The sequence below is a fragment of the Rhinolophus ferrumequinum genome, chromosome 12, assembly GCF_004115265.2.
Source record: "Rhinolophus ferrumequinum isolate MPI-CBG mRhiFer1 chromosome 12, mRhiFer1_v1.p, whole genome shotgun sequence".
Taxonomy (NCBI): Eukaryota; Metazoa; Chordata; class Mammalia; order Chiroptera; family Rhinolophidae; genus Rhinolophus; species Rhinolophus ferrumequinum.
In genome coordinates, this window is record NC_046295.1 from 76,932,988 (window position 1) to 77,001,880 (window position 68,893).

The 68,893-nt window shown below is 54.2% G+C and overlaps 3 protein-coding genes across 13 annotated transcripts; all 3 read right to left on the reverse strand.

The window, feature by feature from the left end:
* Window positions 1-2,678: 2,678 nt before the first annotated feature.
* Window positions 2,679-11,679, reverse strand: PIP5KL1 (phosphatidylinositol-4-phosphate 5-kinase like 1). 11 transcript variants are annotated; one of them, XM_033122096.1, is made up of 10 exons: window positions 11,052-11,679; window positions 10,014-10,217; window positions 8,739-8,789; window positions 8,377-8,531; window positions 8,012-8,136; window positions 7,460-7,494; window positions 7,314-7,369; window positions 6,407-6,519; window positions 5,961-6,114; window positions 3,319-3,914 (listed from the first exon to the last, which is right to left on the reverse strand). In XM_033122096.1, exons 1-10 carry the CDS (start codon window positions 11,079-11,081, stop codon window positions 3,647-3,649), a joined length of 1,191 nt encoding a protein of 396 aa, XP_032977987.1. In that variant the 5' UTR covers window positions 11,082-11,679; the 3' UTR covers window positions 3,319-3,646. The 11 variants fall into 11 exon arrangements, with proteins under 11 accessions (XP_032977981.1, XP_032977979.1, XP_032977980.1 ...); XM_033122090.1 differs by lacking the exon at window positions 5,961-6,114 and having other exon boundaries at window positions 2,679-3,914; XM_033122094.1 differs by having other exon boundaries at window positions 3,507-3,914; window positions 7,314-7,494.
* A 2,141-nt stretch (window positions 11,680-13,820) lies between these two features.
* On the reverse strand, window positions 13,821-16,847 carry DPM2 (dolichyl-phosphate mannosyltransferase subunit 2, regulatory). Its single transcript, XM_033122179.1, has 4 exons — window positions 16,687-16,847; window positions 16,394-16,483; window positions 15,291-15,393; window positions 13,821-14,521 (listed from the first exon to the last, which is right to left on the reverse strand). Exons 1-4 carry the CDS (start codon window positions 16,777-16,779, stop codon window positions 14,466-14,468), a joined length of 342 nt encoding a protein of 113 aa, XP_032978070.1. The 5' UTR covers window positions 16,780-16,847; the 3' UTR covers window positions 13,821-14,465.
* Window positions 16,848-18,852: 2,005 nt separating this feature from the next.
* Window positions 18,853-52,848, reverse strand: EEIG1 (estrogen-induced osteoclastogenesis regulator 1). Its single transcript, XM_033122178.1, has 11 exons — window positions 52,310-52,848; window positions 30,321-30,441; window positions 30,040-30,069; window positions 27,796-27,912; window positions 25,965-26,011; window positions 25,708-25,865; window positions 23,926-24,030; window positions 23,648-23,843; window positions 23,107-23,228; window positions 22,943-23,012; window positions 18,853-21,600 (listed from the first exon to the last, which is right to left on the reverse strand). The coding sequence occupies exons 1-11, from the start codon at window positions 52,453-52,455 to the stop codon at window positions 21,555-21,557; spliced, it is 1,158 nt and encodes a 385-aa protein (XP_032978069.1). The 5' UTR covers window positions 52,456-52,848; the 3' UTR covers window positions 18,853-21,554.
* Between the last annotated feature and the right edge of the window lie 16,045 nt (window positions 52,849-68,893).

The window sequence follows — 68,893 nt, forward strand, 5'->3', positions numbered from 1 at the left end:
TTGAGTTCAGGCAACCCTGAATTTCAAGCCGGTGGGGTTGCCAGATTTAGCAAGTAAAATATGGGACACCCAGTTTCTTTGGAATTTCAGATAAACAATCAATAATTAGATTCAAAATCTGAAATTCCAATGAAACAGGGCGTCCTCTATTTTTTGTGGCAACCCTACCTTGACTGTCTCTGACCATAAGACCCTTCACCTGAGCCTCAGTTGTTCTGTGTGAAGCAGAGATAATAACAGCTCCCACCTCCTAGTGAGATGCAAGTAGTGCTGGGAAGGAAGCTTGTGGCAGAGTCATGATTCAAACCCTGAGCCAGAGCTCTGACTACCTGCCTTCCTCTTCCAAAGGTCCCCTTCCCAAAGTGTCCTCCAAATCTAGGACAACCCAGTCTAGTGCCCTTGTAGATGCTGAAATGTGCCTTAGTTGAAGGCTCAGATGGGGTCTCAGGGATTTCAAACTCAAGTGGCTTCAGGGGTCAGAAGGGGTTGAAGGAGCAGATATGAGGCAATAGGGAAAGCATACTTCCCACCTAAAGTGTTTTTTACAAAATGTTCATGGGCCAGAAAGCTTACCTGACCACCCCTGCCACACCACCTCTCTCTGCAGGGCCCTGGCCTGATAACCAACCTGGGTTTCTGCTCCGGCCCCATTTCAAATTCCAGATTCTGGTGTGGGCACAATGTCAGGGTATCCATGTGGGGTATGTGCTCCCTGCTCAGCAACTTTCCAAGGCTCCCCTCTTCTGGGTGCAAAGCCAAGTCCCCTAAGCTGGTGATCTGGGCCTCCGTGCCTCTCCCCATCCTGTTAGGGGACACTGCTGAAGTGGCCCTTCCCCCAGGCCTCCTTTGAGCACAAGCCCTCCTCGTTGTGTCCCCTACCCCACCCCAGGCACACTTCACGGGTGGTGGTTCAAGTTCGGTCACTTCTGTGACCCCCCTCATTCACAAGACAAGGCACACAGTGGGTTCCCAAAGCCAGAGTCCCTCTGCCTCCCCCAGGTCCTCATTTGTCAAGTTTCTCTCCTCATAGACCCAACCCCAAGGGGACAATGATGAAAGGTTCCCTATGGATTCATCCATCACCCACAATGGCTGGTGAAGCGACGATTCCAGAGAGGGAACGCCTTCCTTGCTAGGGCTGCACAGAGACAGGGACATGCCCAAATGTCCTGAGCTCTCAGAGCAGATGAGGACCATACATCCACTGTGGGACTGACACCAGAAAGTCTCACACCCTCAGATGAAGCAAAAGCCCACTTTCCTTACTTTGACCAAGGCCCTGCATGGTCTGAAATCCTGCCTCCCTCTTAATCATCGTCTACCCACCTTGGCCACCCTTCTGACCCCGAGTCACACTTAACTCATTCCTACCTCAGGACCTTTGTACTTGCTATATCCTCTACCTGAACCACTCTATTCATATGGTCAGTTCCTTGTTGTCATTCCGCTCAAATGTCATGTCCCCGCTAACCATTCTATCTAACACTGCACCCCCATCCCTCCTGTCCCACCTTGGGTTATGTTTTTCAAGTACTGTCACACTCCGGAATCACCCTGTGTGTTAACTGGTTTTCTTGCTACCCGCCCACTAGACTCCAAGCTCTGTGTGGGCAGAGTCAGGCCAGTCATGTTCTCAAGGCATTTCTAGCATCTGCACTATGCCTGGCACACACCAGTTACTCCATAACGTCTGTTGAATGAATGAGTGAGTCAGAAGAGCCAGGCGTCCTGGACCCCATGAGAACTTGGACAAGTCACTTCCCTATTTAGCCATAGGCCCTGCAGCAGAGCGTTGCCAGAAACCCACAGGGAGTAAAGGGCTGAGCCATCCTTTTCTAGGAGCTCAGGACTCTGTGGCTCTGACTCAGCCCTGTCGGATCCAGACTCCTGGCAAACCCGTTTCCTGCTGTGTTACCCTACCACCACTGAGTTTTCACAACCCACCTACCCTCCAGGGGTGGGGGAAATGAGCTGAATATACTCGATGTCTCAACTTCCTGCTGAGCCAGACTAGAAATTTTCCGTGTTTGTGTCAGCCCAGAGAGGTTGCGTTATCACCTAAGGGCACCAGACAATGAGGGGTGATGTGAATTATGTATCCATATCTAGATCTGGATCTCCAGGAATCCACACTCCAACCCCATAGCATAAGCTTTCCCTCTTCCTCTCCCTTCCCCATCAGCCCTTTCTCTGAAGACTAATGAAATGGCAGTGTTTAGTGTAGCTAGGGGCTTTCCTAAGATCCCAAGTCATTTTGGGGGTCAGCTCTTGGCCCACACAGCCCCCCACCACACTGTCCCCACCCACTCTCAACTCCGACCACAGGGAAATGTTTCTTTATATCAAGGGCCAGGCTCTCTCTCATCCCAACCCTTTGCTGTGCCCTTGGTCTGGGACCCTCCCAGGGAGGCTCCTGCCTCTTCCGGTCTCAGTTTAGAGGTTAGAGCCGCTCACCTTTTAAGTAATTAGGTGAGGGTCCCTTCCTTGAGCTCCACAACCCCATGCTCCTTCACAAGGCTTTGTCACGCCAGGTGACTTTTGTCACTGCCCCCCACAAACACAGTGATTTCTGTGAAGGTGGAATCTGTGCATCTTGCTCCAGCCCCAGGTCCCCAAAGCCCAGCAGAGGACCTGTCACATAGCAGGTGCTCAATAAATATTTAATGAGTTAATGAGGTCCATTTTCATCCTTTCCATCTTACAGATTAGACCACTGAGGCACAGAGAGGTTTAGCATCTTGCCCTGGTCACACAACCAGGCCCCTGTCAGCTCTATAGGAAAGGCCCGCTTGGGCATGGCCGGATTGGACGATGTCAGAGGCCAGGCTGGAGTTTCCTGGAGGAGGGAGGGGCTATGCAGGCACTTTGCTTCTCTGCTCCTAGTGATGTCTGTTTAGCCAGGGTCCTTGGTCTGACCACCAACCCCTGTCCCCATTTCTCAGATGAGAAAAGTGACTCTCAAAGGAAGGCAAAGCTTATTCAAGATCAATAGTGGACTACAGCATAGTGCATCCTAGAGTGGCAGGCCCCTCAATATCCCACCTGCATCCCTAGAGAAGCATGAGTGAGGGGGGCCACCCCAGAGGGAGGCCAGTGGGCCCTCCTAGAGCAGGAGGTAGGGAGGCCTGTGTTCTCGGGCTGGCCTTGCCACGTACCCGTGCATAAGCCCCTTAAAGTCTCTGGCCCTCAGTTTCCCCATCTGAACTACAAGGGGGCAGGGCTGGAGGCTTCAGCCTCCCCTCCTCCCCAGAGCATGAGGACAAGGCTGCGGGAGCTGGTGAGTAAGAATACAGCCTCCTGAGTCCAAAAGGCACAGTCGAGTCTTGGTTTCAGCATTTATTGCTGAAGGATCTTGCTCAGTCCCTTCACCCCCTCAGCCTCCATTTCATGGTCTGTAAAAAGAGAATAATAGCATTTTTTGAGCATTAAATGAGCTAATGTGGGGAGTCCCTGGCACAATGCCCGGCACAGCATCACCATCAAATGAGGCTGTGTTGTCCTAGTATTAGCTGGGGAATGCTGCCCTCTAGAGGCCAGCAGTAGGAACAGCAGGCAATGGGAGCCCGACCCCCTGCCCCGCCCAGGCTTGAACCCGCTCTCTGCGTGTGCCCATTGTCCGAATGGGAAGGACGCGGGCCGGCGCTGGTCACTCGGTGTGCGCCTCCACCCACTGGTAGAGGCGACGGGCGTAGCGAGCTGGGCTGACGGTGGAGAAGGTCCGGCCAGGGTAACGCAGCGTCTTCCACAGGTGCTCCAGCCGCTTGCGGAGCCCGTAGACAGTGGCAAGGTCCACGAGGCCCAGGAAGTAGCGTTGTTCGGGTCCGTCCAGGATGTGAAGGGCGTTGGGGACTTCTGGCAGCAGCCGGCGGTTCTGGGCTCCCGGCTCATCCTGGCTCTGTACCCCTTGCACAGACCTGGGGGCCGTAGGGGAAGGGGTGGAGGGTAAGTCCTCCAAGTGGTCCCAGCCTTGACCCTGTAAGCCTGGCTAGGTGCCCCTGGGAGGCACTGCCCTAACGCTGTGCTTCCCTCGCTCATCCCCACACCTCCTGAGTGCCAGGCCTAGGAAGTGAGAGAAACTGGAGGCTGAGTAAAGTGTAGTTGATGGTCTAGAGCTGCACTGTCCAATATGTAGCCACTAGCCACTAGCCACATGTAGCCTTTGAGCACTTAAATGTGGCCAGTCCCAACCGAGATGCGCTGAGCGTAAAAGACATACCTACTGAATTTCCCAGACAGGATGAGAAAAAGAATATAAAAGATGTCATACATGTTTATATTGATTAGATGATGAAATAATAAAATTTTGGACGTACTGAGTAAATAAAATATATTATTAAAATTATTTTTACCTGTTTCTCTTTAGTTTTTTAAAGAGAATACTAAGAAGTTTAAAACTACATAGGTGGTTCATATTACATTTCTACTGGGTAGTGCTAGTTTAGAGAATTGGGGGTACACAGACACTGGCTCTGCACTCACATGCCACATCACTTTGGGTAAGTCCCGCATTGGGTATTTCCTAAACTTCTGTTTGGGTGGTCCAACCCTGGAAGTTTCAGGGTGGCAGAGCTGAAACCTTGGGAACAAAGTCCAACCGCAGTTTGCAGATGGTGTGTGGATTTTTTTTTTTTTAACCTCAAAATGAACCCAAATCAGAAGATGCCTTTGACTGGGCCCCCAGTCCCAGCCTGAAGCAGGTTCAGTTCCCTAACTTTGTCCTCCTGAGAATGCTGGGAAGGTGGAAATGGGGTGTCACTGAGGGGTTTTAATAAGCCAGTGAGAGACAAGCCCCACCGAGCTGGTACCCCCTGCAGTGCCCTATTTCACATGGATGAGGTGAAGTGTGTGTGTGTGTGTGTGTGTGAGTGTGTGTGAGTGAGTGTGTGTGTGTGTGTGTGTGTGTGTGTGTGTAGAGGGGTGTTCTGAATGAGGGGCTGGGAACTGGTGGGGGTGGGGCTAGGACAGTGGCTATTTACCAGCCAGCACGGAAATATTCCAATATGACAACAAACATTATATGCAAATTCGGGCTTACTGGCCAAATGATAGCAGAGATCTGACTACGAACTGGGGGTAGAGGGCGAGGGAGAAGCTGATCTAGCTTGGAGAGGCAGACTTGGGGAGGTTCTGTGGCCCGTGACAGGAGTTCCAACCTCTGGTCAAGATGTGCCCAGCCCAGGCCAGCCACAGGGTGTGGGGAGCCATTACCCTGGATTCTGCTCAAGCCTCACTCATCCCAAGGTCTTCCTCTACGGGGTAGGAAGTCAGTTTTCACTCATCTTTCCCACGCACTGAATCGATGGACTTATCTCCGTAAAGTACCTGTCTTAACCCCTATGTAAATTCTGTTGAACCACAGAGGTAGGTCTTGGAGGATTGCAATCCAAGTAACTAGCCAAGTACTAGCATGAATCCTCAGAAGTCATTCTATAACTTCACTTCCCCTCTCCGAGCCTCAGTTTTCACATCTTTAAAATAGGACTGAGCCCACCTTAATGAAGCTCACGGTCAGCATGCAAGGAATGACAGTTACCATTACAAAGGGGAGGACAACATGATGCTGGTGCCAGTGGTGATGACTAAGGGTCCTAGAGGTGGAATTATGGGGTTAAGGGGCAAGAGCTCTTTCTGAGGCAACAAATGGGTCTGACACCTGCTCTGAAACCTTCAATGGCTCCATATCCCCTTCTGGAAAAATGGTTGGATTCTTCAAATCTGGACTGAAGCCCTTGTCCAACTGGATCTCACCCGTTCTTCCCCCTGCTGTGGTCCACCTGGACCCTCTACCCCTGCCAGCCAGGCTTCTCCCACCTTCCACCCTACACACACACACACACACACACACACACACACTGCACTTTCCAGTCTTCAGGCCTTTGCCTATTTGGTTGCCCACCTCACATCTGTCTTTCCCAAGCTCTCATCACCTCATCTTGCCGTTGCTCCTGTGCGGGGCCCACCTGGCTGTGCGCAAGACAAGGCTGCTGCCCGGGCCCCTCTCATCCTTGTGGAGACAATGAAAGGCCACCAGGAGGCTGTAATCCAGCACGTTGAGCTCCCGGAGGAAGGCGGTGTCCAGTTCCATCTGGCGGAGGAGCCAGCTCCTCTGGGGCCCTGCTGGAGCATCAGCACCCCCTGAGTGCTCGTTGTGTGCCAGGCAAGGTGCTGAGGGCTCCAAACGCATCTGCCCCCGGAGGGCAGGTGTCATTACTGTCCCATTTCACAGATGAGGAAACTCATGTGTAATAATTTACTAGCTAGTAAGTCGTGGAACTGGGATTTGAACTCTGCTCTGCCTGACTCCAGAATCCGGGTTCTTAATGACGGGCAGAGGGTAGTGCCAGGGACACCCTTCTAACTTCACCCTGAATGGAGAAGACCAGACAGTGAGTGCCCCATGGCTCACCCAAGTAGATGGTCTTGCCCTGAAAGTTGAGGTCCTTCAGCACCAGGATGAGGGGGCTGCCCTCAGGGGCCGGATCCACCCATCGGCTCACCTCACAGCCTTTGATGTCATACCTGCTTGGCGAGGGGTGGGGGGGACATGACAGAATGCAGCTTTACACAGACTTGAGACACACAGGGACCTTCACAAGTTAATAATAAGAAGCGAGAGTTTCCACTGTGTGACTGATCAAATCCTCAGCACAACCCCATTCCATTATTCTGCCCATGTTAGAGATGAAGAAAAAGGTTCAGTTTCTTTGACTTGCCCAAGAACACACAATAAGTAAAGGGCAGAGCAGGAATTTGAACTCAGGCCTTTGGAAGCCCAGTCCAGGTTTTACCCCTGCCTGTGCCTGACTCGCAGCACGTTGTCATTCCTGCAGGGGTCCCAGAACAGGGGTCCAGCCCTAGGCAGTAGCACCAGGAGGGCCAGAGGGAAGTTGGTGGCCCTGAAGGAAGTTGGTGGCCCTGGGGAACACCAGTGAGGGCAGAGTCAGAACTGGGAGGCGCCGAGGGCAATGTGCAATCAAAGGCTAGACTGGAACCCTTACTCCTCACATCATACCTGTGCGGGCTGCCCCCTCCTCAGTGTCTCATCTGTAATGTGGAGGTGATAACAATGCCCACCCCTCAGGGTTGTTATGGGAATAACGAAGATTATGAATGCAAATGGCTCCACACAACGCCCAATGCATACTGAGTGTTCAAGAGATGCTGGTCGAGGGAGGGGCGTCTCTGACCCATCAGGAGATCCTGGGAATGTCCCTTCTCTTCCCTGGGCCTCAGTTGCACCGTCCATCTACTGCTTGTGGGTGCTTCTGGTGGCACATTCTGGGTGGGCCGGAGGCCCTGAGAGGCCAACTCACCTCTCAGAGATGCGGCTGGCGGGATAGAAGACGCTCTGCATGATGATGAAGTATTTCTGCGGACAGGGGTAGGGAGTGAGGGAGGACAAGATCTCATCCTGCAGCTGCCCCCTCCGGCCCGGCCTCTTCGCCTCGGCCTCACCCACCTTCTTGCCCCGAGCCACCCGCAGACTGTGCACTCCTGGAAGGGGAGAGGGTGCCAGGTGAGGGGTCCCAAACTAGGCAACCAGGGGTCCTTCCCACCCCAGTCCCAGGTCCAGGCCACGCCTCCTTCTCGTGTTCCTCTGCATCCAGAGCCCACTTCTCCAGCCTCGGCCCTAGAACCCTTCCTCAGCTTGGGTCGCTGTAGGGACTCGACCTGCCTCTAGACTCAGCCCCCAGAGGGCAGCGTCCTCGGGCATAGCCCCGCCCACAACCCTCCCTCAGGACTGTCCACTCTCAGCCCCGCCCCTTTGGGCCACGCCCACAGACCACTAGGTCCCCCTACGTTGCCACCTTGGACCCGGTGCGCCGAACTCTTCCCGCAGTCGGACTGTCTCCTGTCCTGTCTGGACTCAGGCCCCCCACACTCCCCCTTCTGGAACCACCCTTGAACCACCCTGGAACCACCCTACTCGCTGGCCCTCTCCCCTCCTCGCTCTCTCCTTAACCCCTTCCCCCATGCCCCGCAGTCCTGGATTCCTGGCCGGTGGTCGTACCCAGCAACCGCGCAAGCAGCGAGTGCGGGTGCCGCCGCAGGTGCTGCATGTAGCGGGGCAGGTGGGCGAGCAAGGCCCGCACCTCCTTGCGCCTCTGGGTCTTCAGGAAGAAGCGCTGGTCGTGGCTGGGGGAGTGGAAGGGAGAGGTCACTAACCAGGCTCCCACCCGGCTCCCTGATGCAGCCTGTCCATGTGTGGATCTGTCTCCCCCCTCCTCCTCCAGCCCCCGCCCTGTCTGTCCTCCTCCATCTGACCTCTATCTGGCTGGGACCTTCCCCTGACCTGACCATACTGGTTCTCTCCCCAAATGCCTCCCTCCACCGTGACATCACTCCCACCCTTCCCCACCCCTTCTGCCAGCTCACGACAGGAAGAAGCTGGCCTTGCTCTTGGAGGTGCTGAGGAACTGCAGGTAGGGGCCGCCGGGCCCCAACGAGGCCTGATAGTCCTTCTCCGCCAGGCCTAGGGAGTGGCGCAGCCAGGCGAAAGCTGGGCCAGCCAGGGTGCCCAGCTCGAAGCCCTGCAGGGGAGGAAGAGCACCCCCAAGAGTGTCCACGGAGGCCCAGGTGTGAGCAGTTGGCCCTAGTGCAGGAGGGTCAAGGTAACCACACACTTGCTGAAGGCCCTGAGGCAAGCCATCACTCCCACGGCCCAAAGGGAAACGGAGGAGGAGAGAGAACAAAGATGGTACCGCTCCCCTCCCACGAAGCAGTCTGGGGCTTCCTACCTCCTGAACCTGGGTCATGACCTCAGAGAAATCCTCCTCAGTGGGTGGTCCCTGCAGGGAGGGGCAGAGGGGCTCAGAGCAAGCCTCAGTCCCCAACTGCCAGCCCCAGGATCTCCAAACGTCCAGCACCTGGCCTCATCCCGTTCTCCCAATTTGATTTCTCCAGCAAACAGGGACTGCCCTGGGGGTGTCTGAGTTGGGTAGATGGGGGCTGCAGACCCTCCCAGGACTGGATAGAGGACGAGACAGTGACCTGAGGCAGGTCCTGAGTATGTCTCATCCACAGCTGGGTCTCCAGCACCTGTCTTTGAGTTAAAGCCTGGCACATTTGCCTAGACACACACATTGGCCCAGTGAAGCCGGATGCCATCCCAATAAAAGGAGATGGCCTTACTGCCAAGGGAGCTGCCTGACTCATCCGGGGAGGGGCAGATCAGAGACGGCTTCCTGGAGGAGGTGACCTGTAAGCTAAAATCTGAAGGGTAGTGGAGAGGAGGAGCAGGGTGCTCATAGCAGTGGGAACAGCATTGGTGGCCGCCAGGATGGGCCAGAGGGCCAGAGTGGCTGAAGTGAGCAAGGGAGGGATGGAGTGTGAACGAGGCTGGACAGTTGGCCCTGGGCTTGAACCAGTGGGATCCCGAGGCCATGAAGAGTCCTGGGGAGCCGTGGAAGATTTTCAGCAGGTAATGAGATGTAGAGGACTCCCTCTGGCTCCTACACTCTCCCTGGACCTCTAGGTCCCTGTGCCAGGGCTTGGCCTGTGGGATGAGGTCACACTGTGCACACACACAAACACATATGCTCACCGGGGCCCATCCAGCTGCTGAGCTTGCATTTGGGTGACCCTTTCTGCTGAGCCAGCCTGGCCCCAGCCTGAACTCCAGGGAGGATGGGCTGGGCTGGCGGGGTGGGGGCAGGGTCCCTTCTCTACCGTACACCCTGGCAGAGCTGAGAGGGCCTCAGAGACCAAGGAGTACAACTCCCACCCCCCACAGTCATTATATAGATGGGGACACTGAGGCCCAAAATGGGGCAGAGGCCCATCTAGAGTCACACAGCAACCACCTAGGTCAGGGGGTTCCTTACACCCCAACACATCCTGGGCTTTCTGACTTCCTGGCCTCAGCCTCCACTCCAGAATGACCCTCCCTCCCTGCACCCAGCCCCTGGTTTCCTTCCCTTATAGCCATCTCTGATCCCCAACTCTGCAGTATTAGCAAGACAGCCAATCAGCCCTATCTTACCATTGGTGTGTGAGACAGATTGACCACTCACCAAGAGTGGGTGGTCTATAGAGACCTGGGTGGCAGCCCACAGCCCTGCCTGCATCATACATGTCAGCCGGTGAAGCTCATGCCCCGGGCCGATCTCAAACAGGCCTAGGCGTGGCTGCTTGTCTCGTAGACGCCAGAGAAGGCCACCACGGCTGGAACTTGAAGTGGCTACTCTGCGTCCAGCCTCTGGGGACGGGGCCAGGACCTGGTGGCAGGAGGCACAAGAAGCAATGAGCATGTGGCAGCATCGCAGAGGAGAAAGACCCAGGTGTGAGTCCCATCTCCACTACTTTGAACCCTTCTCTTTTCTCTCTCTGCCTCAGTTTCCTCAGTTGTAAAATGCAGATAATGCCGGTAGCCACATCACTGGTTGCTGTGAGGGGCCACACAGTCCCTGGCATACATTCAGCACCCAAAATAGAGTGATGGTTATTATTAGCATGCAGTTCTGCAGCCAAACCTGGCCCAAGACTGTCTCTCACTAGCTGTGTGACCTTAGATAAGTCACCTAACCTTCTGTGCCTTGTTTTTTCACCTGAAAAATGAGAACTATAACAACTTCCTGGCAGGTATTAACTGTTGTTACTGTTGAGTTTGAGCTCCGTGCATTGGAACCCTTGATAGGAGCTGTGATGCCAGTGATTCAGTCCCCTATTACACTGTCTATGCCGAGTTCCTCCAGGCCAGCGCAGAAGGTCAGCACGAAGCTGAGATCATAGCTGCTGTCCCATTAGTGGTGGGCACCCACCACGTGCCCAGCACTGGCTGAGAGCTTGACCTCCTAACAGCCCTATGAAGGAGGAACTTTTAATGTCATTTCCATTTTCCCGAGGAAGTCAACTGTGGAAGTTTTCCTGGGATACCCACCAGATTTATCCCTTCATACCTGCGGTTCCCATGTGGGGCGTGAACTGGTTCCCGCCCAGTGCAGGACCCCTCCTGGGCTTGGATGGGGGTGTGTCGCACCGCACGGAGAGGAGAGACCGGCTCCTGCCCCACAACCCTTCCTTCTCCTGTGCTCCCTCGGGTCCGCACCTACCTCGCGGGGTCCCGGGCTCGGCGCGGCCATCGCTCCGCAGCAGCTTTCCCGGCTCTGGCCGCGGCCCCTCAGCCGCAGGACTCAGGCCCCGCCCCTGCTTCTGGATCGACCAATCGCGAGGTGCAGATCACGGTTACACCCAATCCGCGCAGGAGTGGCGGCGATCGCCTGCTGATCCCTCCGCCCCGGCTGCAGCATCTTTCGGACAGCGGTACAGGGCGGGGCAGGGCCGCTACGCGTCGGTTAGGGTCCCCCGGAGGTAAGACCCTCCCCCATTCCTCCCCTGAGGTGTAGGACTCGGGTCTCAGGGCCGCTTGAGGAGGTGGGTAACCTAAACCCAGTTCCGCCCACCCATTCTGGCGTGGAATCCCCAAAGACTGTTTTTCGGGTGAGGAAACTAAGGTTGAGAGAGACTAGTGACAACCTCTATGTCACACAGAAAGTCAGGGGCATGCATTCATTCAACACATACATTGTAACACTCACTATGGGCCAGGAGCAGTGCTAGGCTCAGGATTTAGTGGTGAATGAGAGGGAGAAACACAGCTGCCAACGTGATCTTTTAAAAGCTAAATCAGATGATGTCACTCTCATGCTTAAAGCCTCCAGTAGCTTCCCACGGCACTAGAACAAAACCCAAACCCCTGGCCTTAGCCCATGCCCTTCTGCCCATTCTCCAGCCCTACCTCAAACTACTCTCTCTCCTCCACTCAACACACAGCCACAGGGATGCCTCGCTGGTCCTTAATCACCAAAAACACTTTCACATTTAAGGGCTTTTGCAAGTGCTGTTCCCTCTGTTTGAAGTCCTTTTCCCCAGATTTCCATTTGCCTTATTTCTTCTGGTCACCTTGGTTGACTCTACATGTTCCTTCCCTTCATCACCTTGTTTGATTTTCTTCATCACACTTAACACTATCAGAAATTGTCTCGTTCATTTATTACATCTACCCCTAGAATGGGGGTGCCAGGAGGGCAGGAACCTTGCCAGGCTCATTTCCTGGCACAAACCGGTGTTGGATAAGTGTATGTTGAACCAACGTGAGTAGGATGTGCAAAGGGCCTCGGTGAGTCCCAGGAAACGAAAGGGCAGCCTGGTGGTGGCTGGAGTGAGGACAGAGCAAGCAAGCACGCAGGTTCTTGAAGGCCATGGTAGGAAGACGGGTGGTGACCCGGGGAAGCATTATGTTTGAGGAAGATGACCATATGTTTTTAAAAGATCCCTGGTTGTTACAGTCAGTTTGGAAGGGGCCAGAGTGGACAGGGGGAGAGCCGCGAGGAAGCCTTTGGTGACTTAGGGCAGAAGATGGTGGTTTTGCATCACGAAGGTGGCTGGGGGGAAGACAGGGAGAATGGACAGGATTTGAGAGTCTTGTGGATGGAGGTGGGAAAGCTAAGGTCAGTGATGTCTGCCAGGCTTCTGACTGATGTCAGGGCATGAGAGGGAGCAGGGAATGAGGGGAGAGCCAGACTTGGGGGTGGGAGAACTCAGATCATGGCAGGATGAAATTTGAGGTGCCACTATGACATCCGATGGGAATACTAGGTGGGTGGCTGGTGCATGTACAATACATTGGGGTTCAGGAGAGAGCCAGGCTGGAGGCAAGCCTGAGTAAGGACCAGGTCACCTAGGAAGGGTGTGGGGTGAGGAACCCACCCTCTCATGGCAGAACAGAGAAACACGACAGACATAAAGTGCAGAGTGGGTCATCACAGACAATAGCTTCTAAGGGTGCATCCAGCAGGATGTCACAGGCCATATGCGGTGTAGGGATCAAGGAAATGTGCTTTGGATTTAAAGACCAGCTGTCACTGGTGGTCTGAGTGGGCGCAGCCCTCCTGGAGTGATGCTGAGCAGAGTGGAAGTGAGAAAATGCAGGCAACAGGTATGAACATCCTTTGGGAAGTTTGGCTGTGGAGGAGAGGGGGGAGACCTGGAGGGAATTACTGGGTTGATGGAGGATCCTTTAAGTGGGAGCCTGGTACATGCTCATGAAACGCAGCGAGGACCTTGTTGAGAAGCAGAGGCTCTTCCCACGAGAGGAGGATCATAGAAACAGGAGGCTCCTGCTATAGCAGTGGGAGAGGACAGGACCCACAGCCCAGGTGGGCAGCTCTGCCTGGACTGGAGGATGGGGAAAGGACAGGGCAGATATGCCTGCAGTTGGCCTGTTCTGGGAAGGTGACACCTCCACTAACCGGAAGAAGAGCGAACTCCAAGGTGGGATGGGATGGAGGCTTACGTTAGGCACTGTGAATGGGAGAGCCGGCTGCCCAGAGAGGCTCAGGGGGATTGCTGGGGGGCCAGGGCCGGGGCCTGTGCCAGACCAGTCAACCTGAATACAATGGAACCAACTTTGCTCTGGCTCAGTAGCAGCTCTCACTGCTCATTGCTACTACTAAGTGCGGCTGCTGGTACGAGGGATGGACAGGCTTAAGCTTTTAGGGACCTGGCCTGAGGCTCCCTAAAGTCCTAGTGCACGCTGGCTGGGCTGGCACAGGGGAGGCATGGTGGAGGCTGACATGGGGTCTGGTAGCCTGCCATGCCTCCACCGACTCCCCAGCCATGAGCTGCAACAAGCTGAAACCACATCTGTCCCAGTTCCCTCCTGATCCCGTGTCCAGCATAGGGACGATCCAGGAGGCACCTGAGGCACCTCATTGCACAAACCAGGGTCTCCTGACCTGAGACTAGTGCGAGGCCAGCTCCTAGACCCTCTCCGGACTACAAGCAGCCCAGCTCTCCTGGTCAGGGATGCCACAGAAACAAACACACCAAAACATTTATTGTTCAGTTCTCCCCAGCAGGCCAAGGCCAGTGTCAGGACTGAGGGGCTGGGTCTCCATGACGAGCAGCAGGTCTGGGGGCCCAGTGTGGCCACTCTAATGCGCCCTGAGGCCTGGCGGTGGTCCTGGGGCCTGTCTGTCCCCCCGCCTAGGTGTTCCAGGTCCAGAAGTCCTGTGGGATCTGGGGCTATGTCAGACCCGGGAAAGCTGCTTTCATGGAGGAGGACATGTGAGGAGAGGTCATGTGATGTCTTAGAACCTGCCAAATCCAGTATCAGCAGGTAACAGGAGGGAAACTGAGGCAAGAGGGTGGAACCAGAGGAAAACAAATGACAGAGTCTGAAGGTGAGGCAGGGAGGACTAGCATCTTTCAGGCCCTGAGCCGGAAGGGGGAGAGAGGGAGACTTCAGGTACTCCTCCCTCCTAGCTTCTGGAAAGGTGAGCAGGGCAGTGGGTGCTCTTGTCAGTCAGGGGTGAGTTCTGAACAGCTCCATCCTTCAGGGTGTCTGCAGAGCAGCCAGGTTTGAGGGCGCCACAGTGCCTGAATAGGTCCTGTGGACCCCTGCCCTTGGTATGCCCTTGCGGGGAAGCAGAGAAGGGGCCAGCAGCCTCATCCCTGCTGGGCTTTCACTGAGCCTTTTTGGTCACCTGGTTCTTCAGCATCACATAGGTGATGAACACTCCTGGAATATACAGACCAGAAAGACCAGATAAGATCGGGGCTCAGGGCTGCTGTTAAGGCCAGAGCAGGGCATGGCATGGCACAATGACACATACAGGGGACCAAGCCCCTCCCAACCACCCTCCAGACCACCTGGTCATCTCCCTAGCCATCCATCAAGCCACACATCCACCCACATTCATTCGAAACACACCACTGAGTGCCTGCCACAGGCAGTTTGCTACATTTAGTCTCTCAGATTCTATGGGGTACAAGTTGCACCCAGCTATCCATCTACTCACCCAATCCATCACCTGTCCACCCACCTATCCACCCACCCACCTGCCCACTCAACATCCAGCATCCACCCACCGACTGCATCATCCAGTCATCCGATTGTTGACTAATCCAAACCACTCTATTGAGCACCAGCTTAGTGCCACAGCCTGTGAGGACACAGTCATGATAAAGCCCCAGTCCTGGGAAGCCCACAAACTAAACCATGGGAGACAAAGAGGTGCAGGAACCATGAGCCTGGGTGACAAGGGGGTGAGAGGTGATTGAGGTGTGAGCAGAGCAATGCCGGTGGAGCGAACCGGAAAAAGGGAGACATCCCATGAGAGCCTGAGGCATGGGAAGACTGACTTGCAGCCCTGAAGGATGAACAGGAAAACCCTGGGGGTGAATTGGGGGCAAAGAGCCGCAAGCAGACATACAGCAAGTGCCAAAGTGTGGCCACACATGGAGGGGTGGGAGACACCCTGCCCAGGGTTGGTGGCATGATGACTTACCTACAAACAGGAGCAGCAGGAGGCCGGCGGCCAGTGGGATGGCAACGGCGTAGGCTCGGGGCAGGAAGTACTTGTGGATGACATGCTGGCTATCGATGAATGGCTGGCATCGAGGGCAGAGCTCCAGTGAGCATTCCCTGCCTTGCCCAGCCCCCCCAAGCCAACATCCCACCTCCTCTGTCTCGGGCTGACCCACTCAAAGCACTGGGACAGCATTTGCTTCTGTTTAAGATGGCATTTTGGATGCCTTGGTTTGTTTCCTTCCTTCATTTATTTAATACTGTGTTTCCCTGAAAATAAGACCTACCCCGAAAATAAGCCCCAGTTAAGATCGTCAGCCAGACAGGCGCACTTAGTACGTTACGACGATGTTCTAGAAGATGACATGACTGTATTTGAATAAACGTAGATTGTTGTACATGAAAAAATAAGACATCCCCTGAAAACACGTCCTAATTTTTCTTTTGGAGCAAAAATTAATATAAGGCCCAGTCTTATTTTCAGGGAAACACGGTAGTTTACTGTGCACTTGACTGGTACCTGCCCTAAGTGGGTGCTAGGGACCTGGCAGTGAACAGAAGTCGAAGGACTTGCCCTAATGCCCTCACAGTTTAGCAAGGGCAAAGGGTACACGAGGAATCCTCAACTAATTCCCAATTTGGGCTCCAAGATCTTCTTTACTGACAATTTTCCCCAAACGATACCAAGTTCTGCAAGACTTTGCCCTCCAAACACACTGCACATAAGTACTAACCACCAAACCCTTGCTCCACACACACATCCGAAAGGCCCTCACGAAAGCCACTGGCACCTGCCATGCCCGGGAGCCAGCAGAATAACCAGAAGGATTGGACCCATCAAAGGGAAAGCAAATCAGGAACAGGGCTTTACACTGCAGCGGTTAAGAACGCGACCTTGAGTCCGACCCTTCTCCCTGAACCTCAGCTTCCTCATCTACAAAATGGGGATACCACTGGCATCCTCCTCACAGTGTTGTTCCGGAGATTTCATAAGATATTCAGGTAAAGCACCTAACACAGTGGGGTCGGCTGCAGGACCCAGGAATGGGAGAAGGTGAGAGAGGGCGGAGGAAGAACACATACCAAGAGAATCACCCAGGTGGTGTAGTAGGTGAAGATGATCAGGCTAACGGCAACGAGGCCAAGTCCCACCACCTGGTCTGTCCCGGTGGCCTGGAGAAAAGGGAGGGCTCAATTGACGAAGTGCCTCTATTTAGGTGCACTACTGGGGTGGGGGGGCGGCGTCGCAGTCTGATTCCTCAGCGTTTTTATCTGTACAATGAGCCGGCGGGAGAGCAATCTGGTTCCGAGTGCCCAAGCTCCGGCTCCTAAACAAACCAGGGATCCCCAACCCCAGCACTCTGCCACAAACTCACCATTTCCCCGGTGCTCCGCACCGGGGCAGCCAGCCACATCCGGTTCCGCATCTGGGCCCTCGGCTGCGGGGCACGCCGGGAGTCGCCGAACATAAGGCCGCCCCAGAACTACGTTGCCCAAGACAGGCAGGCGCCGCCTCCCCATTTGCATGTCGGGAAATGTAGTTTCTCAAGGGTATGGGGGAACAAGTTGTTCCCGAATCTCCCTAGAGAATGGGACCGAGTTGGGAACCCAGACCGGCTGGTACTCGTGGCCTCAGTCCTGTCGAACTCGCCCCTGAAGAAAAGCCCATTTCTAAATATCCCAGAGTCCCAAAGCCAGAGCGAGATCTGGTAGGGGAGAGTTGGAAGTCTCATTTCTCAGATGGGGAAACTGATGAGGCTCAGAGACGGGCGAGGACTTGCGGGAGATCACAATTCGTGTCTGTGGTGAAGCCGACACCAGAACCTGGCGTGTGCATGCCAGTTATTTCCTGGTCCCGAGGCCCTAATGTGTGTTGAGGGAAGGGTGCAAAAAATGTTCACCGCCCGGCTGGGGGTGGAGGAGGAGGGGCTGGCCCAAGCCTGCTGCGATGGGGCTCATTTCGATTGGCTGTAAGGGTAGGCGTCCCCTTACCAGCGCCTGGCTTCCCTGTCCTGTCTTCACTGCAGGGACGAGGCCAGGGTGACCCTCTCCTCCCTCACCGTCTGCCTCTGGGGCCCTGGGTGTTGCGGCAGCGCTAGCAGCAGTCCAGGCAGGTCTTGGGAATGGCCGCGTGTGCAGGATCCTCTCCAGGCTTGGAGGTCCGTTCCTCTGAGAGCAAGGGGAGGTTGGGCCTCATCACCTTTGATGTGTTCTCCAGCTCTGGAATCTGGAACACTGTCTCCTCAAAGCTAGTGGGCTAGTTGTTCCTCACTCATCAGGGCTACACATCCCAGGGAAGTCAACTTCCCTGACGGGGGTTCCCTCCTCTGTGTTCCACAGCCCCAACTGTGTCTCCATGATGACGCTTCTCAGCACCGTTTTAATTAGCCGATTTACTTGATGTGGCCCACCTGTGAGCTCCCTGAGCCTAGGGTCTGTGGTCACTGCTGTATCCCCAATGCCCAGAATGGGGCTTGGCACAAAGTAGGAGCTTTGAATCAACCAACTGGCTTTAAGATTCTTTGACATTTTAGATCCTAGAATGCTAGCCTTCAGCATCTGAGGACTCCAGGCCTTCTGAGGGGTTGTGTGGAGGCTCTCCTGCTGTCTCCATTTTGGGGGGTGGAGGGGCACGTGGAGATTGAACCTGGCTGGCAGCATCTGCCTCCTTGGGTCATCTGAGCCCATCTCTGACTATGGCAACTGCTGGAGCAACCTTTTTATTCCCTGCCCTTTGGTATGCTGATTTTTCATTTAGCATGACTGTGTTCCAAAGGAGCAACCTTTTGGGCCTAAAGCCCAATTCCTTCCCTCTGTCTCAGGAGACTTTGGGCTTAGTCAGGAGCCAACTTTTCCCTCCCCAGGTGTGCACTGAACAAAGGAAGGGACTGAGAATCAGCCTGGACATCAGCCCTGAGAAGGGGTGAGGATATGCAGTGCTGTGACAGGGATGAGGCCTGGTAGTCTGGTCCCTTCTGGCCCGTTCAAAGCCGCTAAGGTTTCCTGCCACTTCTGAGATCATTAAAGGCCCAGGGCGACTTGCCTTTCCCAGAGCTTGGTGCAGGCTGCTCTGTAACTTGAGACAGGGCAGGGATGAGGGGCCTAGGCCTGGAGACAATGCAGGCTTGGGGCTTTAGAGGATGGGAATGAACTTGGCACCTCCCATAGGTCAGGCTGTACACCCACTTTCTCATTTGATCCACAGCCTCACAGCCCGCAGCTGAGAAAACTGAGGCACAGGCAGTTTTCTGTCTTCAGGCATGCTTGTTCAAAGCCACCTGACTACTGCGGAGGTCCGTAGAGCAGTGGTTAGAACTTGGGCTCTGAGGTCTGAGACTGGCAGGAAACTACTCTCCAGGGCCCGTTTCCTGTCCGGGACTCTGGTGTAATAAAGGTGGTCACAATTGTGACTGCACCGGGACTTGGAGAACCCTGGCCACCTACACCTTCCCCACCCCCGACCATCACCTTACACATCTGGCTTCCATCTGATGCTTTGATCCTAAAGTCAAGTTGGTAAAACAAACAAACAAGAACCAACATGCCATAACAAACAAAAACTGCAACATTTAATTTTGTCCCCCAAACCAAGACACTGACTAGGCTGATTTCCCTTTACAATGTTATTTTCTACAATAGAAGCTGGGACGGATACAAACACAGCCCATTGAATTAGGGTGTGGTGGTGGCGACATTGTTAGATAAGAGGGGAATTAAAAAAAAAAAAAGACCTTTCTTCCCCCCCATCTCCCTGCTCACTTCCCTAAAGAGAGGAAAACGTAGACATTCTCCATCCTGGCAGATCATGCCCTATGGTCAGTTTGTGGGGTGACTAGAAAAAAATAACCTAAAAATATTGTATTTATTTTCTTTAAATCTCCTAGTAAAAATGTTAAAACTGTCTTCCAAGAAGATTCCAAACTGGCATTGCATAGACCAATTCCTTTCCAAAAATATCTCTAATATATTCTATCTCTCTCTATATATATAGAATTTTTAAGTCCAGGAGCTGTGGGTGCCTAGTGCGAATTCACTGAGCTTGAAGGGACCAGAGGGCCGAAGAATAGAGCTCCCATATGGGGATGAGGCCGGAGCTTCCGGACTCCAGCTCCAGCCACCATCAATTTGGTTGTGGCCGAATTTTCAGTTGTCCAATTACCCCGGCCCAGGGCCTGTCATGGGAGAATGTGGCAGGCTCTGTCTCCTTCTGGGGTGACTGTCAAGTTCAGACCTCGCCTAGAGAGGGGCTGGGGTTCCTGTTTTGGGGGAGTCTCCCCAACAGCACCAAAGCCAGCTGCTTTATGCCTAAAGCCCCAGAACTTGAATCAGACCCCAAATACACCTTGAATGCACCTCCCCACTGGGCTGAGGTCATGCAGACAGAGGGAAGAGCGGCACTGCCCCGTCTTCTGGGGGCCACTTCATCTGGAGACAGTGCAGCTGGTCCCCTTTTAAAGTGCCAGGTGTCTACGGGGCAGGAAGGGACCCACAGAGCTGACCAGAGCCTTCTCCAGCCAGAGCAAATGCTCCATCCTGCCTCGGCAGGCACCTTCTAACATTCATTTTCTAAAAGAGTTAGGTGATTAAAACAATAACAACCACCACAAAATCCTAGAAATGCTCTGACTCCAATGCCAGGAGGCTCCAAGACCATGACTCCAACTCTTGTCAGCTGGGCAGAAAGGACCCTTCCCACCCTGGGGAGGGCACCTCCACCCTAACCCCTACGAGAGAGAGAACCCGTATCCTGGCTCTCCATCCAGATCCCCAGCCCTGCTGGGACCCAGCCAGCGGGTAGGGCAGAGAACAGAACCACCTCCCCTCACCTGGGGGAGGAGAAAATATCAAACTGTGAACCCTAAAAAAAAAAAAAAGAAAAAGAAATAAAGAAAAAAAGAGGAAAGGAAAAAAAAAGTATAGGGCCAAGTAAACACCAGCCTGCTGGGTTTATACAAAGATGAGTGAAATTAAGAGTGGCAGGGGAGTCTGTCCAGAGGCTGGCTGGCAGCCAGAACCCACCTTCAAGCAAATAACGAGGACCGGGAGGAAAGTGCTCAGAGCAGAGGCGTTAGCAAGGCGCAGGGGCAGAGCCAGACTGCTCCCTGCTGGAAAAGCCCCCCTTAAAGGGCCTGCCTCTCCCTTGCCCAAAGAGAGGGGTGCTTTCAGAGGAGGGCTGAGGCTTTTCTGGCCAGGAAGCCAGCTCCAGCCAGTCCGGTCACAGCCCACCTGCCCCTCTAGCACTGGTCCCAGGCCAGGGCCAGCTGACCCTGAGGGGAAAAATGGGGCAGTGCTTGCCCAGCACGGTCAGGCCCCCGACCTCCACGGGCTTGGGAGGCTCCTTCCAGGCTTCCTACAGGAAACCAGCTGCTCGAGACCCAGCCCTGGGCAGAGGGAACCTTCTCGGCACGGGTCTCAGGCCTGAGCTGGAGCTGACGGGAGGGAGGAGAGGCAGTGCCCCGTTCCAGCCGGGCTGCTAAAGCTGGGCCGCTGACTGCACAGCAGGCAGCACCCAGGAACCCCTGGGAAGGGATCAGAGGAAGGGCAGGCGAGGGCCAGCGGGGCTGTGCTAAAGACAAGCGTGTGCAAAGTGCAGGCTGCCAGGGCAGCAGGAGAACATTCGTTGGGGGCGGGGTCTCAGTCTAGAATGTAGGTGGGGTCTGAGGACTTGGCTTCCAGGAGGAGGCCGCCAGCGGCACCCCCAGGGCACAGGGAAGGGATAGCTGAAGCACTAAGCAGAGGGCCACGGTGGCAGGATTCTGGAGATGAAGTGCCCCCCCCTCGCCCCCAGGGCAAGGGGGCCATGGAACAAAGCCCGGCCAGGACATGGCTGAGCGGATGCTCCTGGAGCAAGCAGGGACACATGGCAAGAGGCCCCTCGGCCACAAGCAGCCCTGTGTAGGAGCCGCTGCATGTCCTCATCCAGGGGGCATGTCGGTATCCAGCGGGGCATCCTGGCCATCTTTGTCTTGCCCACCTACTTCATGGGCCTGTGTGTCCTGCCCTTTAGTGGTTCAGAGAGAATATTCACAGTGGCGCCCGGGCCCCACCGGGCCAGGAGGGTCCCAGCACAGATGGGGGGACAATGGAATGATGCTTTGAGGCAGGAGAGGGGCTGGAGTGCATGGAGGAGGCACAGATGAGACGTGGCGTGGATGGTGATCCAAAGGGGAAGATCCCTCGTGGAATGACGTGGGTCTGGACACCCTTGAAGGCAGGGCCCTTCTCCAGCCTGGACACTCGCTCCTCAATGGGTTTCAATCACAACTGGCTCGTAGACCCCAGAGGAGACCCTGTGGGGAGAGACAGGTCAGCTCGCCCTCCCCGACGCTCCTCTGGGCCAGGCCTTGGAAGTACTTCACAAGCAGGCACCGTTAACTGGCCCATTCTGCAGAGGGGGAAGCTGAGGCTCAGAGAAGTTGAGTCCTTTGCCCAGGGTGACACAGGTGTACGTATCGGAGTCTGTGGGATCGCAGAGCTGGCACAGGCTGTGCCCGAGCCCTTTCTGGGCAGCAGTGGCTTACATACTGGGGTGGGCTGTGCCCATCCTCACAGCAACCCTGACAGGGAGGGACTGCACCCCACCCCACCCCACTTGATAGATGAAGAAACTGAGGCTCAGAGGGATTATGAGGCTTGCCAAGAGGGCAGCAGAAGGTCGGGGAGCTCTTCTCCCCACTGACGCCAGGCCCACCCATGAGGTCGTAGACATTCAGGACGCAGCCAGCTGCTCTGCTATGATCTAGCTGCCACAAATATTGGTTCTCCCGTCCCCCGAATCCCAGTTTCAGAGGGAGGCTAGAGATGGGTATTTATAAAACTTCAAAGAGATCCCCTTCTCTTTTTGCCTGCCTCGCTCGGGAAGGCAGTGGGGAGATGGCAGCTGCAATTTCGAGCCTTGGCCAGCAGAGGTCAGCATAGCAGCGCCAGAGGGCACGCCAAGCTAGTCTCCAGCTCTGGCTCTAGATGTTGTTACATGGGCACTACCCACCCGGCCAACAGAAACACGGGGAAAAGCCTTCAGCACAAGCCTGCACATGGAAAGCTCCTCCACGCACACACTCAGCCAGGCACACGGTAAACACTAAACAAATGACTTGAGAGGGCGCTGGCACTCTGTAAACGAGAGTTCAAGGCCAAGTTTGATCCTACCACCCCCTCTGTGAACATCATGAGTGCAGAAAACTGTTGCTCTCTATTGAGTCCCCAGAACATCGCTCAGTGCCGGGCGTGTAGCTGGTGCTCAACACATAACCGTTCGATAAATGAGTCATCGTCATTTTTAGGGGGTTCCCAGATCCAAGAGGAAGGGAAAGCAGGGTCCAGAATAAAGATGCGTGAAGCTCCTGCTGTGTGCTAAGCCCCTGCTAGGCACTTTCCAAGGTTCAAGGTTACCCTGGAACCCTCAAAACCAACCCTGGAGCGTTGTTCCAGGTTTCCAGGTGAGATGAGGTGGTCCACACCATTTGAGAGGTGGGGAAACTGAGGCTTGGCGAGAAGTGACTGGCCCCTGGTCACATTGTGGTGACAAGAGCTGGCATTCAAAGCCAGGTCGGTCAGATGCAGAAACCTTGCTCTCAGCACCGCCCCTCCCATGGCTACCCTAGTGACCCACCCCTCAACCTCCACCCCTACCTGTTGGCCAGCTGGATGCCACTCAGCGTGGTGGAGCCATCACGGCTCACGAACAGCCGGAGGTTGCTGTCTGTGGGGAAACGGGGGAAGGTGGGGGCTGATCAGGGCAGGGACGGCCAGGCAGCATCATCCCCCCGCCCACCTGGCACGGACGGGCAGCTCACCCTCAGTGTTGCTGCCATCTGTAAAGTCCTGGCTCTGCATAATCTTCTCCACGATGTCGTCTGCGTCAATCCGTGTGTCATCTACCCACGTCGGGTGGCTCTCCACAGAGTCCTTCTTCCGCCTGGAGCAGAGTGGGCAGTCCCAAGTCAGGGCAGTGACAGGCACGACGATGACAACAGTGCGTGCCTATAGCCCTCAGGATGCGCTAAGTGCACGCGAGAGCCTGTGCAGGTTGGAGTCACCTAGCCCTCATGTCAGCCCTCCGGTACAGGTGCCACTATTACCTGGTCTTATAGATGAGGACACAGCGCCTAAGCAGGGGACCTATGGTACACTAAATCCCCCATAGCAACTCCTAAGGAACTGGTCACACGCACAGTTAGGCCAGGGCTACGACCCTCACGAACATCAACCAGTGAATCGTCACCATCCAACCCTGAGGCAGGGACCCTACTGTCCCGTGGTACCGGGAAAGAAGCAAAGGTTCAACGAGCTACTGGGAGGGGTCCGTACTGCAAAGCACTGAGAGGAGAGACTCACCGAAATGAGCGGTCGGACAGGTGCGGGGGCCGCGGGGGCCGCGGGGGCTTCTCGGGGGGCCGGTGCTCACGCTCGCCGCCCTCAGGGCCCTCCACAGTCATGCTGAGGCCACCAGAGGCACTGCTGCTGGTGGACGTGTTGCGACGGTGGGTCAAGTCCGAGAGGCTGGAGGACCGTGAGTGCTCCGTGCTGTAGCCTAGTGGGCGGGAGGCGGCCGTTCATGATGGGGGAGCTGGGGCATGTGAAGGCCAAGGGCATGGAGCCAGGCGGACACTCACCAGAGATCTTGGACTGCTGGCTGGCGTAGCTGGAGTTGCGGGAGTGGCCAGAGTGGAACACCTCCTCAGGGCTGGACAGGTTCTGGTCCGTCTCTTCCGGCACCCCTGGAAAGCAGGGCGGGGGCAGGGGTTACTGGTGGCGCCTGTCCTCTCACTGAGTCTGGCGGGGGAAACTATGTATTTCCATTTAACAGACCGAAAAACTGAGGTTCAGAGGAGCAGCGATCTGCTCCAAGCTGCAGTTCACCCTCTGAACCCAGGTTCGTTCCTTCCACAAATCTGTCAGGGACCTCCTCTGCACAAGTGCTCTACTGGGTGCTATGGCCAGGGGACAGGGTATCACAGGCCACAGGGGAGGAAGAATGGTGAACAAAATGATCCACAATGAACCACAAGTGTGGTGAGTGGTGCAGAGCAGGGAGCAGTGCATGTGGGGGGGTCTGACTCAGTCTGAGATCAGGGAAGGCTTCTCTGAGGCGGTGGCCTTAAGGACAGACCTTCTGGAGATGTGGGAGGGAGCATCAGAGAAAGGGCCTTCCAGAGAGAGGGAAGAGCATAAGCAAAGGCCCTGTGGCTTGAGTGAGCTCGGGTCAGTGTGGCTGCAGTGAAGTGCATAAGGATGCGGAGAAGTGGCTGACAGCCCTGTCCCAAGTCACCCATAAGCCCAATTTTGAAACCTACTTCCCAGCACTCCCAACGGGAGGAGCAAGGGAACCAGGCGCAGCTATCCAGGGCTGCGTGAGCACCCACCCACCCACCAGTCCTGTGGGACTCACCCATCCCTTTTACATAGGTGAGCACAGCCAGGCCACCCGCTGGACCCCAGGCCTGCCTGTGTCCCACCCAAAGCCAGGTGGCTTTTCAGGTCCCCAACAGGTTTTCTGCATATGAGGGAAGGGGTGCAGAAAAGCAGCTACAGAGGCATCTGGGGGCTCAAATCCCACAAATGAGGGCTGCCACATGCTGCCAGACTCACTAATACGCTGGAGGGCGCACTGCCTCCCAGCTCTGAGCTCACCCCCAGGAGGGGTGCAGGTGCCAAGACTCATACTTGGCGGCCTTGTTTCACCCCACGCAGCACTAGGTATGGCGTTGGGGGGCATGGTGTTGGGGGGCAGGCCAGAGCCTCCTCTCCCGGTGGCACCTCCTCCTCCCAACTGCCATGCCATCTCTGGGGACTCAGGCTGGTTCAAATTTTTTATAATGTTAGTAGTAATGATAATTGAAGAGAAACACAGAGTATATACTCTGTGCAGGCAAGGCCCACACGTTTGCTCAGTTCGTCCCCAAAGCAACCCAGGACGTGGTTACTATTGCTGATCCCATTTTACAGGAGGACACTGAGGTCCAAAGAGGCAAAATGACCAGTCAAGGTCACGTGGCAAGTGGGAGAGCAAGAGCTCACAGCACGTGTCCCTCTGCCAGGAACACTGCACCCCACAACCCAGAGGCAGCTCAAATGCTGCCTCTTCAGGGGGACTTCCCTGGCCCCAGATGGATGCTTTCTGTGCCTCTCACAGCTCTTGGCACTCTGTAGGTGGATATGCGTTTGACTTATTTATTGTCTGATTGACGCCTGTCTCTTCTGCTGGACCCGGAGGGCATGGCACAGCGCCTGACACACGGGAGGGGCTCGAACAGCGTCTGCCTAAGGGAAGCACGGACGGCGCAAACACCATCCCACCACCTCACTTCTCAGCAAGCATCTCCCTTGGGACCTGGGGATACCTTGGAAGTAAAAGCCTTTGGCAGCAGGGCAGGGTGGGCAGGTGGGGAATGTACCTGAGCTGAGGATGGTGGGCCTGGCCTTGGGGGGCCGGGACCCCGTCAGGGAGTTGGTGCTGCTGCCACCACTGCTGCTGGTCCCGCCACCCTTACACGTCAGCTGCAGCGAGGAATCCTGGCCTGGGACAGAGATGGACTTGGCAGTGGATGGCGGCCTTGGGAGGAAAGAAGTGTGTGACTGGGGTGCCCCACCCTCGGGGGCAGATGGAGACAGAGGAGCCCCCACCCCTCAGGCTTCATGCACCCACACTCACGTCTTGAAGCACGGGTCTCCAGAGAGCAGGAACATGCCAATGGTGACCTGTAGGACAGGGAGAAGTGAGCCACACCGCATCCGCTCACCCAGCCCCGGTGCCCAGCCTCCTCAGCCTCCCTGCTCGGGCTGCACAGGGCTTGGCCTCTGATCCCGTCTCTGCCCCCTCACTGGCACTGCTGAAGCCACCAAGCCTCACTGAACCCCCGTTTTCTTGTGCAGAAGACAGACTGATCCTGACACCTGATGCCTGCCCCGTGGGACATTGGAGAGGATGCAGGAGATGAGGCTACCCCTTGGCTTGGCACCGGCTCCGAGCAGCTGAGCAGCAAAAGCCGCCGTTGTTAATTCACAACGACACCTAGTGAGCCCTACGGAAGAGGCCGCACGGGCACTCCCTCCTCAGTGCCCCGCTGCTCTGGTGGGTGTGGCAGCACCAGCCCCACATGGCAGGAGGGAGGTGGCTCGAGAAGCCCATCTGGTGAGGAGGGGGTTCACCGAGCCTGACGTGGGGGGTGGGGCACTCACATAGTCCAACACAGAGGGCAGGGGCTTGGTGCAAGTTTCTTGAATAAAGTAAAGCAAAAAGCCATTAGCAACTTACCAACTGAACATCTATTTGGGCAAAGATTTTGGTAATGGCAAACGAGGCAAAATTTGGGTCCCCAAATCTGGGCTGAGAGGGTAAATAGGCGATGGGGTGGCAAAGAGGTACTCAGATCCCAGCCACACCAACAAGAATTGGAGACCATTGGGTTGAGGCTGTTTTTTCTTTTCTTTTCTTCTTCTTTTTTTTTATGGATTATTTCACTTGGCCATGATAGCAGCCTACAAAGTAGGTGATAGGTCTGGGTTATAGATGAGGGAACTCAGACTCAGGGGAAGTGACTGCCCAAGGTCCTGTAGACAGGATGTGTTGGAGCTGGCCTTGAAGCTGAGGCCACCTGTCCCCCAGATGCCCTTGATCTAGCTTGAGGCTGCACGGCACCAAAGGAGCAAGACTGACAGGTCCCAGCTCCCACCACAATCAGCCTGCACTCTTGCAGGTGCCTCCGGTTCCCTCTGCAAAAGGCCTGGGAGTCTCCAGACCCTCTGCCTGCCACCTCCTCCCTGTCTCTGCCCTGGCACGAGGCACTCCCACTGGATCAGCTGGCAAAGGTGTGGTTAGGATGAGACTGTTTTCTCAGCCAGGTGGAAGGCTGTGGACACAAGGGGGAGAGGTGTGCGGGTGGCAGATGTCTAGATATCTCTGTTCCAAGAAGCCAAGGAGGCAGCTGCCCAGTGGTAGGGGGCTGTCCCGGCCATCGGAACGCTGCACGTGGCTGTGGGGCCCCCGGAGCAGCTGCCCTCCGTGTGCCCAGGTCGAGGACGGCAGGTTCTTTTGGTCACCGAGGCTCCACTGGGAGCTCAGGCTGCCTCATGTCACGTGGGGCAATGATGAGGGTCTGAACGGCGGGCTCACGTGCCAGGTCCGCTGTGACCCCAGACAAACGATCTAACCTCTGGGCCTCAACTCCCTCCTGTGCGAAACTGGGACTAATAACAGACACCAGGCCCCACGGGGCTGTTGTCAGGCATCACAAGACAAGGTAGCAGCCCTCAGCAATGCTGATCTCACCTTAGAGACTGATGGGGTCCACTCCCTGGCCCCCGATTATGGATGGGGAAACTGAGGCCAGACTTCGGATGGTGGTTTCCTGACCCAGGGCCCACACCTGCCTGTCCAGGGGGAAAGCCTGTATTTTTAACAACCCTCCTGGGCCTCTGATGAAGAGCACGGTTGCTCTGTCCCCTGATGGGAGGGGGGGGAGGAGGGGGCAGGGCCCCAGTACCTTGAGGATGGAGTTGTCCTGGCGAGTGTTCTTCGTGTCATACCCCTCCAGCAGGCAGCAGCGCACCGTGGAGCCTGAGCCTGCAAACTCAGCCAGGTTCAAGTCAGCAAAACCCAGCTGGGAGGAAGAGAGGAGACTGTGGGAGGCTGCAGGGAGTGGGGGTGGAGGACTGGCAGCACAAGGGTTAACTCGGGGGAGGGGGAGGGGCAGGCAAAGCCCCTGGGCCACCACCGCCCAGACTGACTGGTTGCATAACCAGCACCCAAGGACACAGGCCCGGGTTGGTGGCTTGGGTTGGCGGCTCTAATGAGGCAGAGCCAGGAGCTCACATCCCTGAGCTGCACAAAGCGCCCTTTGTGCCGTGTCCCAGAGTACACCGGGGCAGCGCCTGAGATGAAAGGACATTGTTGTCTGTGACACAGACACATTGTTCCCTGGGAAACAAGGCTGTGCTGTGGGAGCCGCCAGGACAGTGGGCAGGGGGGAGGGAAGGCCCGTGGGAACTTGGCGTTGGGATGGGTGGGTGGGGGGTACTTTGCGGGGGTGGGGGGCAGGAGCCCCTCATGAAGGCTGGAGTGAGGGTCTGTTGGGCAGTGGGTGACGCTCCTCCGATGCAGAGAAAGGAGCAGCAGGGATGGGGATGGAAGTGGAAGAAAGTGCGAGAATAGGGTGTATGAGCTAAGAAGTCCTCTTAGAAGGAAGACAAGTCTGGCAGACCTGGAGGGGCAACAGAGGTGACGGTGAGGGGCGCCTGGGATTAGGGACTCGGAGAACCACCAAACCAATCAGGGGTGTGGACTGAACACTCACTGCGGGCAAGTCTCCACTGTAGACTTTGGGGCACACGTGCCAGAGTCGGGGACTCGGGTTCAGATCCTAACCCTGCCATCAGTGACTTAGTGACCCCAGTTTACAGATAAGGAAACGGAGGTTCAGAGAAAGGAAGTGACATGCCCAGGGCAGAGCTTAACTGGGAGAGCCAGGCCTAAAACTAGGCCTGATCAGTGTCAAGTCTTGCCACTTCTTTGGGCCTCAGTTTCCGCCTTTGTTTCATGGTTGCTGAGCCTGTGTGGACATTTGATTGGAGAACAGAAGGGAAGGGCCTGGCAGGTCTGACACGTGCTAGGTGCATGATAAATGTTTGCTGGGTGGAGATGGGATGCTCCAGCTGTTTGCTGGTAGTTTCTTTCCTAGCTGGGTAGCTGTCCTCACCCACAGCGCGGTGAATCAATGGGAAGAGAAATTTCCACTCTGACAGCACCTTCCACAGCCCAGTTCTGGCCACTGTGCCCTCTGCTCCTGCACAGGAACACGACGCCCGGCCAGGGCAGAGTGCATGGCGCAGAACGCTGAGCTTCCTGAGCTCTGGTCCGTGGGAAGGAACACAGCCGGCACACAGGGTGAAGAGGCGAAGGCGTTTCCCCTCTGGACGGATTAAGCCCACCGCCCTGCCACTGTGCCACCTCGCCAGAGACGCCCCAGCGGGTGGGCCGAGTCCGCACAGAGAAGGGGGTTTAAGGGCAGAGCAGGCTTCTTCAAAGCCAGAAGGAACCCTTCCAGAGCTGTCTTCTCTCACTTTTCCCAGTGGAAGAGGTTGTAATGTGGAGGGCTGAAATGTCTGTGGGTGCAGTGAAAAGCTGGCAACAACACAGATGTGTGACAGCAGGGACGGCTGAGTCACCCGTCCGCCAGCCACACAATGGGACACTGCTGCTGCTAAAGCAAAAGGAAATGTGTGATGACATGAAAACATACCCATGACGTACTGGCAAGTAAAACACCAAGCTGCAGAACCATTTAGAACAAGTCCCTTTTGTGTATTTAAAAATCCTGTCTGTATGCACACGATACGTGCAGGGTGCTCACTTTGTATTTCTCTAAATCATGCGCATGTGTTTTATGCACTGCTTGGGGTCCATGATACATTTCATATATTTTTTTCTTAAAAGGTCTGGAAAGATCCCAATGAATCCCAATGCTGGGGGTCTGGGGAGGAGGCCTGAGCAGGAAGGGGGATGGAAACTCCCCTTTCTACTCAATGAATGTCTACCATTTGTGTTGCAACAAACGTATGCTGTCTTTATGTTAAGTGCAAAGACTATCAATAAAGATATTTCCCAAAAATAATACATCTCCTGTATGGCTGAGTGTCTCCTGTTTGGGACAGAGAGGGGGCAGGACATTCTTCTGGGAGCTTCTCTCATGCCTGTCCCATCCCACACTCCCTCACACAGCCCCACTCACCTTGGAATAAGCTTTCCCACCTTTCAGCTCCTGCACAGGGAGAGAGACAGCAGCAAGGTGACTACGAGATCCAAGGGACCTCATACGTCCCCCAAACCCCTCCCCATGAATCTGACTGCCAGGGGAGGACAAGCAAAGGGGCAGATGACTCATCTCATTTTCCCTGGGCAGGGGGACAAGTCAGGGGATGGCCCTAAAGCCATCAGACTGGGGGCCCCACGTCCACTTCTTAGCCTTAAGCTCACGGCCCCCGGCCCTGGCCAGAAGCCAAGCCTCCTCACCTTGCGAACTGACACCCGGAAGGTGCAGGGGTCCAGCAGGCCGGTGGCTGGGTTGGCGCTCATCTTACACACGAAGGTGAACCTCTTCCGCCACCGCACGCAGTTCTCCTGCACCTCCTCCCTGCAGGCCAGACAGGACAGGTAAGCACAAGCACACAGGTCATTGCCATAGGAACCCATGTCAGGGACAGCGCTCACCTCCAGGGAGGCTAGGGAGGTGGGGGGGGGGGGCTCTCGCTTTTCACTTTGTATCACAAAGTGACTATTTTCATAACAAGAACGTACTTGCATAAGTGTAAAAACATAAAATACGTAATAAAAAATGAAAAACACAAGGCGGGTGAGGTCAGGCTGGGGGCAGCTGCCCCTCCCTTGGCTCCCAGTGTTGTCCCCCATCTCGTTCTGTGGCCTTGGGTGGCTCCTTCTGCTTCCATCACCTCCCACCAACCAGGCTCCCACTGGCCATCTCAAGTGACCCTCACAGCAGTCTTCCCAGGCTGGACTACCAGTCCATTTTACACATGAAGAGACCAAGGCCCAGTACCACCCCGCCAGGAAACAGCTGGCCCTAAGCCCAGGGCTGCCTGGCTCCAGAGACCCCTTCTTCACCACAAGTAACAACAGCAACAGCTAACGCTCATACTGGGCTTCCCATGGGCCAGGCACCGCTGCAAGCACTTGACAGACCCAGCCACCCCTGGAGCCTGCTCCAAATGCCAGGGATCCACGGTCACGCCAACCCTTCCCACACCTGTCACTACCATTAGGCCAATTCCACGTGCACAGAAACCAGAGCTCTGGGGCTGAGCCCTGGCCCTGAGGCCCACCAGGGGCAGGACAGAACAGCAGAGCCCAAGCAGCCTGGCTCCGGGTGCTACATATACCCTTAACACTCACCACTCCAGGGCGGACACTGCTTGGGGCCCTCAGCCTCCCTGACACTAATTGGGGGGCTATCCTTCTATCCCCTCAAGTTCCTTCTGGGCCTGGAGAGCATGACCAAGCCCCCAAATTCAGCACTCCTTTAACAGCGAAGCGTTTTTTGTGCCCTGGGAGTGACTGGGGGCCGGTGGGAGCAGCTCATCCAAGCCTTTCCTGGCTGCTGCGGGGGCCTTGGCAGAAGCTGGGGGTGGTAGTGGCACGTGGCAGAGACAAGCTCCCACCCCTGCGCAGCTTCCTGTTCCCCTACACAGCCACGGAAGGGAGGGGCCGGCATGAGACACATTCTCTCCAGCCTCATCCCACCTCACAGGCACGGCCAAGGGGACAGCGGAAGTGACCACTCCACACCCGGGGACTGAGGAGTGCGGGCTCATTGCCAGAGTGGGCCTGAGGGGGGAGAGTCAGCCCAGGACGAGCATCTCCTGAGCAGGGCTTGTTTGCCTCCCCCTGAAACCTTGGAAGGTAGGCTCTGTGCTACCCCTTTCTGCTGAGGGCACTGAGGCTCCAAGAGCCAGCCCCAGATCACATCCCTAGTGATAAAGGAGGGTTCGAAGCCAGGGCTGTCTGACTGCAGGGTCAGAGCCATTAGCCATCACCTTTGCTCATCAGCCACGGGGCCGAAAAGCCTGGCAGGTAGAAACAACCGAAGTTGTGGGGCCAGGAGTGCCCTGCTATGTACCCCAGGCACCCACCCCTGTCTCTGAGTGCCAAGTATGTGCCAGACACTGAGCAGTGCAGTGGACTTACTCACAGACATCTGTCACCCCAGTGATGACTCAGTGTCACCGGGAGAGGGTGGAGGGAAGGGGTGAGTCAGGGAAAGTGACTGGCCACACGGAGGTGACAGTCAAGCTCAGACCCAAATGAAGAGTGGGTTGTCACCAGTGGGGACAGTTCCAGGCTGAGGGAAGAGCATGCGTGAGCTGTGCTCTGGGTCTCCTGGCCTCTGAGCAGAGCCTCTGCGAGGAGCTCCCCACGGGCTCCTCAAGGCTTTGAGGATGTGACCAAGGCTTGCTCCGTGTTCTGCCAGGTCTGTGACAAGCGGCAACGGGACCTGGGCTCGCAGCCCTCACTCTCCACCCTCATCAGTAAAACAGACATGCCAGCCACTCAGTCATGGGCACCTGAGGGCATTCAGTGAGCTGAGCCCCGCAAGGGCCGGGCCTGGGGAGGTCCGCCAGACGTGTTTCGTTTGATGAAGACACTAGGGAACTATGTGGACTCACTCAGTCACCAGAATGCTCCAACCGTGTGAGGAGGGTGACCTCCAGCAAGCCCTGCGGCCCCAAGACTGGAGGCGAACGGAAAAGGGCAGGGCTAGAGATGGGGGGAAGAAGGGAGAGTCCCCAACCTGACAGACATGGTCGGGGGAGCCCTCAGGAAGCAGGTGCCACAGGGGAGGCGGGAGCCCTGGACTGGGCATCACCTGTGTACCTGTTCCTGCTCTGTTCACTGGCGTCACAGCAGTGACCGGCTTACATTCTGGTGGGAGCAGAAAGACGAGGATCAAACAAATGAGAAAAATACATGGGAGTGGAAAGGAAGAACTAAAACTGTCTCTGTTGGCAAATGACTTGATCTTGTATGTAGAAAATCCTAAGGAAGCCACTAAAAAACTATTAGAATACACGAGTTCAGCAAAGTTGCAGGATATAAGATCAATATAATAAAAATCAATCATTTCTATATACTGGCCAGTTTCCACAATGAAATGAAGAAAATAATTCTGTTTATGATGGCATCAAAAAGACTCAAATATATAGAAAAAAAGTTCACAAAACAAGTATGAACTATATACTCTGGAAAACTACAAAACATTGTTGAAAGAAATTCAAGATCTAATAAATGGAAAGACATCCCACGATTCATGGATTGAAAGATTTAGTATTATTAAGATGATAATATTCCCAAAATGATCTAGAAATTCAACACAATCTCTATTAAAATCTCACCTGGCTTCTTTGCAGAAATCTGACACGTTGATCCTAAACCTTGGAAATGCGAAGGACCAGAATAGTCAAAACAATGCAGAAAAAGTAGAACATAACTAAAGGATTCACACATCATCATTGCAAAACTTCTACAAAGTAACAATAATCAAGAGTGTGGTTGTGGTATCAGGATAGACACAGAGATCAATGGAATAGAACTGAGAAATAAACCTTCACATTTATGGTCAATTGATTTTCAACAAAGGTGCCTATGGGGGAAAGAAAAGTCTTTTAAACAAAAGTTGCTGGGACAACTGGATATTCACATGCAAAAGAATGAAGTATGAGCCATGTCACATACCATATACAATAATTAACTCAAAATAGATCAAAGACCTAAGTTTAAAAGCTAACACTATAAGATTTTTTGATGAAAACATAGGGGTAACACTTTGTCATCTAGGATTAGGCAGCAGTCTTAGATATGACATCAAAAGTACAAGCAACAAAAGGAAAATATATTGAACTTCATCAAAATTAAAACTTTTTGTGATTCAAAGAACACCATCAAGAAAATGGAAAGACAACCCACAGTATGAAGGAAAATATTTGCAAATCATAAGGGACTTGTAGTTAGAATATATAAAGTATACTTACAACTCAATAAAAGACAATGAAATAACCCAATTAAAAAATGGACAAATGATCTGAATAGACATTTCTCCAAAGATATAGTAGAGGCCGCCAATAAGCATGTGCAAGGATACTCAACATTACTAGCCATCAGGGAAATGCAAATCAAAACTATGAGTTACCACTTCACACCCACTAGGATGGCTATAATCAAGACAGATAATAACAAGTGTTAGCAAGGATGTGGAGAAATTAGAACCCTCATGCACTGCTGGTAGGAAAGTAAAATGATACAACCGCTTTGGAAAACATTCTGGCAGTTCCTCAAAAGGTTAAACATAGAGTTACCCTATGACCTAGCAATTCCACTCCTAGGTATCTATCCAAGAGAAATGAGACATATGCCCACACAAAAAACTTGCCCACAAATGTTCAGAGTGGCATTATTCATAACAGCCAGAAAGTGAAAGCTACCCAAACGTCCATCAACTGATGAAGGGATACATAAAATGTGGTATATCCATACAGTGGAACATTATTCAGCAATCAAAAGAAACTAAGTGCTTATACATTGCTACAATGTGGATTAACCTTGAAAACATTATGCTAAGTGAAAGAAGCCAATCACAACAAAAACTATATATTACATGATTCCATTTATATGAAATGTCCAGAATAGGCAAATCCATAAGAGACGGAATGTAGTGATTGCCGGGGAGGGAGAAATGGGAAGAAAATGGGGAGTGACTGCTAATGGGCGTTCTTTTTGGAGTGGTGAAAATGTTCTAAAATTGATTGTTGGGTGGATGGGTGGCTCAGTTGGTTCCATTCCCACACGGGCCAGCGAGCTACACCCTCTGCGACTAGAATGAAGTCAATGAGCTGCCGCTCAGCTCCCAGGTGGCCAGATGGCTGTTGCCAGTTTGACTCCTCGACTCCCACAAGGGATGGTGGGCTGCGCCCTCTGCAACCAACAAGGGCAACTGGACCTGGAGCCTGAGCTGCGCCCTCCACAACTAAGACTGAAAGGACAACAGCTTGACTTTGGAAAAAAAAGTCCTGGAAGTACACACTGTTCCCCAATAAAGTCCTGTTCCCCTTCCCCAATAAAATCTTTTTTTTAAAAAAATTGTTGGTGATGGTTGCACAATTCTGTGAATGTACTAAAAACCATTGATATACTAAAAACTACTGAATTGTACACTTTAAATGGGTGAACTGTGTATGTGAATTACATATCAATAAAACTGTTACCGAAAAAAAAGAAAAAGAAAAGAAAAAACCTACGTGGTAGGTCAGACAAAGTGAGAAAAATGGAGAAAGCAGAGCAGGGACGGTGGGCAGGGATGAGAAGGTGGGGTTGCCACTTCAGGAGGGTACATCTGAGCAAGGCCTGGAGTGAAGTGAGGTTGACGGCTGAGCAAAGACTGGCAGAAGAACTGTCCAGACGCATGAGCTTCAAATGCACAGGCCCTGAGGTAGACACATGCTTGGCAAACGGAAAAGCAGCACGGAGGCCAGTGGCTAAATGGGACTGGGGAGGAGAACAAAAGGGATGTGGTCGGCAAAGGAGCAGGGGCTTAGGTCCTGCTGCATCTCCAGGGCCTTCCTTGGTGAGGACTTGAATCTGATTCTGACAGCGGCTCTGTCTTGCCACTATGGACTCTGGCGTTAGGCCAGAGCAGCCCTGGTGGAGGTGGGTGGATGGGTAAAAAGAGTGGAAATATCTCCCAAGCAGCCAGAGGCCCAAGCTTGACAGTGGGGAAAGCTGGCGGGGGGGGGGGTGGCCATAGCTCCCATGTGAAGCCTCAGATCTCTGCCCACCCCCTCTGCTTGACCCCGCCGGGGAATTGGAAGCAGCTGCTGAAGACCCAATTCACACTGCTGGGCGTGTTGAAACACCCAGAGGAATTAGGATTAGTATCTGGGAACAAAAGCCGATATCAAATTGTGGGCTCTGTCCCTTCCCCTTTGTGCGTCTGCCATGGGAACACCCAGCCAGGAAGCCTCAGGCCCCCTTGTGATTCCAGCAGGCCAGAGAAAGGCACGTGGAGCTCTCCCAGGCTCAGGTAACAGGCGGCTTCCTCTCCCCTCCCTCCCCCAACCCTTCCGCGGACCCGGGCAGGGCTCACGAGATCAGTGCTGGGCCTCCCTCTTATTTCCACAGGGCTCTAAATACACACTATTAAATGCCACCACTCCCACAGGAAGAGGCTCACAGCCTTGCCCTGGCCCATCCCAGGAAGTCATAGCAAAGGTGAAATACACATCCCAGCAGTGGCCATTTCCCGAGAGTTTACTATGTGTCACCTAAAACTCTCACATTGAAAGTTGGGTGTTATCATGGCCCACTTTACAGATGGGGAAAGGGAGGCTCAGAAAGGCTGAGTAATTCACCCATAGTTACAGAGCTATGAGGAGCAGATCCCGGTCTCAACCCCAGGCCCATCTCTGTCTAGAACCCATGTCAGAGCCACAGATGGCACAGCCCTGCAGCCGTCTACAGGGCCCCTCTGGAGAGAGGCAGCTGGGCACCCCCACTTAGGTGATATGGGGTCCCAGGCATTATCCCAGGATAGGGATAATGGGAGAGATGAACAGGGGTTGGGGGAGGAGTTCATAAAAAAAAGGCAGGAATGAGGATGGCAAACAGTTGCCCATGAGCCCAGGGTGAGAGCTGCCAGGCCAGGTTTGAGGAAATGTCAGAGACTCGAGTCACTCGAAAACCTTTTATTAAGCACTTACTAAGTGCCAGGTACTGCTGAAGGCCCTAAGGACATAAACAGTGAATAAAACAGACAGAAATTCCTGCCTCCAAGGGGCTTAGAGTCTGGAGTGGGTGGGAGACAGACAAAATGAGGCAAACACACCTCCCATGGGAGTAAGTGCTATGGGGGGAAAGGAACAGGGAAGGAAGGAGGAAGTGCCCAGGTGGGGGGACAGTGAGGAAGAAATGGCCAGGGAAGGAGTTAACGGGGAGGGGGAAGGTGACATCTGAGCTGAGCTGAAGGAGGAAACCGAGGAAAGAGCAGTCAAGGCATGAGGAACAGAATGTGCAAAGGCCCTGAGGTGGGCCAGAGCGGCTGAAACAGTAGTGAGGGGGAGAGGGGTGGGAAGTGAGACGGGAGAGGGAATATGGGCCCCAAACTTACAAAGGTGCCGCGTGGAGGTGCTCGCAACCATGGGCACCCCCATGTGCACTAGTGGGTAGGGAAGGACAGAGAGAAGAAATGAGGGTGTATGGAGTAGGGCAAGGGGATTGGGTCCTTTTCTTTTTGAACTGGAAGTATATCAGTTGTGATTTTTTTTTTTTTAAAGCAAGCCTGGGGGGAAAATGACCTCTTCTGGGAGTCCTCCGATTGCAAAGAGGTCAGAGGCCAGAGTCACTGTGAGGACTGACTCCCAGGATCAGCAGAGGCCACGAAGGTGGGGAGAGGGGGACGGCAGGGCCATTGTTCTTGTTTCTGTCCAAGAAGGTGTTTCTGTAATTGAAGTTTAACTTGAAAAATGGGTGTGAGGTTAGAAGAGCTGGTCAAAGGCAAAAGGAATTCGAACCCTCATCTACCTGATTCAAGGGCTGGGCCCACATTCACCCCACCGGCAGGACCGGGCCCCCTTGGGAAGAGACGAAGGCCTCGACTCTCCCTAGCCTGAGGCTTCCGGGCCTGAGTCCCCAGCTCCACGCTGCCTGCCAGGGACAGGTAATTACAGAGCCTGGCTTTCCAAGGCAGCTTTAGGGGAATCTCGTTTTTAGCTTTAAGATATACAATTAGACGTCCAAATCCCAGGGAGGCAGGGAGAGCCCTCCACCCACGGCAGCCCACTGTGGCCATCGCAGTGGCGGAATTCAGCTATTTCTGGGTTGGCCTGAAATAGAGCAGAGCACCCCACCAGGCCAGTGTCCTCAGGCCAGAACTCCCTCGGAGGAGCTCCCGTGGCCCCAAACCCTGACCAGGGCCTCTATTCTGCAGCCACACTTACTTTGGCTGCCAGCTCCATCATGCAGGTGACAAGAGGACAGTGTGGTGGGAGCCACCTCCTGACCCCAGGCTGGCGTGCCCCCAAGGTCCGTGTGGACAGGGACCATTCAGGGCCCCGCCCCTGCAGCCAACATGGGAGCAAAGGCAGTGTGGGTGGCAGTCCTTGCAGGAGAAGGGTCAGGAGAAGGGAACCTGGGCACCAGCGGGCAGCCCAGGCAATGGGTTCCAGGGGACCCCATGCCCACCCTCAGCACTCCACCTTCCCAGCTGCCTGGCTGCAAGCACTATGCATGTCTTTGTCACCACGGCATGCCCAGCACAGAGCCCTGGCCTGGCAGGGAACAGCTCAATCACAGCCATAGAAAGGGCTGGGGGTGGTGAGGCTGGCAGGACAGGGCTTCTCAGACTCAAGCCAACATTGCAAAGTCCTTGGCTTCTCACGAATGAAGATTCCCAGGTGCTGCCAGAACTAAGACTGCAGGGCAGGGTTTCTCAACCTGGGCACTAGTGACATTTTGAACGGGATCGTTTTGGTTTTGTCAGTGGTGACCTGTGCACTGTAGGATGTTTAGCAGCTCCTGCCAGTAGCACCATTCCAGCTGTGATAACCAAGAAAGGCTCCAGACATTGCCAAATGTCCCCCCCCAAGGGGGCAAAATTGCCCCCAGTTGAGAACTACTGCTGCAGGCCTTGGACTGGACTTTTTAAACAAGCTCTCAAGTGATTCTGAGGCAGGAGCTGGGCACCTGGCTAAGAGAGGGCATACCCACAATAACTGAGTGGGTCCCCAGGGACCTCCCAGCCCCATCGGTGCCCCTGGGTTCCTGATTCCTCCCATTCGGCCCCTGTAATGAAAGGTACCGGGACCAAGGCTCCATCACTTGAGTCCCACGCTCCGGCTGGCAGCCCCTGGGGGGCTGCCCAGCATCCAGCCCCGCCCACTCCATGATCCCCCAGGCCTCGGCCAGGTTCCTGGAGGGGTCGGTGGTGATGCAATCAAGGTTCCTGGCTGATGAAACCCAGCCAGGGAAAGGCGAGAGTCTAATAAGGAAACAATTTAAATTGACAACATATGCCTGTGCTTCCCGGAAGAGAAGAAAGCACAGCCGCCTGGGGAGGGGCCCACCCCGGGGACCAGCTGAGGCATCTGTCCAGGGGCTGCAGGGCAGTACAGCCTCATCCCAGCGACGTGGCCGGCGTGGCAGCCCAGCCGCGTCGGGCTCCTGCCAGGAATTCAGGGCCGTGCGCAGCAGTTCTGACACAGCCAGCCCGGCCTCCTGCAACACCATGAGGCAACAAGAAGTTCCTAGAAGCCAAACCACTCTGTGCTCCACACGGGAGCACTCACTGGAGCCAGCCGGCACCCCAACACCCTTCTCTGCTCTCCTGCCAAAAACGTGAATCCCGAGGGAGGCCCTGGGATTGGCAGGTGGAATAAAAGCTGGTGGCAGCAAGTGACCCTCGGAAGTACAGAGTGGACAACACACTGGGGCTTCAGAAACTCCACAGTAGCAAAGGCGCAGGGGCTCAGCCAGGTCTCTCAGGCTTGGTGGGAAAGCATCAGGCTGAGCAGCAAGGATTCTGGAGTCAGGTGCTCCTGGGTTCAAATCTTGCCACTCACCAGCCGAGTCACCTTGAGCCGGATCACACAAACCTAATGCGGGCAGGTGCTGGCCTCCCGTTTTACAGACACAGGACACAGCCTCCGCCCCCGAAGTCAGGCCATTCGGGCAGCTTCCCCACCACCCAGGAGAATGCACGGATGCGCTTCTCACTTGATGCCAGTGGGCACTGCCTCTTGCTCTCACAGCCTGAGAGGGAGCTGACCATTGAAGGGATCCAAAGTAAACTGCTGGCTGTGAGCAAGTGCTGGTCCCCCCCGGCCCCCACACACCTGGCAGAGGTCCACACCACACAGTGTGGTCCAGCAGGGCTCCTGTTTCCTGGATACCCTCCCATATGCCAGGTGTTGCTCTGCAGGCACAGCCACCGCCCACTTCACAGATGAGCAAAGTGACACTCAGGGAGGCCACACGTCACACAAGAGGTGAGGGGTGATGTGTACTACCCGTCGCTCCCCCCACGCCGCCCCTACCTGTAGGATGGCTGGGAGACTGGGGCTTTCTCCGGGGACTGTGCTCTGTGGGTGGACCCTTCCCCACGCGTCTCAATACCAGGGGAGGCAGCCTCGAGACCAGGTTTATGCTAAAGGCGGGTGGTGATTGGAGCAAAATGCGCGGGCAGTGGGGCATGGCGCTGGGCCAACCCCATGAAGACCTGCTGGTGTCGGGACCAAGCCAAGTCAATCCAGTGGGAGGACAAAATGGGAAATGTTCCTGTAGAAGTTCATAACACAGCCCCCGTCTCCTGAGCACTTTCTAGTTATGAGGAGTGAACCGACATCTTTCCCTACCTGATCTCTTGGAATCCACACCCCACACCTGGGAGGTAGGCACCATCATCCCCACGTCACAGGCGGGGAAACTGAGACCCAGAGCACAGAAGCCACCTGCCCCAGGTCTGGCTGGGAGAGGCCCTAATGTGAACCCATGGCTGTCTGACCCCAGAATCTCACACTGGGCCACCATGCCAGAGCTGGGCCACACTGGAGGCCCTAGAAATTCAAAGCAAGAAGACACAGTTGGGCTGTGTCTTCAGCAACCTCCCCTCTCTCAGGACCCACAACTGCAGAAAACACAGAGCTTCAGGGTTGGCTGTGCTCAGGGCATTTCCCTTCCTGAGCCCTTAAGACTCCCAGTGGGTCTGCTCATAAGTCATGAGTGAGGGAGACAGAGCGCCGGGGTTTCAGGCCAGGCTCTGCCACCCCCTGGACCCGCCCTCTCTGGGCCTCAGTCACTATTCTGCCTCTCTTATGAAGGTGCAGGGAGAACAGGGCCCGACACCTACCCAGAGGGCACTCACACTACAGGGGGACATGGCTACCACCGTCAGAACTGACTCCGAGACAGGTGGTCCCACAGGAAGTCAGGCATGTAAGACCCTGTCAGAGCCCTCTTCCTCCCCCAGGACCCTGCATGAGGACGTTTCCCCAGGCCGTGCCCCTGGCTGGGATGTCCTGGGAGGTGGACTGGCAGGTGGTGCAGGCATGCCACGGCTGCTCCTGGCTGACTCACGCCGGGGTGGTGTTTGAATCACCCAAGGAAGGAAAGAGACAAGGGAGGCATCCCCATGCCTGCAGCCTGGTTCCTCGAATGGCTGCATTCAAGCAAGTCATGAGGATGTCCCTGTCCTCTGAGCCCCTTGCCAACTCCATAGCCTTTCCTAAAAGCAGCCTCCCCCCAACTACTGCAGCTGGACAAATTATTTCCTCTTCTGGGCCTGGGTCTTAGGTATGAGGAAAATGGAACCAGGCTCCCATGTCCCAGAGCATGGAGGTCCTAGAGGTCTTTGTTTTACTCACTGCTGCTTCCCACGTCTGAGGATGGCACCTGGCACATAGTAGGTGCTCAGTAAGTATTTGATAACTCGATTAATGACCTTCAAAGCCCTGCTCCCAATAAGGGCTGCCCTAGACCTCTTTGCACAGATATTTCCACCTCCAGGAAAGGGGCCTCCCAGCTGAGGTGGGGCCATGTCGTCTTGCTCTCTGCAGAGTCTGAGGGGCCAGGGGTCATCGCTGTCTTTGGATCTACCCCCAGGTGTTCCCACAGCTCCACACAGCACTCCCCATGGCTCCCTGGACTTCTGAGGTGACTGGGGAATAATGAGGGACCACTCAGCCAGAGCCACATCTCTTCACAGAGCCAGCACAGACTCTGACCTGTTTTTCCAGCCATCTTCCAAGATTCCAACCACAGGAAGAAGGCTCGAGGTCAGGTGGGACCATGAGGACCTGACTTACCAGTCTCTACCTCCTCCCAGGTACCTGATTCTTCTGCAGACCCACCCCTGGGCCGATTGTTGCTTCTGTCGTTCACTTACTACATATGCATTAACTGAGCACTTACTATAAGCCAGGCCTGTGCATCCGGAACAAGCCTGGGTCTCGGTCTTGCTTGCATCCAAAATAGGCGTGGCCATTCTTACCCAGGTCCATGTGATTCCTCTTTAGCCAACACGAAACCCTTAGGAGGCGCTGGAGCCCACGGTCAGACCTTCTCTTGGCCTCCAGGGAGAGTACCCAGTCAGTCAAAGGCCCACCCCCAAGTGAGGGGTCAGGGCCAGAGCATGCAGAAGAGGCCGAAGGTCCCCCCCACCGTGCTCAGCACTTCTCTGAGAGCTTGTGTGTCTAACGGTCTCCTCAGCTCATGGGCTCCAGGTCAGGGACCATGGCTATCTTGGCCATTGCTAGGCCCAGTGCCCAGTGCCGGGCCAGGGTAGTGGCCTGGCTCTAATCACAAATGTTTCCTGAATGGGTGAACCACAAGAAGAGAGAAGAGAAACAATTAGAGGGAGGGAGAGAGGAACGTGGACCTTTCCTTTCTGCACCCACCACTGCATCCTCTCCAACAATTGCCCTAAATACCAACCACTGCCAGCCTTTACTGAGCACTTACTCTGTGCCAGAGGCTATGCTGGGTGTTAACTCATTTAATCCAAGCACCAAGAAGCTTACTGTTCCATTTCACAGATGAGGAAAGCAAGGCTCAGAGAGAGCCCATGGTCTGGCAGTCTCAGGAGCCCGCCCTCCCTCTGAACTGCCAAGCCCCCCAGCCCAGAAGCCCCTACTGGGTTTGCAAGAGGCAGAAGGGAAAGCCCCAACCAAAGAAGACTGTTGGCAGCTGCCAAGATGAGTTATGGTCTCATGAACAGGTCGGGATGGTTCAAGCTACCCTGCCGGAAAGACCCACGGACTTCCTTCAGGCAGCCAAGGTGCCCCGCTATGGCGCACAGGGCCTTGGCAGCCAGCACCAGCACAGGTGGGGGCGTCTCAGCTTGCAGATCCTCAGGGCACTCCCGGGTAGCCAGCCTCCAAAAGCAGGACTTCACAGGCCCCAGAACCCCTTTCAGACATGACCAGCACCCGACACAGGTGGGTCACGCTGGCTTGTACCAGGAGGGCTGGTTTTCATTGTAACGCTCTGAACTTTGTCTAACTGGCATCACAGCACTCTCGTCTCCAGCTTCCTTCCCTCAACATGGTCTGTGACACTTGGCCCTGCTGTGAGCAGCAGCTGCTTGTTCATTCTCACTGCTGCACAGGAGGCTACAGTTTTGTTTTTAATTGTTGCCATGACGACAAAGGTGGGAAGCCACCCCTCTCAGCTGAGAGCCACCTCCCCTTCTGCGACCTGGGGCCCCAAGTCGTCACCCCCATGGCTGCCCTGGGTGGTTCTAAAATACAAATCTGCCTGATTCAGAGCCTTCTGTGGCTGTCCCTCAGATGAAGTCCGGGCCCCTCCCCCTGCTCCGCATGTCCCCCCCCCAGGCCCCCAGGCCGCGGGCTCGTCCCAGCTCAGCATTCTGCCTTTGCTGTCCCTCTGCCCTTCTCCCACCACCTGCTAACCTACTCAGCATCACTTCCTGGAGGGGCCCTGCAGGGACACACAGAGGTACTCAGGATGTTTCCCCTGAGGGGCTGGGGGCGGGGGAGCTGCAGGTGTCTGCAGAGGAGTCCAGGCTCAGAGAGGAAGTGGTGGGACGTGAAGGCAAGGCGCCTTCCGTGCAAACAGGACGGACTTCTGCCCTCCCCGGCTCTCTCCCCACACTGGGCTGTGCACTGCCTTCGCTCTCAGGCAGGCGTAGTCTGTTTCCAGCTGCCAGGTGCCCAGCCCTGTGCGAAGCAGGTGGTCCTGACCTCAGGTAGCACCCCCACCCCGTTCGATGGAAGAGGAAGCCAAGGCTAAGAGGACAACGCACTTAGCCATGGTCACAGCCAGGGGGCAGCTGCCAAGGTCCGACTGCAGAGCCTGGGCAGCCACAGCCCCTCTTCCCCACCCCCCACGACCTAGTGACTCCCCCAGCTGCTGGGGATGCAGACGAGGGCTGCTCCTGACACGGACTGATACTTCTGGCACCAGTGGGGAGGGGCCGGACCCCAGCAGCTGGCAGTGGCCGACACATAGCCCAGCACCATCAGCGCCCACACTGGTTCAGTGCCAAGGAAAAAAAGTCCCAGCCCTATGCCAGTGCTAACCCATGGAAGGAAGCCCCAGGACTAAGATGCACAGGAGGCCACTCCTGCCCACAGTCTGGGGAAGGAGCTAAGAGGGTGGACAGGGATCATAGCATCCTGAGATGAGGGCCCACAGTGGTTATGCAAGGCCCAAAGAAGCCAGGAAAGGCTTCCGGGAGGAGGTGGCCTTTGTGCTGAGCAGTTCAGCCAGGTGAAGAGGCAGGGAAAGGGAGCTTGAGGATAAAGCAACTGCAGAAGCCAAAAACAAGGAGTTTAAGGTATGGTGGAAGCAACGGGAGTGCCAGGGGCCTCCCCGCACCCACTGAGGGACCCTTGTCTTTCTCATGTGCTCCCCTGCCCTCCACCTCATGTCTTCCGCCTGCCAGAGTGGGTCCCGGAGCTGGCTGTGCAGAGAGCCTCTTCCCACAGGCAGAAGCCCCCCCCAGCTCAGCCCCACCCAGTGGGAGCACGCCAGTTCTCACTGGCTCAGAGCCAAGCACCCCACGTCAACAGACTCCACTGGGGACCCTGAGCCCCGGCGTGAGGCCCTGCCCCTTAGACACTAGGTGTGCTCCTCACCCGCCCCCACCCCTCCAGAGGGCAGAGCCAGTGCCCCATTCGTGGGGAGACAGGCCTCCTCTGCCTGGCACTGCCCAGCCAACTCCAACTGTCTCTCCCCTCAGCAACCCAGTCAGTCCTAGCCCAAAGGGAAGTGCCAGCTGCCACAGAGGGGTAACTGAGGTGCACCAGCCAGCCGACCGCCACGACTCAGCCGGGGAAGGGAGGACAGACTGCAGCAAGTACCACGCGTCTCCTTTGTGCCAGGAGCCGAGCTGGACGTCTGACAGGCATTACCTCACTGAGTCCTCCCAAGAACACTGTGAGGCCGGCCCCAGCAGCCCTGCTGGGCGGGGGGCCCATTGAAGCTTAGCGACTAAGACCCTTGCCCAAGGTCACACAGGCAGCAAAGGGCAGAGGCAGGACGGGAATGTACTCCCCAGGCCTGCGTGTGGAGCAAGGCACCAGCCTGACCCAACAGGCAGAAAGTAAATCCTCGTGGAGGGCCTTCCTCCCAGCCGCTGCACAAGTTGGCTGGAGGGGCTGCGAGCGGGCCACTCCCAGGTCACAGCTGGGCAGGGTGGGGCGCAGGTGGTTCCAGGCCTGCATGTGAGAGCTGTTCCAAGCCCAAGGTACCAAAAGGGGCTCAGAGCAGAGACCAAGGGTTTGCAATCAGCCTCAGCACAAGCTGGGCAGCTTCAAGCCTTACTCACCAAAGCCACCAATGGCACAGTGTGACCTCATGGCGAGCCAGAAGGCCCAGGGAAGACAGCCCCTAGGTCACAGAGCACATCCGGGCCTAGGAGGCAGGTCTGGTTTCCCCAAAACCCAAAGCACTTGCCAGGCAAGGTGGATAATGAAGAGAGACACCCCTCATCCCCACCCCATGTTAGTTCCGGGTCTCTTTCTAAGCAAATCTGACGTCTCTCACCTGCTCAAGCCTTTCTGTGGCTGTCCGGGCGAGACAAGGATAAATCTATACTGGTTACCCTGGGCGTTATACTGCCTGCCCCAGAAGCAGGCAAGTGACCGCAGAGTCACCACATGGCAGTCACCAGACTTCACACTCTGAGTCCCCAGGCTCATGAGACCCAAGAACAGACACGCTAGCAGCTATCACAAGGCCCAGGCAGGGCTTCCTGAACGCAAGTCAGGATTTCCAGGTACTGAACCAGCAGAGTTCAAAGGTACCCTGGGCCCCAAGCAGAGCCCGCAACTACTCGGTGTGGTTGCTGCTAAGAATCCCTGGCCAGAGGGACTCCCAGGACAGAGCTCGAAGGGAGGAACAGGCCTCAGGGAACAGCCTTGGCTCCACAGAGCCAGATCACCTGGGGTCAGGGCTCTGCCGGTGCCAGGCTGGCGGGCAGATGGCAGGGGCTGCCAGGGTGACACCTGCCAATGGTGTGGCCAGCTGGCTGCAAAGGCCAGGTCCAAGCAGCAGACACCAAGGCCAGACACAGGCTGGGCAGCTTCAGGCTTCACCACGGGCCCCACCAGCACAGCCTGACCACAAGGGAAGCCAGCAGCTGGCAAGGTGCCACTGCCTGGCTGCCAGGGGTGGCTTCTGTGGCCTGGCAGCAGCACTTCTCTCCGCATGCCCGCCTCCCACTCCCACCCCGGGCTGCACGTGGAGGGCTTTCCACAGGGCCCCCTGGGACCAGGTTGGCCTGAGTAAAACGAAGGAGACAGACCACGTCAGGATCCAAGGGCAGGCAGTCAGGGCAGGAGAAGCCTAGAGCAGGCAGCCCATAGAGGAGGCAGCTGCAAAGACCTTTGGGCCAAACGGTGCCATGTAGCACTGTTGCCAGATCTTCCAATTTAAAAGACTCCGGAAGTCTGGATTTTTATGCTGTCAAAAACTTTTAGGGCAGGCCCGGTGGCTCAGGCGGTTACAGCTCCATGCTCCTAACTCCGAAGGCTGCCGGTTTGATTCCCACATGGGCCAGTGGGCTCTCAACCACAAGGTTGCCAGTTCGATTCCTCGAGTCCCGCAAGGGATGGTGGGCTCCGCCCCCTGCACCTAAGATTGAACATAGCACCTTGAGCTGAGCTGCCCTGAGCTCCCGGATGGCTCAGTTGGTTGGAGCGCGTCCACAGAGTTGCCTGTTCGACTCCCACAAGGGATGGTGGGCTGCACCCCCTGCAACTAGAAACAGCAACTGGACCTGGAGCTGAGCTGCGCCCTCCACAACTAAGACTGAAAGGACAACAACTTGAAGCTGAACGGCACCCTCCACAACTAAGATTGAAAGGACAACAACTTGACTTGGAAAAAAGTCCTGGAAGTACACTGTTCCCCAATAAAGTCCTATTCTCCTTCCCCAATAAAACAAACAAACAAACAAACAAAAAAACTATTAGAGCACGATGGGGCAACAAAACCCCAGCTACGTTTGGCCACTGAGCACGCCTGAACTTCCACCTTTCAGCACCTACCAGGCACTAGGTATGGGGCAGGCACTTCAGGACGAGGAAACCCACCTGCCTCCTCTGCCTGGCACTGCCCAGCCAACTCCAACTGTCCCTTACTGGGTGCCAGTCAGCACCCCTTCTTCTCCACCCGCAGCCAAGAGCCATCAGCCTAATTGGCAAACCAGGCCACACCGCTGCCCTGCCCCTCGGCTGGCCCCTGAAGGCCAGCAACGGTCCGGTCCAGCTCAACCCCCCCCCCCGCCCCTCTTCACACCAGAACCACGCCAGCCCCTTGCCTAGACCACTGACTAAATGCCGTCCAGACAGGGGCCGCTCCCTAAAGGCTCTTCCCACCTCCCTCCAATCCAATCCCTGTCGGCCTTCAAGGCCCCTGTAAGGGGTCACCTCCTCAGGGAAGCCTTCCCTATTGCAGTGATGTCACCAGATTACGAGCTCTATGGGGCCGAGGACCATGTCGAGCCTGGGGGTATGTCAGTCAACACCCGTCAAACAAGCGGACAGAAGACTCAAAAGAAATGCCCCCCCCCAACTGGCCCACTGGGATCTAATGGAACCCCGGGGAGGACTCGCTCTAGGTCTGCCTGGCTCTGCCGTCTCTGTGATGCCCACCAGGCACGTGCCCCACCCTGTGGGGAGCTCCAGGGACATAGGATTGTCTGGTCCTTCTTACCGCTGAAAGCCCAGGACCAAGCGGGGTGCTCAGTAAATGGGGCCTCCTCCTCCCTCCAACTTTCAGTGTCCAGAACTCCTGCTCTGGGTCGGAAAGTGGATGCCCTGCCTGCCTTGGGGTCCCACGGTCCCTTCACATCCCGCCCCCTAGGGCCCAAGGGCTGAACCACGTGTCATCTCCACACCACCTCCCTCCACACCAAGACGTGTATGACAGCAGGCCTTGCAGGGTAGCAGATTCCAGTACATTCCGCAGTCTGTGCCAAGGAGGGAAGGAGAGAGCCTTGGGGAAGCAGAGGCCCGGCCAAGCCTGTGGTGGGTGTGTGTGCAAAAACCTGGCCTCACCAAGCCCGGGCACAGGGCCTCCAGCTGCAGAGCCGACCTGTCCAAGACCTTCTTCATGCCCCCAAAATCTCAAGCAACTCTCCAAGGCCTCCCATTCTGGCCGGCCCAAGGCCTAGCCCACGCACAAAAGGCAGTGCCTGTACTGGGAGCAGGCGTGCCCTCTCAATCGGTTGCCCACATAAAAATCCCACTGAAGAGACAATTGAGAATTCAAAGCTGCCAAAGAAGAAAGGAAGGGGGCAGGGCCTCCCCAAGTCACACAGTCTGCTTCTTGGACAGCCTGGCACACAAGTCCAGGGCAGGAGGACACCCTGATGGGCCCCTACTCTCTTTTTGGCCCTGCCTGCCTGCTCCATGCAGAGAGGCACAGGGGACAGGGGTCAGGGCCAGACCCAAATCCACCCAGCTGTGCCATCATCTCCTCCCATGAAGCGACCCGAACAAGTGATTTCTCTGTCCCGGGCCTCAGTTTCCTCATCCATTGGCTGGGGAGGCACTCTGACTGTCTCCTCCAGAGAGCACTTGTTATAAGGTAAATCAACACCTCCCTCTTGCTCCTTCGCCTGGCACCACCAGCCACGTGCACGGGGCAGGCCACAGGACCAGTGCCCGCTGGGCACAGAGACCTCTTGGGATGTCTGAGATTCTTCCTGACTGAAGGACAGACCAGTTGAGGCTGAAAGCCTGCTCCCAGCCTACCAGGGGAGACCACGGCCCAGCCCCCTGCTTCCCAACTCACCAGACTTGGTTGGAACCCCTGCATACCTCCCATGGCCCCTGGGAAGGCCTCCCAGATGCCATTTGAATGCAACTGCCTGGAAGGCCTCTGGGCAGGGACCTTGGCAAATGCCCACTATGCCACAGTGCCAGCCCGTGCCTCGCCCCAAATCCATGCCAGTGACTTCCGCCCCACCCCCACCTATGTTCCGGGGAACCCTTATCCTCAGATCTCACAGGATCTAGCTCGGTGCCTCAAATTATCCATATCTGGAGTTGCCTGTGCCACCCAAACCACCGAAAGAACTTCCTTCAAAGGTATGGGGCCATCACATGGGGCTGTAGCTGCTTCCAGCCCTCTGCCACCAAGGCAAGGCAGGGCTTTAGAGCGGGACCTGCCCAAATTTAAATCACAGCTCTGCCACTCCCTAACTGAGTGACACAGCCCCTCACTTTATGTCTCCTCACCTCAGTTTCCTCATCAGCTCGTGAGGTGGTTCAAGGACACAACATATCATGAATTCGAGAAGCTCAGCAGGTGCCTGGCATACAGTAAGTGCACAAAGGTGGCTGAAACCCTAATCATAAAAGGGTTATTTTTCCAATTGCATTATCAGCTGGGTGACCTAGGGCATATGGCTTCACCTCTCTGGCCTCAGTGCCCCTCTGGATGGTTGAGAGGATTAGTGGACATGCCATTCGCAAAACTCTCTGCAGGCACGGCGTCTGCCACAGGGTACAGGCACTCAGGACATGGTAGCTGTGAGGATTATGGTTTGTAACGAGGCCTGAGAAAGATGACGCTAGGCACAGCGACGAACCACCTGTTCTACCTGCTCAAACTGGGTCAGGCTAGAGCTGTGTACCCAGCTGTTGCCATGGCACCCAACACACAGGGAAACACTCCAGCTAGGAAGGCGGGTGCTACAGGGGTGGGGCCTTGGGCCTGCCTCACTTAGACACCACCCATGCCCACGTCACCAGTCTCTGGGCCATCTCGGGGTCCCTGGGGCTGGGGTAAGTATGCTGCTGGATCTGGGTCCCGGATCTCAACAGTCGGTCACCCCTGCCCCTTCCCCAACTCCAAAACCCTGGAGCCTTGGCCATCTGGAGAGGTAAGCCGTGAGCTGGGGCTCCCAGGCTGCAGACCAGGGTGGGTGGGATGGGAATTGAGTGGGTTAAAAATTACCAGGAACCCCCATCTCCTAAGCAAAATCCAAAAAAGTTCTAAAGCAGTCTCAGGTCACAACGTCACTATCTCTCCTCCCTCCAGCCATACTGCACAAACAGGTACCCAGCACCCCCTAAATGCTGTCTCTCCTCCCTCCAGCCACACAGCAGCAAACAGGTACCCAGCACCCCCTAAATGCTGTCTCTCCTCCCTCCAGCCACACAGCAGCAAACAGGTACCCAGCATCCCCTAAGTGCTGTCTCTCCTCCCTCCAGCCATACTGCACAGCAGCAAACAGGTCCCCAGCACCCACTACGTGCCCAGCCTTGGGGGACTCATGTCAGCTCCGCCCCGCCCAGCCCCACTCAGGTTTCATCCAGGATGAGAGCTGGGAAAGGCTGTTCGGGCTCGGCTGCCTTCAGGGAATCCATGGCCCCTTGCCAGGAGGGAAGAGGGGAGGCAGAGGTGAAATCCAGACACTGTGGGCCAAGACCTGGAATTTTCCAGACTTTCCCAGATGAGGGGGCAGATTTATGGCAATGAAAAAGCTGACAGGTAGGGTGACAGTGGCCCCAGGGCCTGGGATGCCAGGAGAGACCTCAGCCTAGGGCTGAATACCAATTCCTCAGTGGGATCCAAGATCCTGGCCCCAACCCTAGCTGACATGTAGGCCCCCTGCGGTCTCTAGCTGTTCCTCCCCCATTCAAGACCTGGGAGCGGTAAGGGCTGGGCTCCTCTGCCATAAAAACCACAACTGCTGCAACAATTTGTCTGAGCCAGAAGTGGCATATACATTATCCATTCCCCCTCACAACTCTAGGTATGACCTCTCCCATTTTACATAACAGGAAACTAAGGCTCAAAGGCAGAACCAGACAGTAGTTAAAAGCACATCCTAACTTTGAATCTGGGCTCTGCTGTATTAACTCAGGCAAATCACTCCTTCTCCCAGCCTCAGTTTTCGACTCTGTAAAATGGGAATAATAATCCTACAGGAGCCCACCCACCCTACCTCCACCCTGCTCCATGGCATAGTCAAAGCACTAAGTGAGAGGTGCTAGGAAAATGGGGAGCACAGCACCAATAATTGCTGGTTCTTGGAATCAGAGAGGTTAGGTAACTTGCCTGAAGTCACCTAGTCAGTGAGTGCTCGAACCCAGGCCCTAGCTATGAGCACAGCTCTTTCCCTGAAACCTTGGGCTGCTGTGTGGGTGGCCCTGGATCACAGGCTTCCTAGGCAACCAAGAACACCACCTCTCACCCCACCACCCCCACAGCAAAGGGCAGCCCTTGTCTGAATTCCTCAGATAAGCAACTCCCAGTAGCCTGGGGAACCCAGACCTGAGCAGGCCCAAATGCACGGAAAAGGTACCCTACTCCGTCCACATCAGAGTCCCAAATCTGGGTTAGGCTGCGTGGCTCCCCTCCCCTCCTCCCAACAGAACGTTAGACCACCAGATACATCCAGTACGTCTCCAAACAGGCCAAGTTCAGTTGACAACTGCCTTCTGAGAGGTCCCTGGCAAGCCACTTACTTTCTCTTTCAGGGCCTCAGTTTCTCCATCTGTAACAAGCACCCCATCTCAGAACCGTTATGCAGCTCCAGCTATCTGGGCCTACAGAGCAGAGGGGCAGAGCCGGGAAAGGAACCAGCATGTCCTAGGCCCTGGGCCAGGCCCTACACCGCCTTCTATCTACTGAATCAACATCTCCGCAACTCTCTGACACAGACCTGTATTGGGCGCAGAAAGTGACAGAGCTAGCACTCAAACCCCCATCTGTCAGACTCCAAGGCACTCTGCCTGAGGGGCCAGGACTACGTGACCCCAGGTGGGCCCAGTCAGTGGGTGTAGCCTGGGAACTCAGTAGCCCTCAGCAATGAGCTGGGCAACTGGACCTGCAGGATGGGGTAGAACACAACACCAAAGTTGACCAGGCCTCTTTAAGAGCCGGCTGAAGCCTCTTTGACAAGGGCATTTGCAATGCAAAGCAGCCCAGCTCCAGCCAGAAGAGGACAGTCACTCAGAAGGGGTGGGCAGGTCAAAATCTAGCCACCTCCCTCCAGACAGACCAGGAGTGCCTGGGGCCTGGCCTTCCCAGAGCAGGGAGTGTCTGGGAACCTGTGGCTGGCCAGGGTGCTCAATCATATGACAGCCGTAGTGGCCAGCTGGGTTCAAGGTGGCCTGGAACACTCCTCCCCATCTCAGCCACTCAAGGCACAAACCCCGCTGGGCTCTTTGTGCAAGTCTGCAGAATGGGCTTACAGCAGGTTGTGGGTAGGGCCCCAAGAGGAGGGCCGAAAAAATAGACCCCCAGGTATCTGGCAGCTCACCTGCAGATGGGTGCCGGCACCCTGCCAGCTTCCTCGGGCCCAGACCTCCCAGATCGCTCAGCCCTGCCTTGTGCAAACCTGCCCCAAACACACATAATCCTCAACACTCTCTGGGCCCCAAGGGGCACTTCCACACTCGCCAAGTGGCTACATCTCGCTCATCACCTCCCTCCTCTGCAAGCACGACTGCCCCAGCTCCTACCGTGAAGATAAGCTGACAAAATCCCCGCCATCCAGCAGTCGGACCTTGCAGAAGAGGACCCCGTTCACGAAGGGGACCGCCGTCAGCTCCTCCAGGGTGAAAGTGGTTTGGAATTTGAATTTCTTCTTCTTCATCAAGAAAGCCATGAGCGAGTTCCCTGAGTCTGAAGCCCCGAAGGCCCAAAAAAGGGGAGAGCCAGAAATCCCCAGGATTCCTTTCCCTACACCACACCCCCTCCTCAAAACACCAGAGCTGGATCCCGCCCAGATGGTGGCGGAGGCAGCAGAACAGACCGGGATCTGAGTCCGGAGGGCCCAGGTCTGAGCGACCAGTCCAGTTCGCGGGCCGGCTGGCTTCACCCTCGGGGAGACAGGGCTCGGAGGGGCTCGGAGTGGCCGAGAGCTTCACCGGCATGTAAACAGCGGGACACGGCCCAGGAGGCAAGGGCAGGGGTGGCGGACAGCGCGCGAGCGGCCGCGCTGGCGGGCAGCATCCCGAGCCGCGATCCCTGCGGAGCTCACGCCGCGCGACCGGGCGCGGCGGGCGGACCGGTGAGACTGAGGGCGACCCGCTGACCGGTGAGGCCGAGGGCGGCAGGCGGCCCCGCCCCCGCCCCGCTGGCGGCCGGGGGAGGCGCCCTCGCTGCGCACACGCCCCCGCACCTGGGTGCCAGGCGGCCTTCGCAGGTGAGTCTGGGGAGGCTGAGGGCACCCTCAGAGGACGATCGGGAGCTCTGGGGGCCTCTCCGGGAGGCGCGTCGGGGACACCCCCGACCGGGAACGTCCGGCCGCGAGCCCTCCCGGCGGGCACTGGGCCCCGGGCAGCGAGGACGCCGCCTCCTGCTCAGTCCTGGGTCCCGCGCCGCGGGCCCCGGAGAAGCTGAGGCGCCCACCCGGCCGGCCGGTGGCGCCCGCCGCCTCTGCCCAGCACCCCGCGAGCAGCAGCGCCGTAGCCTGCGCTCCCAACGCGGGTGCGAGAATGCGGAGGCCCAGCACCTCCGCCCGCGGAGCCGCCGCCGAGCGCAGGAGGGGCGGGACGCCGGCGGCCTGGCCCGCCCGCGATTGGGTGGCCCAGCGGGACGGGTGCGGCGCGTGACTGGTGGACGGTGGCGTGGGGGCGGGACTTGAGGAGGCAGAGGTGGCTCGGGATGCTCGGATTGGTGCGCCGCGCGGCTGGGCTCGCCTCCTGGGTCCCGGCCGAACAGAGGGAAAGAGAGAGGGGCCCGGGAAAGGCAGTGGGAGGTCGCGGGGCGGGAAGCCGGGGTTGGCGGGGCATGGAGGAGAGCGCGAGCAGAAGAAAAGAAGAAACAATGAAGAGAAGAAACAATATGAACACTATGGCTGGAATGGCCCTCCAGAATCCTCCCAGACACGAGCTCGTTGACCATTAAATCAGTCTTGTAAGGTAGCCAAGTCCCATTTTTTTCAGGAAACACACTCAGAGAGGTGGCGGGTGCTAGATCAAGCAGGTCTTACACCCTCCGAATCTAGTTCTCAGCACTGAGGAGAGAAGTGTCTGCAAAGCCTTCGCCAAGGAGGTGATTTGGAGCAGTTCATCACATTACCTGTGACGGACCCAGCTTCTTCCACCCCAAGCTGCTAATTAAACCTTTTGTTGGTTAGTTTCTTACCTAGTTATGGCTGGCCTCCTTGACTAGATTAACTGCCCTAGGTACAGAGACCGCTAAGGAAACCACGTACCTACTAGGCCTTCCACATATTGTAGTTCATTCATTCAGTCCCCAAATGTTTAGGAGCAATCTCCTCTGAGCTAGGCTGGGACCTAGTAGTGAGTCTAGTAGGCCTGTACTCTCCAACCTCTTCAAGCTCAAAAACAGGTAGAGAAGCAGACAGGGACAAATATAGTGGATGAAAACTGTCATAGGTGACTTACAGAGGACTGGGGGAGCTCAGTGAAAGCAGTGGAGGGGTTGGGAAGAGAACTCAGAAGGCTTCTGGCACAAAATTATCCAAGCCACCCTGAGTTAGGGTGTATGTGGTGAGTTAGGCTGGGTTCAGGCAGGAGGAGCCTCCAGAGGCCTAGCAGGCCAGAGAGCAGTGCCCATCCAAAGCTATGAGTACCTCCCATCTGGCTGCATTTTGGCGATTGGTGGTGGTGGCAGGGGTGGGAGTGAGGCAAGAAGAGATGGGGCTGGAAAGCCTACAGTGGCTGGATCTTGCAGAGTCTTGTAAAACAGAGTAAGGAAGGGAGCCATCACATTTTGAGCAGGAATGTGACCCAGACAGATTTGCTTTTTGTTGTAAGAAGCTCGCTCTGGCTGCAGTTAACGCAGAGGGGAAAAGATGGGAAAGAGGTGAGGGACCTACTGTGGTGATCCAGGCAAGATAATGGCAGTGGAACTTCAGCACTGGCGGAAAATGAGAGGATGGGTCTGAGAGGCATTCTAGAGACAGAATCGACTGGATTTGGGGATGAGTTAGGTCCAGACATGTAACTGAGAACTCAGATTTCTAATTTCTTCCTGCTTCTCAGCCATAAAAGGGGTAGCGACCTATATCTCTCTCCAGTTTGTCCCATAATTTAGAAAACACAGCCAGATAGAAGAAGACGAACACTAGTAACTCCTAGTGCTATTATGTATCCCCATTTACAGCAAGGAAGTTGAGGGCTGGGGAGTTTATTTCACTTGAGTATTGTCTTGACGCTGGAGCACAGGCTCTAGAGAGCTATGCTGTGCTACCCACACTGTGGGGCGTGTTCTCCTCACTAATCCTGGCTGGGCCTGCTCCACAGGGGAAGAGCCTGTGGCTACCTGCCCCTAGGAGGGGATTTCAGAGGAGAGAGCCAACCAAGAATGTCCCAAGGCCTGGCAGGCTCCTCAGCTATGACCATGAGTAACCCTAGGTCACTCCAACAGGAAGCAGTGTGGGGGCCTGGCTGCCAGACTTAGCTCGGGTCGGGTATTCATCTCTCTGCAGCCTCAAGGCTGGGAACCCAGGAAGTTTCCCTTCCTTCATTTGCAAGATCGAGCCTGAAGAAGGGAGAGAGTGTGGTGCCAGGACAGGATGCTCCATTTGGGGTGAGACGAGCCCGGATTAGAATCCTGGTTCTGCTGCACATGGGCAGTGTGGCCTTGGTTCAGGACACTGAGGCTTGGGGGCTCCAGAAGTTCCGTATGATATGCTAAGACCACTTGCCCTAGAGCCAGCAGGGTTCCAAATCTGGCTGACACAACACTGACCACCTAGGTGACACAAACTTTGGGTATGGTTTTGCATGCATAGAAGGGAATCTTGAAGGACGCATCCTAAACTTTTCCATCGCTGAGCCACAGTTTCTTCAGCTGTAAAATGGGAATAAGAATACCAACCTTTCCAGAATGTTGTGAGGGCTTCAAGAGGCTGTGCCTGAAGAAGGCTTAGTTCTGAAGGGATATGGGGATCTGAGCGAATGGTCAGCAGGAAGCTTCAGGCCAGTACTTCCACACTTTTGCCCACCCCCCCCCCCCGCCAATTCCTGAGTATAGCCTGCCCTACCTCTCTGAGGCCCTCACCAGACATATAAAGAAACCAGTACCCCACAGGATAATTCAGACAAGTGGTCTGGAGAAGGAATCCCTGGGAAATGTGAGAGAGGGTGATCAGATCTGGGGTCCCGATTTAGATGGGGTGGTCAAGGAAAGTCTCTGTGTAGTGTTAGCTCAGCCTAGACCTAAATAATAAAGGGGACCCAAGCCCGGGAAGCTCTGGGGGCAGAGACAGGAGCTGGCATGTTTGGGGGACCAGAGGGGAGTGAGTAGAGGGAGGACAGAGAGGCATGGGGTCTGGCAGGAGCCTGCTCACATGGGCCCTGTGGGCCTAGAAAGAGTTTAGATTTTGTTCAAAGCCCAAAGGGACACCATTGGAGGATGTAACCAGGTTAGTGACAAGATCCAAAATACTTTTCAGAAGTTCCTTCTGGATGCAATGTGGAGAATGGGTTGATTGTCAGGGTGAGAACAGAAGCAGGCAGCCAGGTGAGGGGGCTATTACAGCCATCCCAAGGGAAGACTGGTGGCTCAGACCAGGGTGGAGCCAGAACAACGGGAAGAGAAAGGGAACACATTTCCGAGAAAGGGAACACACTTCCAAGGAAGAGCTCAGCACTTGATGAGCAATGATAGTTACTCAATTAGAACGTTTTGAATATTCCCAGGGTTTTGAATTTGACTCAATGCCACCAGGTTCATGAAGTTGGGAGGTAAGTGAGCATAAGCCCTGCAATAGGTATGGGGAAGGAGTAGAGGGAAGCAGAGGAATTGAGTGGGACTGCAGCCTGTAGAGCAGAATCATAGCTGGAGAAAGTAGGATGGCCCTAGAGAATCCTTACCTGGACCTGGACAAACTCTTGTGTTATTTACTTATTTCTCTTTCTCATTAGAGCATGAACTTCACACGGTCAGAGACCTCACCCATGGGTGTCCCTATGCCCAGTGTAGGACCTGCCATGTGATAGACACTCCATAAATGGTTGTCAAATGAATACATGGATGGAAGGATGCAGGGATGGATGGGTAAATGGATGGGTGGACGGTTGTACATTGAATCATGTCACCCCCTACTTACACACTCCTCAGTGTTGCCAATAATTATCAAAATTCAACATGCACACAGTTCCTTTTAAAGTAAGTTACCTAATAGCAATACACACACCTGCGTGAGAAGATAGCCATGCAAGATGGTCGTTGCACTGTTGTATGTCATATGAAAACATCATGAACAGCCTGATGTCTGGCTGCTGGGAGACGGCGGACTTGAGAGTAAGGACTGTGTTTTGTTCCTGGCTTCATCCGTGGCTCCGGGGACAGTGCCTGGTACTCAATAGGGGTCAATAAATATTTATGGAGCAAAGGGAACCGTCATTAATGAGATGCTGTGTTGCTTTTGAGAAGAATGCTGGAAATGGTGTGTGTTCTGAGGTAGGAGATGTTTATACTATGATGCAAGTCAGAACAGTATGTAAAGGATGAGCTGACTTTTATGGAGAAAAAATGGATAATTTATGTATGCACAGACAGGAATGTTGAAGGAGACAGACTAAACTGTTACCAGAGGCTTCCACCTGAGGAGAGGGTTTGGAGGGACATTTTTACTCTTATTTTAATGAATATTCTTGAGTATTATTTGATTTTTGCTGTATGATGAATTATTTTTATAAGGTAATAATATATCATTATAAAATATTATAAACAAAAGCCCTCCCATGCTTCTCTATCACTTTCTAGATAAAATCCAAGGTTCTTAGTCTGGCATGCAGGCCCCTCTGGAAGCAGCTGCTCAGCCTCTCCCTGCCAGCCTCCCTTGGGTCCCTGCAGCCCTGCCCAAAGGTCCTGGCCTTGTCCCCCTGCTACCTGGTGACACCTACCATGTGTCAAGCTTCAGCTCAAGCGTCCTCTCGCACCCCATTCTCCCCACACCAGGCACAATGCTTACTCCCTGCCCTGTGCCCCCGAGTTACCAACAATCTACCTGCAGAGAAAATGAGGGCCCCGGGCCTTCTGTTTTCTGTCACAATACCTGGTGCGTATTTGGCACTCATTAGAAGAAAGGGAGGGAGGGAAGAGAGAAGGAGGAAAAAAGGAAAGAAAGGAAGAGAAAGGGAAAGTAACAGAAAGAAAGAAGAAACTGAGATAGGGGTAGAGACGGTCACTTGTCCAAATCATCCTGAGGGGCAGCTACCCAGCTGGCCAGCTTTCTCGGTCACCTGACACCCAGCACAGAGTGCCACACCAAACTGCCTTCCCAGCCCTGCTTGCCAAGGGCAGTCAGTGCTGATTCACCAGTGACTGGACTCCAATTATTTGCAGAACTGGAATGGCAGCAGAGCCACCCCAGCAGCTGACCAAGGGCGTATCAATTGTGCCGGGCTCCTCACTAATATCTGAGCCAGTCACACCGAAGATAAAGGCTCCAAAGAAATCACCCATGGTGATCTGTCCTGCTTAAACCTCCCACAGCCAAGTCCACAAATGTCCCCATTGATCAGCCAACTCTGCTCTTTCCAACCTAAACCTGACCACCACTCATGGAAGGCAGTCATGGCTCAGAACCCGGGATCTGGGGTCAGGCGGCCCTGGGTTTATGCCTAGGGATTATTGAGTCAAAGGGTATTCACATATTTAGATTCTGCCAAACTGCCTTCCAGAAAGGTGGGGCCCGTGTATACTCCCACCAACAGTATAAGACAGCACCCATTCCCACAATTTCTCCATGTTTTCCAACCTGTTGGACCACCCCCGCCCCCAAAACCTATACTACCGTGCTTGCATTTCTTTCACTAGCATCTTTTCATATTTTTCGGTAGTTTGAATTTACTCTGTACGTGGCCTGGCCATATCCTTTGTTTACTTTTTAAATTGGAGTAGTCATCTTTTTGTTTTTTATTTGTAGTAGCTAATTACATATTGTGGATATCAACCTCTGTTTCTTCCACTTAATTATCTTTGGACTTTGTTTATGGTGTCTTTTTGCCTCATAGAAGCCCCTTACCAAGCCCCAGCTAAGAGACAGAAGTCAACCTACTTTTGTGGAGCAGTCACTAAATTAGGAGTCAGGACTCACTGTGTGACTTGGACCCAGTTCCTGACCTCTCTCTCTCTCTCTCTCTCTGTTAAATAAGAGCATTGAATTAAAAGGTCTCTGAGGACCTGTTCACCTCCATGGTCCAGCCCAGCAATATTTATAGAACTTTCTGCAGTGGTTGAAATGTTCCCTGTCTGCACTGTCCAGTATGGTAACCGCTAGCCACATGTGGCTATTGAGCACTTACAATGTGTGACTGAGGAACTGAATTTTAAATTCCATTTAATTTAATTTAAAATTCAAGTAGCCACTCATGGCTAATGACAACCATATTGGTACAGTCCGGAGGGGTCCAGAGGGTCTGGATCTCTCCCACCTCTCGGTGAGCTGCGATACAGCTTAATTAAGGCAGGCTGGAGAGTTCCTGTGTGACGTGGGGCCAATCACTCCACCTCTCTGAGCCTCAATTGCCCCGTGTGGCCAGTCCTGACTCCTGGGGATTGCTGAGCAGATTTGATTAGGGAGTACTATGTGAAGGCCAAGTTCCAAAGCCTGGCCCGACACTGCAAAATCAAACCAGATTCCAGCTTGAAACATGAGAGTGTGTTTACCCCATTCCCATCGTGTCCAGAAACCCATGGCAGCCTTCCCCAGAGCAGCCCGTCTGCCGCTACTGCTTTGAGGCCAGCTTCACCTTCCTAAGCCAGGGCTCCATCTCCCGCATACATCAGCCGGGACTGCAAATCGCTGACAGCACAAAGTCCAAACTTCAGCCTGTGTTCCAGGCTCTGAACGCTGGCTCTACTCCTGTAGCACCGTCATTAGTATGACCTGCAGCTCAGTCCGCAGCCTCGCCATCCTTCCCCTATGTCTGCCCTCTCCCCCAGCCTTCCAAGGTCTGCCAAGCACTGCATTCATTCACTTCATTCATTCATTCCTTTTTCACTTACAGATGTTCGTCGTGCCATCTGCTCTGGGACTGGGGCTGTGCTGGTGAGCACGCCAATGGGACCCAAGTGATGAGAACAGTGGAGGTTGGGGAAGTTCAAGGAGTGGGGGTAACACAGAGGGGGACTGACCTGGCGTGTGTGGTCAGGGCGGGCTTTCCTGAGGAAGTGGCACGTAAGCCTGAGCTGGAGGAATGGGTAGAAGTCAGCCGGGAGAGAGGGGCGTTGGTGGAGGAGAAACTCTAAGCTGAGAGAATGTAGGAGCTCGGGATCTGGGAGAAGCAAGAGCAGGGCTAGATAGGTAGGCAGGCCCCAATCCCACAGGCGGGCTTTGCGGCCCCGTTAATGATATTGTGCTTTAGCCTAAAGGTAATGGGGAGCCATGGAAGGTATTAAGAGAGGACGATGTAATTGTTCCAGGCCAAATCCCTACATGACCTTTGCCTCCTAGTAAGATTCCAGAATTTACCCCCTTCAACTTTCCCTTCTCTGCCTGCCTCCTGGGTCTGAAGATACCTCACAAGCACATAGTTTCCAGGGCCTTTCTTCTGCCTAAAATGACCTAGGTTCAAATCCCAGCCCCGCCACTCCCTGGCCCTATCTCTTCAAGCAAGTTATTAACGTCTTTCACCTCAGTGTCCTCGCCCATAAAATGTCGATAATGACAACCTGCACAGGTACACAATTATGAGGAAAAAGTATATGGCACAGAGCCACTTAGGGAACGGAGTCCAGCGGAATTCCTTCCATGCAAAGTCAAACCCAAGCTGTGGAGGGGCTTCCTGAGGACACCTTCCTGAGGGGGCGTCCATCTCTGGGAAGTGTCCCTTTGGCCCACTGGCCCAGACCAGGATGAAGGGAAGGGTTGACTGAGGCCTTTCTCAGCCATTCTGACTGTGTGCAAGGAGACCTGCCAAGCTAGACTCGGTCTTCTGGACCTTCTCAGATGTCCCACCCCCCACGCTGCTGCCCCTCCCCCCCACACACACACACCCAGCAGACCAGGAGTCAGCAGGTGGACACAGAGCTTACATAACTGGGCAGGAGTCTGACACCTTTTACCCAGTGATCAGGGCCATGTTTACCCAGAAGAGGTGTTCCCAGGTCACCTCCCTGTCTCTCAGGTACCGGCACACATAGCCCTTTAGCCCTTGCTGAGCTCTGCTTATTTTTTGAATTCTTAGTCACAGTCCCTGGTTTTACTGTCAGCAACAGCTATTATTTTTAAATGTGAAAATCATCAGTGGTGCCATTTAGCAATGAGGCATTAGAAGGATAGAGGGGGACACGGGGAGCAACCAGGACTGGCAATCAGACCAGGGTGTAAGTCTTAGCTTCCTCCACCTTTTAGCTCTGTGACCTGGAACCAGTTGCTTGGAATCACTGAGCCTTAGTTTTGACAGCTGTAAAATGGGTTTAGTGGCCATGCTTACCTCATGAAATTCTTTTGAGGGTTGGATGAGGTAGTAATGTATATAAAGGGCTTGTATATTACGTGGCACACAGGAAGCACTCATCAAAGGTTGGCTATTAACACCATATCGTGTGTTGTAATCTGTTGTTTCTGCTCAATTCATTATGAACCTCTTTCTAGTAGGGAACTTAACACTTGGGGCTTTCTGACGCATCCAGTGGACAAAAAAGGGTTCTGTAATAAAACTGACAAATCCAGTGATGGGAAGTAACCTCACAGGGTGATCTGATCATGAATTCCTAACTGGACAGGTCCTGGTAGGTGTTCAGCCTTAGACATATAACTTTTTAGTAAAAGGCTTATCGTTGCCTCAAGCCAGTCATGTCCATTGTATCTGTGCATCTAGGTTAACACACCTTTGAAACACCTCTTTTCAGACCCCTCAGAAGGAAGCTCTTAACCACCCTTAAGAGAGCACAGTTTTGGTAACTATCCTGTAATCCATTCCCTGCCTTATTTTCTCCCACTTCCATTTAATCTTCTTTATGTTCCCTCCTTAATTCCAAATGCATAAAAGAAATTCAAAACTGTCATTCTCCACAGCCTTTGAGATCTTGCTTCCCGGAAATTATTGTCCGTTTAGCTCAAATAAACACTTATAAAAATTCTTTACAAGTTTGGACACTTCTTACATTGACAATCCCAAACTCCTGACTGCCTGATGTCCCCGGGTTGCCAGCAGAGAACCCTGAATTTCAATGTCCTGTTGGCCTTGGGGTCCCACCCTTCCAGTCCTCAGTCCCTACTTTCCAATGGTGGAACCACAGGGGAGTCAGGGTGGAGGACAATGCTTGCTAAGGGCCCTGCTCTCTGATTCTGCCTTTCAGATCTAGAAACCCCAGGTCCTGCACCTCCCCCTTTCCTTCCTTTATTCCTTCAACAAACATCACTCAGCGTTCACATTCTGACTCTGCCTCTTCCTGGCTATGTGGCCTTGGACAAGTTATATAACCTCTCTATGCCTCAGTTTCCTGATCTCTAAAATGGGAATATATTACCTATTTTTCCGGGGATGTTATATGTAGTGAATGAGTAGATATTTGTAAAGTGTTAGAATAGTGCCAGTTTGACAAAAACAAAAACTGAGTGCCCGCTATGATCCAAGTACTATTGTAAGAACTAGGGGTACAAGTGCGAACAAGCAGGTAAGAGTCCTGATCTCGGTGACATTGTGTTGGGACAAGTGATGCTGCTATTCTCTTGGCAAGGTGGTTGGCTTTAAAGAAGGCCTTGATGCTGTCACTTCTCTTTCTCTAAACAACAGCTTCTATGTATTGACCTTGACCTGGGGGTCCGTGCTCCTGTGTTCCTGAGAGCTCCTCAAATGCCACCCACCTGCGGGTGGTTCTGTCATTGCTATGGACTGAATGTTTGTGTCCCCCCCCCCCAAATTCATATGTGGAAATCCTAACCCCCAGTCTGATACAAGGTATTTGGAAGTGGGGCGTTTGGGAAGTCTTTAGGTCCTGGGATTAGTGACCTTATGAAATAGATCCCAGAGGGTGCCCTCCCCCCTTCCACCGTGTGAGGACACAGTGAGAAGATGGCCCTCTATGAGCCAGGAAGAGAGCTCTCACTAGATACCGAATCTGTCGGCTTCTTGATCTTGGACTTCCCAGAACTGTGAGAAACAAATTTCTGTCGTTTGTAAACCACCCTGTCTGTAGTGTTTTGTTATAGCAGCACACACAGACGAAGACAATCATCATCCCTGCCTCACAGAAGAGTTTATGTCTGTGTCTCCTGTCCCTACCCAGGGCCTAGCACATAACAGTGAGTGAAGAAGGAAGGAAGGAAAGAAGGGAGGGAGGGAGGGAGAAAGGAACACTACTGACAGTCACCCTCCCACAGCACAAGGGTCACACATGGAGTCAGGAGCCCATTAGCTCCTGGAAGGCAGAGAGCTCAATCGTATGTGCTGTGGTCGCCATGCTGGCTCAGTGGAGACATCCCCAAACTGTTCAGTTGCTACTGTCTCCTGTTCCTCCTCCTCCCCCCCCACCACCATCATCCCAGCTGACCCTTCACTGAGTGCTTTCTATGTGCCCCAGACTCTGTCTAAGGTTTGCTGCATGAGAACTCTTTTAATGCTCATAACAAACCCTGCTGAGGAAACTGAGGCACAGAGAGGTGACATCACGTACAGGGTCACATGGGGGATGAATGATGGAGCTAACTTCAAATCTCGAGCCTGGATCCCAAGCCTGAACTCTTAACCACCGTGCTATTGGGACAACCTCCTTCTCCTTGAATCACAGAGTCTCTGAGTTGCAACGCAGCCCACGCTCTGCAGTGGAACGACACTAGAAATCAATAACAGAAGGAAAACTGGAAACGTCACAAATATGTGGAAACTGAACAATGCACTCGTAAGCAACCGATGGGTCAAAAAAGAAATCACAGGGAAATTAGAGAATAGCCGGAGAACAAATGGAAACAAATGAAATGAAAACACACCAAAATGTCTGAGAAGTTTATAGCAGTCAAAGCTTACATTAAATGAGAAGACAGATCTCAACACAAAAGTAACGCGTGCTCCTCATTTAAAAATGCAAGCATTGCATAATTTTATACTATACAAAGTGAAAGTTCAAAAACTGGAAATCCCCGTGATGACCCTCCCCAGACATAACCTTTGTCAATAGTGTGGTATAAGATACTTCAGATAGTTTTTTCAAAGCTTGAAGTAATCATTTCTTTAAAAACAAAATGGAATAATACAACGTCACTTTTACGTTGTTTTGTTTGACCCAACAGGGACTCCAGAGGCTGCTCCTTGCTGGAACATTCTCTGTGGTAAGGGTAATCTATACTGGATTTAGCCAATTCCATCAGGGTATGTTTGGGGTGTTATTACAGTTTTTAACTATTTCAAGCCACTCTACAGTGAGTACCCTGGTAAATGCCCCCCTGTGCGCTGGTGGGAGGGACTCTGGGGGCTAATTTATAGAAGTAGAACCTCTGGGCCACAGGTCAAGAACATTTGTAATGTTCTCTCTGGGAAGGCGAAACCAGCTTTGCTTAGAGAGGAGGAGATGGTCAGTTCTCCTATCCTCACCGCCCTTGCTGTCATCTTTGCCCAGCTAGTCCGTGGGAACCCCAACTGTTGTGGTGGTAGCCCCGCTGCTGCCATTGGGATCCAGAAATTGACCGTTCTCGTGAAGAATATCCATCAGTTGGCTGAGGCCAAAGCACTTCTCAAAACCCCAGTGTTTGCTTTTTAACTCCAAATGTCCAAACGAGCGCTTGGAGAGAGGCCAGGGCTGGTCTGCGTAAACCGCCAGGCCCCAGTTTTGAGGTGAGCAGTGCCCAGGCTGGCCTCTGCTTACAATCTGCACGCATGGGTAGCTGGGCTGGCTGAATTGCCTTCCAGAATCCAGCGAGTGGCTTGTTCCCGTAATCATCATGACTCCCTCAAACCCAGCGCTAAAATGATTAGTGTCCTTCTGGGCCACTGGTAGCACACATCTCCTGCATGCACAGGTTTGTCCTGCTGCCACCTCAGAGAGCTGCGTGGATTCAACTGTGATTGAATCCCAGTGGGGAGTCAGGGCAGGGTCACAGAGAGCGCGGCCAGTCACCTGGAGGCCAAGGCAGGGTCCTTATCATGCCCTGTCACCTTTGCCCTGGGTAACCTTCAGCAAAGCACCTACCTAATCTGGGGCATGCTGTACATGCTGTTCCCTCTCACCTGGACCCCTGCCCTCACCGCTTTACCTGGCCTACTTCTTGTCGCTCTGTGGGCCACAGCCCCAATGTCACTTCCTCAGGGAAGCCCTCCCTGATTCCTCCAGGCAAGGACAGTCCCTTTCTAGAGAATCTTAGAGTACCAAGCTTGCAGCACTTAAAACAACAGTGACAGCTCATGATGTGGGTCATTACTATTTATGGCTATTTGCTCCCAGGTAGTGAGGCCTGGGAAGTGGGATGTGTGCCTTAGTCTGTATTCCAGTGCCTGGAACATTATCAGGCACACGCTAGTGCCCAGGGGGCAGAGGTTATAAGCAGGACTTCAGAGCCAGGCCGCCCAGATTTGAATCTTACCTCTGTGAACTAGGGCAAGTTACTGATCCTCTGTGCCTTAGTCTTCCCATCTATAAAATGGGAATAATAGTACCTACCTCTTGGAATTGTTATGAGAGTTACATGAGTGGATATATGTGAGATGCTTGGATGGGTTCCTGGCCTACAGAAGATGCTAGATGAGTGCTAATGTTAGCATGAAATGCTAGTGGTTAGACAAGGTTCTCCAACGTTCCATCTGTAGTAGGCATCGGTGTCTGCCTACTCAGCATCCTCCTGCATGGAAATTGCTTAGCATGTCTTTTTATTATAAAAAGCATGCTTTTAATCGTGACTTGTGGTGGTGGTGGTTGTGTCAGTGTTTCAGCCATGGGCCTGGAACCCCAGTGGTGATGAAAAGCCCCTGGGAATCACCTTCATTCTGATTCTTTTGTGCCACTCTGTGTGTATCTTCCCACACTGCTCCTACTGAATAAGCCTGACCTTCCCTTAAATAACCTAGTTCAGATTCCTCAGAGGGCTTTTGCCATCCTTGTTGGGGTAGAGATTTGCTGCCCTGGGGCAGGTGTCAGAGCAGGTGTCACCAGTGATGTGCTATGGCACAGACCTAGGTAGGGAACCACTCCATGGGAGGGGGACTGGAGTAGGCTGGCTTGCTAATGTTGGGCCCCTCGGATAGCTGCCACAAAGGGAGGCATTATGCTGTCTGCAGGCTAAACCAGCCAATCAGATTTGCTCTGTTTGCAGCGTGTAGTGCACAACATTTATCTAGAGGTCCAGGCCATGCCCACCCCTTCTCTGAGAACCCCTTGAGAGTTCCTTAGAAGGCATCGTAGTATGCTTGACCCTACCCCATTGGCTGACTGGGTACCACGTGACCCAGGATGGGCTAATTGGATTCTACCTTGGAAATTTAGCTCAGAACTAGTCTTCATTGGCACAGGAACTACCCTCAGGGGTAGCCATATGCCCAAAGAAGCAGAGAATGAAGCAGATAGTCCTTGGCAATAATAACTCAGGAGGGTCCTATTTTTTTCCAGGTCCTTTTTTAGGTCCCTTAGGAGCTGGGCTGCACCTCCTCCTCTTTCTAAATTCCCTAAAAGCCAAACATGATTGCGTGCCCCTTACTCATGCAAACCCTGAACACATTACCCCTCCTTGCTGGCACTGACTCTGCAGAGGAAATGCTCAGGCCCCTTCCGTGGGTGATTTACTGGTCTAGCCCATGCTGACCCCTGGGCCTTCCGGGAAGCATCTGCAGGGCTGCTCTCGTCACTGCCCTGGGGGCCACCGTGCTTCGGGACAAGCTCACAGGAAGCCCTAGAGTCTGGGTCACCTCCTGCCTCCGGCTGGAGAGGATGGGCAGAGAAGAGGGAAGTTAGGCCCTCTTAGGGCGCTTGTTTGGTTTTCCTCTTGCAAAAATGGAAGTTGTTTTTTATTCATTATAACTATAAATGCAGATGTGTGGTTGTTAGAAAAAATTACATAAGCAGAAAAGTTTAAAGAAAAAAGTCTACTTCATCTCCGATCCCATCATATGTGCAAATGCCTTTTTTTCCCCAGAAAGGAAATCAGATTGTATATATTGTTAGAACATGCCTTTTTAAAAAATTTAGTAATGTAGCAAGAGAGCATCTTTCTTAAAAATAGTTTTACTGCGGTGTAATTGACATGCAATAAATTGAACATACTTAAAGTGTAGAGTATGTTTCAACATAGGTATACACTGATGAGCCCATCACCGCATTCAAAATAGCAAACATATCCATACCCTCGAAAGTTTCCTTGTGGCGTTCTGTAATCCTTCCTGCCAACACCACACACACACACACACACACACACACACACACACTCTCACACTCACACACTCCAGGAACCACTGATCCTGCTTTTCGTCACTATAGATTAGCTTGCATTTCCTAGAATTTTATATAAATGAAGTAATATAGTATGCACTCTTTTTTGTCTGGCTTATTTCACTTAGCATAATTATTTTGAGAGTCATCCATGTCGTGTGGATTAATAGTTCATTTCTTTTTATTGCTGAGTAGATTTCACTGAGTGGATAAACCACAGTTTGTTTATCCACTCACCTGTTGATGGACATTTGAGTTGTTTCTTGTTTGAAACTGTTACAGATAAAGCTGCTATAAACATTTATGTACAAGTTTTCATACGGACCTATGCTATTATTTTTCTTGGGTGAATACCTCAGAGTGGAATGGCAGAATCACATGGTAAGTGTATGTTTAACTTTTTAAGAAAGTGCCAAGCTCTTTTCTAAGATAGTTACACCTTTTTACATCCCTACCAGCAAGCAGTGCGTGCGATTTCCAGTGACTCTGCATCTTTGCCAATATTTGATATGATCAATCTTTTTAATTTTATCTATTTTAATAGGTGTGTAGTGGCGTCTCATTGTGGCTTTATTTTGTGTTTCCCTGGTGACTGTGGAGTAGAGCATCTTTTCGAGGCCATCTTGGTACATCACTAAATGTAGCTCTACCTCCTTTTTAATGACTGTGCAATTCTATGCCATTGCACCCATCCTCTCATTTCATCAAGACCCTATTGATGGACATCTCGGTTGGCTTTGATATTTTGCTGTTCTACATAATGCTGTGGTGCACAACCGTGTGTGTACATTATTTGCATATTTGTCAGTTCCCTTCATGTAACATCGACCAGTACAAGGGATGCACATTTTTAAGGCTTTGGAAACACATCACCAAATAGCTCCCCTGGAAACTTGCCCCCATTAAAGCCCATTGGCAGTATGGCAGAGACAGTCTCTGCTTTTAATTCAAACAGAAACCTCCAGAGTGATGACTAGCAGGATTTGAGGAAGTCTTTCAAATATGACCCCATGACTTTTGGCCAGAAGCCAGAAATAAGGGCAAATTGGCCACAAGACTCCGTCAGAGTGGCCTTGGAAAAATCATTAAGACGGCCTGCAGGAGGGGAGGCTGTGCACGGAGGGGTGGGGAAGGCGTGGAGGAGCCGGCATCAGGCCTGGGCTCAGCCCAGCAATATTCACTCCTGCCAGTGACCTTGGGCCAGACGATTGACCTTTCCAACCACAGTTTTCTCAAATGGGGAGTAGAACAAATAATACTAACCCCCAACTGTGTGAAAGCCCCTTTCAAACTCGGAAACATCCCACAAAGGTATGTCGTGAGAAGCCTTTGTTTCCTCTCTAGAAATCTGGGTGACACACACGTCCTCCTGAGCTCACACCTGCCTGGTGAGGATGGTGAGGACGGGCAGGCCCGGGGACAGAGGGAGAGGAGGTGTAGTCATCAGAAAAATGGCCACCCGCAAAGGTGTCCACATTCTAATATTGGGATTAGTGTGACGATGGTAGGTTACATGGCAACGACATTTAAGGTTGCAGATGGAATTAAGGTTGCTAATCAGCTGACCTCAAAATAGGGAGATGATCCTGGGTCACCTGAGTGAGCCCAAGGAATCACGAGGGTCCTTCCGTGTGAAAGAGGGAGACTGAAGAAAAAGCAGAGATGGCAGCGTGAGCAGGACTCAGCTTTATGTTGTTGACTTTGAAGATGGAATAAGGGCCCACGAACCAATGAAGGCAGGAAGCTTCTAGAATCTAGAAAAG

What these genes read in the sequence shown, in the direction of transcription:
- PIP5KL1 (XM_033122088.1), bottom strand. Translation starts at nt 11,081, where the DNA reads ATGGCCGCGCCGAGCCCGGGACCCCGCGAG. An exon ending in TCATGACCCAGGTTCAGGAG is followed by an intron (nt 8,532 to 8,738) that starts GTAGGAAGCCCC and finishes CCTCCCCTGCAG; the next exon opens with GGCTTCGAGCTGGGCACCCT. An exon ending in GCCAGCCGCATCTCTGAGAG is followed by an intron (nt 6,520 to 7,313) that starts GTGAGTTGGCCT and finishes CTCGCCAAGCAG; the next exon opens with GTATGACATCAAAGGCTGTG.
- DPM2 (XM_033122179.1), bottom strand. Translation starts at nt 16,779, where the DNA reads ATGTTCGGCGACTCCCGGCGTGCCCCGCAGCCGAGGGCCCAGATGCGG. An exon ending in TGCGGAGCACCGGGGAAATG is followed by an intron (nt 16,484 to 16,686) that starts GTGAGTTTGTGG and finishes CCTTTTCTCCAG; the next exon opens with GCCACCGGGACAGACCAGGT. An exon ending in CCACCTGGGTGATTCTCTTG is followed by an intron (nt 15,394 to 16,393) that starts GTATGTGTTCTT and finishes CCTCGATGCCAG; the next exon opens with CCATTCATCGATAGCCAGCA.
- EEIG1 (XM_033122178.1), bottom strand. Translation starts at nt 52,455, where the DNA reads ATGGCTTTCTTGATGAAGAAGAAGAAATTCAAATTCCAAACCACTTTC. An exon ending in CTGTCCGACCGCTCATTTCG is followed by an intron (nt 23,229 to 23,647) that starts GTGAGTCTCTCC and finishes ACTCTGCTCCAG; the next exon opens with GCGGAAGAAGGACTCTGTGG. An exon ending in GGCATCCAGCTGGCCAACAG is followed by an intron (nt 21,601 to 22,942) that starts GTAGGGGTGGAG and finishes CTCTCCCCACAG; the next exon opens with GGTCTCCTCTGGGGTCTACG.